This window comes from Podarcis pityusensis, assembly GCF_964106645.2.
Source record: "Podarcis pityusensis genome assembly, chromosome: 10".
Taxonomy (NCBI): Eukaryota; Metazoa; Chordata; class Lepidosauria; order Squamata; family Lacertidae; genus Podarcis; species Podarcis pityusensis.
Window position 1 is genome coordinate 46,026,026 of NC_138035.1, and position 67,772 is coordinate 46,093,797.

The window sequence follows — 67,772 nt, forward strand, 5'->3', positions numbered from 1 at the left end:
TACCCCATAATATATTTAAGTAAGTCCTAAATATGTTCCTTAACAACAAATAAATGTAAATAGGCATTCTGCATCCAGAAATAGCAAAATGCCATATAAATCAATGTCCAATTTAAGCAGTAGGATTTGCCTAATTGTGCCATGAAATTTGAAACCATCCATTTGGGATCAAATTAGATGTTAAATGTGTCTTTGAATCCCATGCTTAAGACTCCCACATATTTTTTAACCAAAAGCAGCCAATGCAGTCCAATTCAGTTCAGGTTTGCGGTACAGGTGTAGGGTGGTTTACATCAGGTATACTAAAGCAGTAGCACCTATCCGGAACGGGAACCTGTCACAGTTTAGGGCCAACAAGAATTGCTTGGCTGATGGTTGAACCCTGACTGAAAGACATGGCTGAGAGCCCTTCAGCTTGTGCCAGAGGGCATAAGATGATACTTGCAATGAATAAACACTTACAGTAGATGACATTTACATAAATGAGTACTGAACATGCCTCTCTCTCATGTTACTAGCAAGTGACTATAGCATAAAGCACCATTAGAGCAGAGCCTTTAGAGCAGAGCATGCTAAGGGGAACATTGGGACTGTTTTGGAAAATATGTCTGATTAACCACTGTGCAATCTCAGAACTTCACCTCGGCGTTTTCTGCTGCTTTTGCGCACGAGAGCTATTCCAAGGCAATGCCTGCATTTCTCATCAGCAGACACTCATTCAGTTATCAGGAACATTTCAGGGCTCTTGAGATTCATGATTGTTGCTATGTGGACCATATATATTGCAGCAAGGAGGAGGGAACAGCACACAAAATAGAAGCCAGGCAGCTTCCCTGCTCCATAAACCTGATTCACCGGGTAGCGAAGAACCAATGTAACTTTCCAAAGTTGTTAGGATGGGCAACGCTTTCCGAACAGTCATTGCTTTCTTCCCATCAGATGCCTGCCAGAAATACATTCTGGGAGACCTTGAAGAGATGCCAATTGATAAAATGTTGGATCTGAGCAGCAGGCAGGTGAGGAGGTTCCCGCTGCACGTTTGTTCTTTCAGGGAACTGGTCAAATTGTACCTGAGCGACAACAATCTGAATCATCTGCCCTCTGAGCTAGAACAGCTGCAGAACCTACAGATCTTGGCACTGGATTTCAACAATTTCCAAACGCTTCCCCCGGTGGTGTGCACCTTGAAGCAGCTGTGTATCCTTTACCTGGGCAACAACAGACTTGGAGACTTGCCAGTAGAGCTGCGCCAGCTGCAGAACCTGAAGACACTCTGGATTGAGTCCAACTGTTTGTATCACCTGCCCAACGTGGTGTGCGAGTTGAAGCAACTCAAAACGCTGCATGCCGGCTCCAATGCGCTGCACTCCCTGCCTGCGCAGCTGTGGTACCTGAAGGACCTGCGCAGCATCTGGCTCTCAGGCAACCTACTGCCTGAATTCCCCCCCGTGTTGCTTCACATGCCATTCCTGGAAATTATCGACGTCGACCGCAACGTCATCACTTACTTCCCCAGTCTCGTGCACCTGAGCAGCTTGAAGCTGGTGATCTATGACCACAACCCCTGCAGAAACGCACCCAAGGTAGCCAAGGGGGTGCATAGGGTTGGGAGGTGGTCTGAGGAAAGCCCCGAACCTAGGAAACGATCTGGTATGGATAGGGACAAAGGATCTGAGGACATCGACTCTATTCTCCCTCCTCCAGGCCATCTCAGTCTAGCCGAGTGACAAAAATTTCCACTACTAGAGTGCAGAACTTGTAAGGTTGCCGCAGGAGCCCTCTCAGCCAGGGTGTTCATATCTAGATAAAGATGAGAATATATGGACTGTGTTTTCACAGGCTGCATGTGTTCGATTTCACTCGATTTCTATGGTATTGTGTGCATGCCCAGCTTGGTGAGTAATTTAAATATCTTGAATTAGCAAGCCAGCTAATGTACCCCTTCTGATACCTGCAGCTCTTCTACGGAATTCAGATGGAACAAAACCTAGTACACATTATAAACAAATCTTTAATTTGAGAAGGGGGAAAGGAATCCGTTTAAAGATAAAAATGCAGGTGCCTTGCCTTCTGTAAAATTAAAACCAATGCTGTAGCACTAGCCCTGTGGTATTAAACAAATTGTGTAGAAGTATTTTGAAGTCACTTTGAAGATATTTCATCCTGCAAATGTATCCTGGTTTTGTGTGTGTAAATGAGAACTTTTAAGTTGGGGTTCACCAGTCACAAATCCAACTACATGGAGTCTATCTGCATACCAGCTTGAGCGCTGCTCAGGGAAATGTAGCATGTGTATGGTTAGGAGAGATAGGACCCCTAGCATAGTGTTCAGCACGTTCAGTCTTTGGGGAAGCCATGACTGGTAGAAAAGCAAGATTTATAGATATGCCATTAGAATAGTTGTTTCCATTTAACTATTTAACCCGGTGGTATCCAATTAACGAAGTACTGCAGACCCCATTTTTCAATAGTCAAGCCAATGACCCTCCTACTTTTGAAAATGTAGGTATCTCTGCAGTACTTTTTGCTACGTGAATGGTACCACGGACCACCAATAGGGAACCACTGCTTTAGCCCATTATACATGCCTAACAACTAAGAGGATCTATGCAGTTAGTTGTTTTAAAAGGCGTGAAATATGTTGGCTGTGATCCTAAGTAAAGCTTTTTATTATTTCATTGGGAACCATTTCTCCTCCAACTTTCCAAGCTATTGCAGAACTCTGAAAGTAGACTACAGCCTACAGAAGCTCATGCCACAAGACATGTGTTCATAGTTACAGTACCACAGCACTCTATCACTTGCTGCCATCAGCTAATACGGTTACTTCTTCCAGATTTTTTTTTTAACATGCCAACTAGAAATTAACTTTTATTGTCTTGAGGAAGTCATGTAGTTGAACCTCCAATTCCAGCAAAAACAGTGAGGGTTCAGATTACTTCCTCCTTGCCGAGATGTGATAAACACACAACTAGCTAAGGTTTAGTGGCCTGTATTATCTTCATGCAATGTTTAATAAAAGGATCACACAGGATGACATTTTTAAATACTAGCAGTAAACTTTGCTTTCATGATCAGCCACCTGCCTATTTTCTGAATTGTGCTCTCATTGTTTCACACGTATGCATTGGAAGGTCTTTTCAATAAAAAGCGCAAACTCCGGTACTATACGAAAGTAAATGGAAAGTCAAAACAGATTTGAAACTTTTATTATGGGGTACTACAAAGAGGATGGTGGGGAAGTATAGATGTTATACAATAAGAATGAATTGGTCTTTTTGAAACAATATAAGTTAAACCAACAAAAGAATGATCACATTGCCAAAGCTCAATATTCCATCCCTTTATTCTTCAAATCGCTCTGAAGCGCACAACGTATTTTGCAAACTTCTGGTCCACGTGTTTTTACTGACCACGGAATACTCAACACGGATAACGATCTGGTACTCTTTTCCTGAAAGAAGAATCAGAATTCAGTACACACAAATGTTGGGAGGAAAGAAGAGTCTCCAAGTTCATTGCAAGCCTAGAATGGTAAGAACCTAAAAGTGTTTGTACATGTTTGTTATTTAGTTCATCAGCAATAGCCTTCTCAGTCCACTCTTAATTGCCCAGGTAATCCCAGAGTAGGTTACAATGATATTTCAATTCGTAACAGTAGCAGGCAGAGATAACTACAAGTCAAGAGGGTAAGACTACTACCACAGATGCCTACAAGAGAGTTGGCACCAGCTATATCTGAGGAGGGGGGAATTTGGCAGTCAGACAACCAGCACCAAGAAAGTCCTCCCTCCTGCGTTGTTTATCAGTCAATTAATTGCAGCTCCATCAAGAGGATCTCCCCACAGATCTTCATGTACGAGCTCCCCACACGTTGGATCCCTTTGGCCAAGCCCTTCTGATTATTTTCAATCAGCCAAAAAAGGCAAGTGCCGAGAGGGTATGTTTTCAGTCCCGCTGCTTCAACTCCTTGGCCACATCCTCAGGCCTCAAAACCTGAAACAGATCCTACTAGACCAAATAGGACACTGATGGTACCTTGATGGGAGTATATCCTATCTTAGCAGGTAGCATCAAATGTGCAACCGTAACAAAATTTCATAAACATAGAAGCATACCTATTATAAGGAAATTATAGTTCAAATCAATTGTTTTTCTGATAAAGATTGATTACGGCATTGTCTCGCAAGAACTAGGAAAGCTTTGGGTTTTACCTTGGAGCTGCTTTAATAATATCATCGACACGGAGAATCACCTCTGCAGCTTCAGCAGCACTCAGCAAAACTTGCCGTTTCACTTGAAAGCTTTCCACCACTCCCAGAGTTGCCATGTCTGCAATGGTAGCCTCCTTCATGTCTTCAAGAGATTAAAAAAAAAAAATTCTCAGTGTTAACAAGGCAAGCATCCCATTTCCATAGTTTTTTTGCATTTTCTATCTTGGCACTATTAAAATGATACTGATTTTAATTAAAGGTCTACACATTTTCAAGTGGAATTTGCATTTAGTGAAATTCAGTCTTACGCTTGATTTTAATTTTCACTGCTGTTGTTGAATGTAAAGCACCCCAAAGCAGCTTCTATTCCCACTGCAAGTGTTTATACACAAAGGTGTATTTTTTAAAAATAAAACATACAAACTATATATAAAAATCCTTACCAAGTCCATACGTGGTTTTCCCTTCAATATGAGCAGCTCGAAGCTGGGAAACCAAATCTGCACTGTCATAGCCAGCGTTATCAGCGATGATAGTTGGGAGCTAACAAAATAAAGCAGGCTTGTTAGACCATTTGGCAAAGAACAAACCTGCAAACTACATGCCAGTTGCAAAAATAAATAACAATAATGCACAGCACACATGTAAGCGCTATGAGTTACTATTGTACTATTGCACTATCCTTACTCAAAATATGTGTATCCTTGATGCAGAATCTGAATTTGTCAATACTGACAATCTTTGGCAATCCCTCCCATTCATTGAATAGAAACAAGTTTACAAGAGAATCCCAGATCTCTGCTTAGGTCAGGGCTAGAGAACCATTATCCCTGACCACTGGCCAGGGCTGATGGAAGGTGGAGTCCAACAACATCTGGAGGGCCACAGTCCTTCATTCCTGGTTCAAGGGAATCCTGCTACAATTGGTTTGGAGAGAGAGAAAGCCAACCCATGTTTTAAAAGCGCTTAGAAATAACACTATGTAAAGTCAGCCAAGCCAAAAGAAACATGGGAAAGGGGCTAGAGGAAGATAGGTAATGTTACTGTTCCTTGGTTAACAAGGGCAGAGTTTGGTTGCATGAGCCACAAACCTGAAAACTACCATCTCAAAAGACTTTGCAATGACCAACAACCAGTAAATGTTGTGTGGGTGCTCAGCCTCTTCATCATAATTATTAGCTTTCAGAGCACTGTGCTTCGTTATACTGGTAGTAAAGAGAACCAAACACTAGCTTACCGTGCTCAAGGCCTTAGCGAAAGACTCCATTGCTACGGATTCTTTGCCTGGTGTTCTCTTTGCAAGCTCCCAGACAGCATTAGCCATTAACATCTCTGAGCAGCCTATGTGTTAGGAAACAAACAGACACCTTGTAACCAACCTGGGCAAGTATTAAAGTTAATCTTTCAATTGCTGGAGCTAAAATAAGAACCCTGTATATTTACCTCCACCATACACCGTTCTAGTATCTTTTACAGTCTGGGCAAGAACACACAGTGCATCATGCAGAGATCTTTCCGCTTCATCTATGATCTGTTGTGTTGCACCACGCAGCACTACGGTGCATGCTTCACCTAAAAGGTATAAAAAGGTAAGGAAAAGCAATAAAAATATTTCCAACAAAATCCTGTCTCCTACATAGCGATATATAAAAGGACACTGAACCTGCTGCCCTGATGTCTATCAAGCCAAAACCTAAAGCCGCATAGTGGTGACTGGTTGTTATTATTATTTTTATTAATTATTGTTAAAATATGTGTACCACCCTTCATCTGCAGATCTCAGGGCAGCTCACAACATAAAAACACAATATAAAAGCATAAAAACAAGAAACAATAAACCAATAACCCCCCCCCCCAACTAGATGAACTGAGCTACTAGAGATGGTTGCTCTGTAGCTGCTTTTGTTGCATATTCAGGCATTTCCCTTTGCATACTTGCAAAAGGTGTTATTCTGTCTCGAGGTGGTAGAGGTGCTGGGGTCATTGCTCTTTCCATGTGTGGGTAACATATCAGCATTGCTGCTAACCACCATCCCCGATAGTTTCCAGGGACGTGCCTGTTGTTTTTAAAAATTTCAGACTGTGGGTATCTTCTCCCTTCCTTGGGTAAAGCATGAATGCAAGGTGGCAGCTGCTCCAGACACAGCAGTGGACAGTAGCTGGTACATATGATTGTTCTGTCCAACACTGAGCAGCAAAACCTACCCATGGCAACTCCAGAGAAATGAAGAAGTTTATCTTCACCAATCATGACTTCTTCAATCAGCTTGCAGCTTCCTAGCTTCACCAATTCTGGATGGTCAAAAGTTGAAGCAATTTCACCACCTGAGAATGAATGCAACTTTGTGTTAGCCTTTTCCTCCCACAAGTGTAAAATAGTTTTAGTAACTGTTTACTTAGTAGACATACGAACCTGAACTTTGAAAAGAAGCTTTTATGAAAAGAAGTATGAGCAGATGTTCATCAGTCTCTGTCTCTGTCTCTCTCTCTGTGTGTGTTTTGTTTTAAAGAAACTACTATGCTAATATGCCACTTTTCACCTTAAATTATGGAGACATCCTCACTATCATTGTGCAATTTTTAAAAAAAAAATGTATTGGTAGCCACTTTCAGCTCTCATAGTTGGCCCGCAAACAGCAAAGAAGCTGGGTTCTGTGTAACTTTCCTGAATAGCTAAGAAAGAAATCAGATTTACAATATGTTGCAAAAAAAAAAAAAATGAAGTGTAGGAGTACGAGTTCAGATCCTTTGTTCAATGGATGGTACTTTGCCATCAAGGTAAGGTATTTACTATGTGATTCCTGGTTATTAGTGGCATGTTTTTTCTGGTGCTGCTGATTTACTTTTATTATGCAGTTGTGTTGTTTTTTGTTTTTTTTACTGTACCACATTCTGGGATCCCTTGTGCAACAAAAGGCAGGTTAAAAATAATTCTGTACCTGTAACAAGAGCTAGACGTTCAACTCCAGCAAAATCTGCATGTTCAATAGCCATAACACCAGCAGCAGCAAACATCTGTTCTGGGTAGTTATAGATCAATTGCCTGTAATAAGAAAAGGTGCTCATAATAACGTGGCAGGAAACATAACTTAATTTATCCCAGCAAAAACTTCCATAGTGCTTAACAGTACAATGATTTTTAAACATTGCGTATTACTTTAACTGTTAACGACTAGTAACCAAGGTTTTGTTCTTGGGTTCAACAAGCTTTCACCCATGGTATGGCATGGCAGCAGCAGCAGGTATGAGGAAGGAGTGATGTGGGAATTTCTGAGCACCTTGCACCAACATGCTGTTTGCTCACACTAAACTACAGTTTGTTTTAAGCAGTGGTTTAAGGTGATGTGTGAACTGTGCCACTATGTAGTTACAGGCTTGTCAGCAGAGGCTCTGAAGAGTCAATCAGCATGTTCCAAACATCCCTCAGCATAATGCATACCTGTTGATAAAGCAGTTTATTCCATGCTTCAGAATACGTTCAACCTTCTCCTTCATTTTCTCTTTTTCTGCTTGTTCAATTTCTGCCACCTTTGCTGTGGAATCCACTCTTACACGGGAGCCAAATATCTAAGAAATAAATATGGCAATATTAAGCAATAGCTCAAGTGCTTTGACTACACTACGATTTGCACCACAAAAATTACTTACCTTAATTTTATCAGTATCCATGCCAGTATTTGCAATAAGGATTTTTGCATTTTCAATCCTTTTTGGCTGGTTGACTCCAATTTTTTTATCCAACAGAAAACCTAAAATGAAGAAGAATCAGACAGGATTATCGGGCATATTTTATGAAACTGAACAGGTTGCCTGAGTCTCTTTTCACTCAAACAGTCATAGGAATAGATTCAACACTTAGTTGAATAAAACAAAGCGGTATTCCCCCCAAATCATATGAAGCATCAAGGAACACACAGGGCAGACCAAAATGAAACAGCAATAGAATCCGAAGATACTTAGCTTCTTAAATGTAGATAATTTGAGGCTACTTCAGATGCTTAATTCGTACAATACTTTATGAAGTGACCCAAGTGCATAAGTATGAAAAGGTTTCTCTCAGAATGGGCAAACATTCAGTTTACATAGGTAATCCTGTGATTAAAAACCATTCAGGAAGCAATGCAAACATGATCCACTTACGTTTCACATCTATGGAAATAGCTTTCAGAGGCCCTTCTCTGCATGCAAAATATTACATCGGAACTTGCCTTCAAAATTTTACCAAGGCTAATAGAAACATACAAATACTGGCTGAACTAATATATCACAGTAAGCCATAACCCATCTTGTTCCTTCCATTTTCAGCACTATATCTGAACCAGTGATTGTGTTTGTTTCGCTCCTACAAACCATGAGCCGTAAGCAAAGAAGAAAATTTGGTTACAGATCAGTTTATTTAGAGTGAAACAAACTATGATCCCTGGTTTGGGCATAACACTGAGACAGGAATTGTGAGCGATTTTTCTCCCAGTGCAAGCCTGCAGGAATAAAGTAGGCACTATTTTGTTTGTGAACACTGTGTTATGGCTTACATGACAGCAAACAATGTTTTTTTAAATGGCTTAGTGGAAAGCCTGCTATTTTATCTTCATAGTAAGCAATGACAAGGTTCCTTGCTATGACATAATTTACTGAATTGTTACCAGTAAGCAAAATTATACCTTCATCCAAGTAGGAGTCTATTAGACTTCCTCCTAGTTTCTTGATGATATGAATAGCTTCCAGATTACCAGATCCCTTCAGCCTAAGGACAGCATCTACTGCAAGTTTTGCAAAGTGATCTTTATGATGAGTAAGCAATTTTGAAGAGAGTGTGGTTTCTGCAATATTCATTAAGTCTTTGTGAAATGAAGCTTCATTTCCCCTGAAAAGCAGAAAAAGTAAACTTAAAAGCACATCTTGGATCACTAAAATATATGGCCTTGATCCAGAGAACCATACAGCAAAGTTCTGCATATAATTGCAAGGCTTCTGACACTCCACTTTCGAACAACAACCACCCACCTACACCAACCTAACAAGCCGCTACCCAAACTTGGAAGACATTATCTTCAAGTGTTAAGAACAAAAATACTGTAAGCCCTGGCAAATGCCTAATAGCATGTCCTGCACTATTTGTATCTTAGAAGAATGTAAAACTGTATTTTCACATAAAGATGTCCAATGTTTCATCTGCATATTGAAGAGACTAAATTAATCCATGAATCATGGGTTTTATTTTTTCAAATGCAGAACCTCCTCAGCATTTAAAATCCATGAATAAACAGCAGTACAATAGGGTTTTGCCTCATTAATGTGCCATAGACCCAGTCCTTCCCTCTGTATCTAGCACATTTTTGAACTCTGGTATAAATCAAAGTTTTGTAACACAGGTCAATTTTTTCTAATACAAGACAATTTTATTCAAAATATAGAATAATGTCCTAGAACACTGTCCTATCCAGGTGTGAAGAAGTCTTGTTCACTAGGACAAAAGCATCTGAAATAGGGAGGCTATTCTTTCCACAATAGCCACTGTAAAATATTTAAAGTAGTTGGAAAAATAAAAAACTAAAGAGGGAACAAGCCATTTGCATCAGACACCATTGTCTTTAAAACATGTTTTTCACAAATAAATACAGCAATATCTAAAATAATATGCTGCAGAATTCAGAATGTTTTTAATCTGTTGTGAGCCGCCCAGAGTGGCTGGGGAAACCCAGCCGGGTGGGCGGGGTATAAATAAATTAGTAGTAGTAGTATGTTCAGGATAAATTTCAATACTATTTTGCTTATCGGTAGAATATTACAACGAAGTTGTGTGTTTCAAATAGCAGGAAACACTTCTTTAAGTGTAAGCACCATTCAGCTCTTAATGCTACTTTCCTTTTTTTGTTTGGCTGCACACACCTGTCATTAGTTACATGATATTGGACCATAACAATCTGAGAGACAAATGCCTGTTGTCTGTGACTAGAACTAACCCATGATCCACAGCAGATTTCACCAAGGCTTCTCTTGCTGCTTTTGTGGCTTCTCTCCAACCTGCAATAATGGTCTGAGGGTGGATTTTTCTGGCAATCAATAATTCTGCCTCCTAGAAAAATAAAAGCATTTAGTTTATCTTAATGCAGTTGCAAGTAAAACAACAGTAACTTCAAGTGTGCTTTCCGACAAACACATGCCACTTTCTTGTTCCTTTTTTCAGTTGTCTCAATGACGTAACGGCTTAAATAAGATTACCTGGAATCTTCAACAAATAAAAGCTCCCTAATTTTTTTTTATCAGTATACCTTATACATATTCTATAAAGTTAGCTATATTAGTTTGTTCCAGCAAAAAAACTTCAACTTAGCATTTCAGCATACCTTTTCAGTGTTTTAAAAAATGGAACTATTTATTACCCTTAGCAATTCAGCTGCCAGAACAGTTACTGAAGTAGTTCCATCTCCAACTTCGTCATCTTGAACCTTGGACATATCTGTGAGGAAAACGTTACCACATAAGCTTTAATATTGAAGTATCATGTTCGCATTCTATATGGCTATACAGAAATCAGAGATAAAAACAGGATCTCTCTAACTGCACTGTCATACTATAGGCAAGGCTGTATGTGCCCAGGATAGGGCACTATGTCATGAGAAGCAAATACAGCATTATGCAATGCTTAAGCAGCACCATCCAGCTTTTTCTTTACGTCTAAGTTTGACTGCTTTGGTTCAAGAACCAGCATGATGTGGTGAATAATGTCAGACTGGGAACACAGCGTAGTTTTCACAGGAAGCAGACAATCTACAATCTTTTAATTTAGCAAAATAAAATATCCCCGTAATGTATTTAGTCAAACATACCAACCAAAACCTTGGCTGCAGGGTTGTCCACTCCAATAGCTTTTAAGATAGTTGCCCCATCATTGGTTACTGTCACTGTGCCTTCTCTTCCAGTACTAAGGAGAATCTTGTCCTGAAGGTCCATATTTGAAGATATTAAATATTTGACTCAAAAGTGGTAACAGTGACAAAACAATGTATTTCAGAAATTACAAATAACTTACCATGCCCTTAGGTCCCAAAGTGCTTTTAACTAGATCTCCAATGGCAATAGCCCCAACAAAAGATGACTGGAATAAAAAAGGGGAAATTATAAATATGACCCCAAGCAGAATAAGCTCAAGCTTTCTTTTATAGCAAACATATACAGGTGCAACTACAGTTCTAGATATCAAGTATCAATGAATATTAGACTTGCCAAACGGGCTGTCTCTGCTCTCTCTTCATCAGCACCAGCCTTGAAGATATTCACAGGTGCTAGGGATAAGGATGCCTGAAATAATAGGAAACAAAATGCCAATTAGCATATAGGAAAGACTTAATTTTCAAATAACAATTTTACACCTTGCCATCCACTTACTATGAGTGTTATGCAATTTCTGAATTGCTCACATTGTGACTATTGCTCCTTTCAGGCATGATGTTCACTTATAAATCCTACATACTAACAGGTACAAGAGCACTAAGTTCTGCCTCCCAGATCACCACTGTCATCGCCCTTCATGAGTCTGAAGTGGACAGCATTTTCTATTTGGGGGTTAGGGTGGAGGCTAACAGTGTGATTTAAAGTATGAATCAACCCAGAACCTGCAATCATCATCTGAGGTGCTTCTTTGAGCGCCTCCGCAAGAGGTCTGGAGGGTGGCAGCACAAGATCAGGTCTTTTCTGCAGTGGCTTCCCATTTGTGGAATGCTCTTCACAAGGAGTCCACCTGTCGCTTTCATCACACATCTTTAGGTGCCCAGCAAAAATGTTACTCTGTAACCTGGTCTTGGGCTGATTTAACATTCTATGGCTTTTTAAATGTGTTTGCGGGAGAGAAACGATTGGTTTGTTTTCGTTTTATTATGTATTTTGTGTTTTCATTCTGTTTTGTTTTTTTAATGTGGTCAACTGCCCTGTGGTCGTCAGGTGAAGGGCGACAAACAAATTTAATAAATAATAAAAGTAATAATAAAAAATCTTACAAAAGCAGGGTTCTAGATCACAGTAGGAGCACTTCATCCTCCAATTTGTGGAGGGCAACAGTATGGTGATGTTTGGGGAATGAGCTGAGCATGTTTGTCCCTCCTCAGGTGTAAAATGTACACACAAATCGAACAACCAAACAAGAGCTTACAGCTGCAAAACAGCAATAAGGAATATCTGGACCGCAGGCCAAATAAAGCCCACAAGGCCCACCAGGCCATTTTGGTCAAGCCGCACGAGCCTGTCTCGTACCTGCTATTGTCAAGTGTGGGGCAGCTAAAGACACACTGTCCGCAAAGCTTCCCAAGCTCTGATCATCAGATTTTGCAAAGTCTTGTGCATGGGACTTTGAAAGACCCGCTGATCAGACGGATGCTAGTTCTTGCAGAACGCCACACACATGGCGTCGACAGGCTCCATGATCAGACGATGTTCAGCACTTTACGCCCCTCTCTGCTTGGTTTCAAACAACAAGGGCTAATACAGGTAGCCTCGCCCACCTGTCAAACTTGGGGGGGGGGGGACAAGGATGTGGTCCACCCACCAGATCCAGGCCCCCCACCCCTGCTGCAGAATGCAACGTGAACTGCAGTGCAAATCGCTACAGTGGTATCTCGGGTTAAGTAATTAATTCGTTCCGGAGGTCCGTACTTAACCTCAAACTGTTCTTAACCTGAGGTACCACTTTAGCTAATGGGGCCTCCTGCTGCTGACGTGCCGCCGGAGCACGATTTCTGTTCTCATCCTAAAGCAAAGTTCTTAACCCGAGGTATTATTTCTGGGTTAGTGGAGTTTGTAACCTGAAGTGTATGTAACCCAGGGTACCACTGTACATCGGAATTTAAGAAAAAGGGTGGTGTGTGTGACGCCATAGGCATGGCAGCAGCCAGGCTCCAGTGAAAGGAGTCTTCACACAGATCCCCAATGAACTCGGGAGGCGACGGGACTCTCTTTCCTTGGGAGATTTTGAATCATAAAAGGAAGCTCTACGTGAGATTCCTGCCTTGCAGGGGGTTGGGCTAGATGACCCCGGGATCCCTTCCAACCCTATGAAATGACAGCATGGAACTACAACCAAGAGGCCTCTCCGGAGTCCCGTCCCCCCCCCCCCCCAGCTGCGGCTTCCTTTGTCTCTGGCGCTGGCTGCCTGCGCACCGAAGGGAGAGGGAGGCGACCCTTCCTCCTCGGGCCGAGGAAAGGCGACGGGGACGGCCTGAAGGGATGAAGGCCCCAGCATCCTATCCACCGTGAACGGCGCCGCCCAAGGCGAGAGCGGGGCCCAGGGGCCTCTCCATCCCCGGCCGTTGCCACCAGGGCGTCACCAGCTCCCCTCCCCCTTTCCGGTAATTCTGGAACCTTCGGTTCCCTTCCCTCCCCCCCTCAGCCACGCCGGGCTCCGGCTCCCCCTCAGCGAAGAGGGACGGAGGGGATGGGATTATCAGACTCGAGGCTCACCATGTTGACGGCGCGGTGGGGCTTCCAGGCCGCTACTCGAATCTTCCCAGCCGCCTCGTGCCCGGAGCCGCAGCTGCGCGTTCGAGCGGATTCAACGAACACCGGAAATGACGATCGCCGCCGGAGAAAGGAAGGGCAGAGCGGGCTCGTTGCATGCCGGGAAGCGTAGTTCCCCCCCCCCCACCGGCGGGTCCTTTATGCCGCTGCGTAGCGGGTTGGAGCCTAGCCAGGGACTGGCACGAGCTTGTAATGTAACGGGTGGAGATGGGTTTTCAGATCTAGCTGCTACAGCGGCAAGAATGTTACTCGCCCCAAAATGGAAAGAAGTAGAAGTCCCAGCAAAGAGAGAATTGGGTACAAAAACTTATGGAGTATGCAGAAAGATTTCTTCCAGCGACCGGCCTACTTTGAATTGCAGCTGTTCTGGGTATAGCAGTCCCACACAGTGGTATCTATATTTTTTTTAATTAGGCAAAACCGAAGGTTCTAAATACTGTACTGGGTCGCCACAAATGTCAGAGACCTGGACTTCAAGATGGGAGATAGTGGTTAGGAACCCCTCTGATCTGGCCCAATTTAAACTATGAGCAAAAATAATGGCCAGAAGCTATTAACAGACTCCACCATTTAAAGGTGGAGAAGGAAAACTTGCGTTTTTGAACGGTCCTACACAAAACCACTCTCTCTATAGAAACGACAAAGGGAGTTCACCAGTTTTAACCCAGCCATCAAGTTTCTCTGCTCAAGCACTAACTAGGTTTGGTGGCTTTCAATCCAAAACAGGAGAGACTATTGAATAGCTAATTAATGTGATGTGTACTCAAAAGCAGATTATCTTTACAGTTGACTTGACTGTAAGAAAAAGTTCAAAATACAAACACCTGAAAACACCCTTCTCCCATCCACTCAAGAAGCACTGAACACTTACATAGTAAAAATCAATATTTTATTGCCATGCTACAATTCGTATGAAGCTGGCACTGGTGAGGGGATGTTTTCAATATTACATAATACATTTTGAAACTGACATCATCTGGTAAGCTCAATGACAAAGCACGCCAAAATTAAATGGTAGTATATGAATCTTGAAAAACAAAACATACTGTGTGTAGTATAAATGTCATTTTTGCTTAAAAGGAAGCATGGAATGTTTGAAACAAACCACAGTGGGAGAGGGGTGGTTTGAAACAAGTTTGTGAATTTTTCAGAAGGATTTTGGCAACTCTTTAGAATTTTTTATTTTTATAAAATAAACTCTAGAAAGCTACTTTTATACAAAGTCGCTATGTAGGATGTCTTTATGTAGGAAAAAAATTATAATGCAAAATTAGAACAAATAACAAATAACAACAACAAATTTACAGTATTTTACAACGTAATGACAAAAAAGTAACATACAAATACAGTTTTGGCTTTCATAGAAATGTATATTTATGCATTTAATAAATGCATTTGTGGCACACTGGTGATTACAGGAGTTATTGTCTGTTTTCATGCTAAGATTTTAGCTGGGCTGTACCATAACTTCGGAACCACAGTGCAGGGTTAGAGAAGCAATGTTTCAGAAGACATAGCTGAAGGTGATGCTACAATGAAATGACACGTTTATGTTAAAAAAAGAAAGGCACCATACTTGCTGGTTGGGACATGCCATAATATGGTATACCATACAAACACTATTTCCTTTTACAAAATGGAAGCATTTCCTATACATTCAGTAGCAATCAATGCCTTACAAACAAGACAACTGCCTGCATTCAAGGTTTGGCAAATATCAGGGGAAATATAGAATTAGTACCATATATGTATCTTTATATAATATTATATATTTATATATATATGTATATATTGCATTGGAAATTAACAGGGAGTTCAGGTTGTTGACATCCGTTGCTAAACAAAAAGTATAGAAATTCCTGAGTGAAGGACCTTCTCCATTTTTAAGATCATTTGTTTCACATACAATACCTCAAAACATCAAAGCACTAAGGAACGTGAAATTCAGAAAGTAACCTCAGTTCTGACCATAAACGGGAATAAAACTTTTTCAGTTACATTTTCAGGTCATTTGTGAATATATCGAAAAGCAACATCATCCTGTTTGATGATGATACCTCATGTTCTCAGCTAAGACAATGTGGACATAAAAGCTCTGCATGAGAAGACTTTAATTCCTAACTCTGCCTCCCTTTCTTCACTGCAAAGAGATTCTGGAACAGAGGAATGTTACTACCAATGCAAACTTGTGGCTAATTTTACACTACTGTGTTAATTTGTTTGAAACAAGCACAAAGTTGTCAGACATGCCTCATGTCTCATATATATTATGGCCTTAATCAGATTTATATTGATGTGCTCCAGCCCCTAGCCGCGGATCAAGGTTCTGGCCCCATTCACGGACACTTCTGTGGTAGATTTCAAAGGAACTCTTCATGAAGAAAGAAGCCATTCTATGGTAGGGCCTTTGTGAACACACAGGAAGACTGCCCTGTGCCACAGGAACCAACAATTTCGTTCTTAATGACAGTCATACATTTTTTTACATAAAAGTACAACGGAACAGATATAGCAGAAGACATGTACTTCAAATATACATGTTACCAGCCTTAAAAATGATGAGAGTATTTCAACTGTGCTTTGTAAATACAGTTCAAAAAGTTGCTTTGTTTTTAATTAACATTTCAGGGACAATAAAAGGAACTTCATCAGATATTAATTTCTACTTTCCTTATTTCACACAAAAGTCTATGTTAAACTGGAGTAAACTTTGGGCAGGATCCAGAAAATTGTGAGGAGGAAGCTTGCAGAAGTGAATATTCCCATACACTCCTCCCTGTTCCACATCTCCTTTAGTCATAAAGCCAGTGGTTTTTTTCTGGGGGGAGTAGGTGTACGCATACCCCTAAATATTTTGTGAATCTAAGTCTGGCCTCATTGAGGGGCAGCATTTCAATATGAGTAGGAAAATGAGAGTACTCCTAAACATTTTTTAAGAAAAAAAGCACTCCATAAAGGTGATTCTCTTAGTGCTGCGGGTGGTTGTTGGGGGAGATGGGAAACTGCATAATAAACAGAGGCAACCACTTGCACAAGGTACCTCTCCTAGGAGGGTCCTCTGAGCCTCAAGTATGGCTTTTGAGGGGGTGGAGGCAGAAGGAAAGTCCTGTCTCATGAGCTTCTTCCCACTCTCCATTCCCTGTACCCAGCTTAGTATAATGTCATAATAGCCCAGCAAAACTATTGACAAACATTTCAGAAAAATCTTGACCATACCTGAAGTCCAAAGTCATTCCACTCACTAGATTTGATAGTTAACACTGGTATGCATCATCTAAAAGAAGTATTTTCAGACTGGACAATAATGCAAGTTCAAGTTACCTTTTTTTTTTTTTTTACACCTTGAAACAAGCATCAGAAACATTCATTTGGGATATTTTAAATTAAAAGAACTGTAAAAAAATAAATTGGGGGACGGAATGTGAAATAAGGTGAACAGTTGCACAGAAGGATAGCATTTTATATGACTGTTAAAGGTGTGGAAACTCTTTTGTTGTTTTTATCAAGTCATGCTACTTTGAAGAGAGAACAAAAGGTAAATACAGTCACTGATCATTTTACCGCTAGTATAGTTATTATTACTTTTTAAGAGATGGGTTTTAGGTTCCTTGTGTTTTTTGGATTTTAAGAGGTGGGTATTTGCTTCAACCTTTACTTGGTAAAATTAAAAGGGATCAACCTTCACGAAATGGAAAAAAAAGGATTTATGAATCCAACACCGTAACCAAATTCACAAATGTGTCCTTTTAAAGGGAGATCACATGCAATACTGCTTAGGTCTAGCCCAATATAAATCTGTGTATCGTCAAATGCTGTTAAATAGTACCACTGACAACTGAAATTTCAAGCAAAGTATTTCTATCTTGTCTGTTTAATAAATGAACTTTGTACAATCTATGCACGCTACATGTGTCAGCACCAACACTTTCTCACATTGACTTCCATCTTTCCTTGGCCCACAAATAAAATCTGGGGAAGGAAGTATCCTGTGCATATGTGCTCCCCACATCCAGATTGCATGCAATTGCACCCATATACTTTCTAACTTAATTCCAGGGTGAAGAAAACCCCCAGTAAGCATTAAATAAGAGGAGGAAAGAGAGAACAGGATACAAGACAACTGTGAAACGTGGTTGTACATAGCTGGTGCCTGGGACTGCAGAGTGCTCAGGTGTTCTGCCAGGATCATGCAGTACTCAGATGCTCTGCTTCTATTATAAGCCTTCCTAATTGTCAGGGACTGCTTGGATACTGAGGAATGGGCACCAGAAGGGAGGTTGGAGACTGACTTGGAAAGAGAGAAGTGATCTGGGGCAGCCTGTAATAGCCAGGAGATGAGAGTCAGAGGCAGGAGAAGCTGCAGGGTTGGAGAGGAAAGAACAGGTGCAGGACAGGTCAGGCTGGTGTAGAGGAAAGGACGTCCACACCTCCTCCTTCTGCCCTCACCTCTCCTGCTCCACTGTTTCCAAGAACCAGCAAAGGATTGAAGCAGGAGGAGCAGAAACAAGTTACATGAAGACAGAGACATTGCCTCTTAGCACACAGAGGTCTGGAGTGGCAACTGCCTCATCCACTGCAGGCCTAGGAATAGCTGAGAGATGCAGGACTGATGGGCATACCTTTTCCTAACTTTTAAGTGTACCTTTGACAATAAAGAGCTGATCCATCACTCTGGACATTACTTGCCTGACAGGGCCATAACGCTGATTTTGTCAGAGAAGTGAATGGGTGCAACAATGCAAGTTTGCTGAAAAATCGTAATAAAAGTGAACGGAGAATGAGAGAGAGGTGAAGCAGCAGTCACAAAGAGGGGAGAACACAAGATTCAATCGGCACCAACCACAGAATATGCTGTTATTAACACACGATGTTGTGCAGGAAAATTGAGCACCACCATAGAATTCATGGGGTGGTGTTTACTGTGCCCACTTTTGCATGAGTATCAGGTACAGTGGTACCTCGGGTTAAGAACTTAATTCGTTCTGGAGGTCCGTTCTTAACCTGAAACTGTTCTTAACCTGAGGTACCACTTTAGCTAATGGGGCCTCCCGCTGCCACCGCGCTATTTCTGTTCTCATCCTGAAGCAAAGTTCTTAACCCAAGGTACTATTTCTGGGCTAGCGGAGTCTGTAACCTAAAGCGTCTGTAACCTGAGGTACCACTGTACCACATTGTACAAAGAAAAAACAAACAAACCAATACAGCAATCAAGCAAACGCTTGTAAAGAGTTTTCCCTATGCTGATACTTTCTCCACTCATCTGTGTTAGGCGTGGCAATTTTTTGCCTTTAGTATAAAGCACTTTACTGAAAAATAGGTAGACATAAAAAGGTGGTTGGCAATATTATTCTCTTAAATCACATTTTACTAGACTGCTATTCAACTTGGGCTCATCAACTGATCAATTCAGCAGAGTATCCTGACCAGGTAATAGGTGGTTAAGGCTGAGTATGTGTTCAGTATCTCTGCATGACTGCTGCACAAGCACAAAAGGTACAATTGGACCCAGAAATCTGGCACCCTGGGAATCAGTACCAGCTTCTTTTATTGTTTTCAAAGAATCTGGTAGCTGAAAAAAAGCTTGGAAATATGTGAAATCTATGTTATCTAAGGAAAGTCAGGACTTCCAGTGACCTAGGAACCTCATTTTAGTGCCTGCCACAGCTCTTTGCGCCTATTTCTCGACACCTGCGTCTACAAACCTAAATAGCCTCCATCCAATTAGCCCTCCCATTCTATTCTGTTACGGTCTTCCAAAATACAGTTCTGTTAGGAAAGCATGCAAAATCAGCATATGCACATCTGACTGGTGTAACAACAGAATTTGGATTTTGCTGACACACACAAAAAACCCTGGAGATGTAAAATTCAGAGAGTGAGATTTATGATTTTAAAGGTATTAACTGAGGAGTTTCCAGAATATGCACATGTTCATTAGCACCTTGTTTTTGCAAGTATGTCAACCTATAACATCATGTCTTGTACTTTTCACAATTAAAATTATTACACTGTAAAGACTTCAAAATGAAGCAGTAGGTGCACCTACTCTGTGCCCTTCTGTGATATCCAAATGACTGGATGATTTACAGCTAATGTTATAATATAAAGATAGCAGAGAAATGGTGTCTTGTGTACTTTTCAGGCAAAAAAAAAAAAAGTGGATAGATAGTATTACTGAAAGGTTATTGCCACTTTTTGCAGGATATTGTGGAGGAAATGTCAACATCATGCAAGTTATTTCTCCAAAAAGTATGTGTTCAGTGCTCTCCTACTAAGCACATTGCAGATCCAATGCAAACGTTAATACTGATGACAAACAGAGACTCAAATCTGCTAATGATGACTGCATCCCAACTTTGATGAGTCTCCAATAAAGTGCATATCTTGTCATTTGTTAGCAGCTAATTAGACACACTGTCTCCCTGAAGAGACAGAGATAAAACCATGAAAGCTATTTCGGATGTCAGAAAAGGATAAAGAGCTACCCTAGTTTCTTTCAAACATACATGCAAGGAGATAGTGTTCAGGTACATAAGACACAAAAGATGATTAGGGGGAACAATGCAAGACAATTGATCACATCTAAGCTTTTCTCAAAAATAAATTATGATTGTATCCTCTTTCCTTTTACATTCTACTGTATATTTCATAATACCTATTTTCCTCAAGCAAAATTATAGAGCTTAACACCATGCAGTACTGCCAATCAGGATCCAGTTAGCTGAAATGTATTTAACAGGATTTCAGATTATCCTGACACATTCAATGTACAGTTGCTTTCAGAGAGTATCAATAGTCCCTTAACTTCTCAAGTACCAGGTTATTTACTTCCAAGCACCATTCATTGATGGACAGAGAAAAAGAAATAATTTATTTCCAAAACAATTCACAACGTCCCATTCCTTCTGTCATTTCCATCATGAAAGATTCTAGCTGTATATCTGACTACATTCTCATATAAATATGAGCAGGAAGGTATTTTTAGGCAGCTGAGTTCTTAAAATGTTATCGAAATGAAGGCAATATTATAACTGAACAGAAAAGCAGCTTTGCCAGAGTCTTTTTTATATACTATGCCAAAACAATAATTTAAGTGATTTTTTTGGAGGGTTTGTGTATGGAACTCAACTTTTTTTGGAAGACACTTAGCTTTTTTAAAAAAAAATTGATCTGTTAACATAGTTTTGTTCAATTTGAAGGAAATGTATATAGAGACGTGACAGCCCAAAAGAAAAAAACCTGAATTATATGCATTTTTCCTGTATGTTAGTTTCTCATCTACAAGAAAGTTTTGGGAAACATAGAAAAAAAGTATGCAGCATTTTCTTTCAGAATGAGGAAAATACTTTTTAAAAACCAGTTTTAAAGTAAAATCACTATGCAGTCAGTTCACAGTGTTGAAAATCTCTCAGACCAAGGTAGTAAATGTTAATGATAAAAGCACTGCTGCTATGATCGGAAAAGCAACACACTAAGACTTAATTCAAAATTCACAGGAAATTGGTCCTTGTTTGAAGTCCATGAAGTTCCAATTGAAAGTTTATAGATTCAGAACCTATGGATCTTTCAGAGCAAAAAAAACACAAGTTATGCTACTATCTGCAATTATATTTACTGAGATCATATGGGCTATAAATAAAACAAGTAACTGTTCAGGAGAGATAATTTTCTCTGCAGTTCCAGTGAATGCTTCAGCTGTTCCTATGCATGTTTACTCAAAAGCAAATTCCACTGAATTCAGTGACGCTCAAGCCAATTAACAGAGAAATCTTAACCCTGCCCAGGTAGGAACACGGCAGAGCACAGAATTGACCAGAGTGGAAGACAGGATTTTAATTTTTAAGCTACTTTGCTAGCTGTGCCTCCCCCTTCCCTCTAGCAATGTCCTGGTTTGGGCGTCCTACCCTTGGTATTAACAGCAGAAACACCACTAGCATTAACTACTCATTCATCACCATTTCAGCAGCTAGGCCCATCCACTGGTGGAGCCTGGAAGATGGGATACCTCCACCATATTATAATCCCTCTTACAGCACAGATCAGGGGGTTAGAGCTGGTCTGTAACTTTGCATGGGTCTGGATTCCAAGTATAGTAACTGTTTAAGTATAATAACCCTATAACATATTATTAACAGACTATCCAAATGTAAATCTGCTATTTTATTATAGGAAAGTGTACTTCCAGAGCTTCTCTCTTAAAATATAGCATATTCTGTTTCCGCATGAAAATATTTAAGTTTACAATACTATTTTAAGCCCATGCTTTCCTTTGTTTACTACAATATTGATCGCTTCAATACTGTATTTCATTTCATTTTTTCCTTATTTTTCCAAGTGAACATTGGCAAGGTACCTTCGACATGGAATTTTAAACTGCTACACCCTAACCCTGGATAGATTTGCAATTATTGTTTAAATAAAATAAAGATGTTTATAACTTTAAATTTCATAAATAAACTAAACAGTACCAATATGTTCTAAAACATACTACATTTTGTGTTTTTAAAGAAGGAAAGTTTATGTTTGATAAGATAGTATGCTTATATATATATATATTTCCGTTTTTTACATAACTTCTGGAATTCTTTTTCTGGTGAGGAAAACACACCAGAATCCCACCCCTGCCCCCAGGACCCTTTAAAATGTCTTGAAATTGTTAGATCTCTCCATGGTATCACACCAATTTTTAACAGCTATTTTTTCCTTTGCAATTGCAGGCTCAGCTACTCTGTGTTGCTGTGGTGTTGCTTTGCAAGCTTCTTTTACTGTGAAACTGAGGAACGACTGGATAAATTTACCAGGGAAGATCAGCAGATGCCAGATATACCGGGAATATTCAGTGATAGTTAAACTAGCAAACAAAAAGGGTTACATTTATATATCCAGAGATATTACTTCCAGATATTCTCTGCATATTCAGTAGCTCCTCCATTCAAAGACTTACTCTGCTGGCAAACAAAACTTATGATGGAACACACTGATGTCAATAACAGAACCATATCACAAAAAGCACATTATGGCAGCACTGAAAGGATTTCATGCTTAGAAGCCTAGGCAGATACCCCATTGCAGATGTTTAGGACTGGGATCTCTGTTTCACAGAACCCAGATGCAGACAGGAACATAGGAAGCTGCCTTATACCAAAAGTCACATTATTGGTCCATCTAGCTCAGCACTGACAGCACGAATTGGAGCGGCTATGCAAGGTTTCAGACAAGACCTATCTGGAAATGTTAGGGATTGAACCTGGCACCTTCTGCAAGCGAAGCAAGTGTTCTACCACTGAGCTGTGGCCCTTATCCAACTCAAGCAAACTATTACTTGTTCAACCACTTTACCGGCTTGTTTTGGTAAAGCATAGGATCTTTTCAAGCCCAGCATTCTGACTGCTACATTGACCTGCAAATGTTATCTGGAAGAAGCCAATACATGCTCACATCTCTATACGCCCCTCTCTAAGGTGCCAGGGAACTGTTTGTACTCAAACATCTATAATGCACCATTCCATTTGTGCAAGTAAAGAAGGCCTTTCTGATAAGGGACAATATTATACGTGAGCCTCCCCAAAAGCTTTCCCATAACAACATGGAAATTGAACAAAAGGCAACATATAAAATACAATGAACAAGAGCTATGTACAGAATTAACAGTATGCAACTTAAAGGCTGTATAGGAGAGATGGCGACGCAAAATGAAAAGCAAGAAAGAGCAAAGACATTTTACAGAATGGAAAGATCTGACCATACATTAAATGTAATTGCGAATTACTTCACAAATATCTGTACAACTGTACAGGAAAAACCTGAAGCTGCCACTTGGAAGTCTGTAGTGGATCTAAGCCAAGGCCAATTTCAGATTGTGATGAAAGGGAACACTGACGTAAAGAGAACCCTGGTGTGACCTCTCGCATGCAACAGTGGCAAGTCAATCCTGAAGCTCTTTTCTCAGGATGGTCTGAAGAAACAAATCTAAGTTGGAATCCAAAGAGCTCTGTGCAACCGCAGCAGATAGTGATTCTGCATCTACATGGAACGGTTGCTGATTTTTTTCTTTCAGCTGCATGGGATGTTGCTCTCAATAGGTTTCTGGGAGCAGCCCTTTGTGGGGTGGGGGGCATAATGGGACAAAGAGGGCTCCAACAGTAAGTAAAGTCAGGAATGCCATCCACTGCATCCTGGCCAAAAACAATTTATAGCTCTTTATCAATACAGTACCATACCATATTCTTTATGCCACCTTTACACACAAAAAAGTGTGAGTTTATCTTACTTCCCTGCTAAATGGTACACTTTCTTCAGATTAGTCACTGCTACTTTTGATTTGACAAAGCAAAAAGCAAAAAACAAAACCTTGAACTGCAACACAGTGTCTTTCTGAAGTGCAAATGAATCTGTGACAAAACAGCATTTTTAAAAAATTACTACCTGCTGGATTTATGGTCAGTGGTTTTAAAGTGCATCTGGTCATTATTTCAAGGACTGAAACCAAGTGCTAAATGATACTCTAATATATTTATGAAACTGCTGATTTCATCCCTCCCAAGTCAGCCACTCGTAAGTAATGGCACTCTACTCAGTATTAAAATTTCAAATTTAGTAATTGACTTTATTAATAGATTTACACAGTGCAGGACCGTCACAAGCTGCTCCTACTGGAAGGGCTTTAGAGGATGACAGCTGCCTGTCATCCTCTCCCATCAACTAAGCACTGATTTATGTGCCAGACCATCATTAAGCCCACACATGCTAGATAAAAGGAATTTGTACCCTGTTATGGCTCAACCCAAACTGACCAGAATCTCTCTCGTTGATGCCACATGATGCCATAAATTCAACTGGAATATGTGAATCTACAGGCCTATGCTATGAGAGAAAATACTGACCTGCTTGTTAATATGAAGTTTCAGGAGGCATTAAAAAAAGTGTCATAATGCCTTCAGTGACTTTAGGCACATGGCCAAGTCTGCCAGAACTGGCATGTTATCCAACTTTCAGCCAATGCAATAGGCACTATAAGAAGATGGCAACACTGTCTGAAAGCTGTTAACTACCATTGTAAAATGAAACAGTGTTATTCAATACTCTTTCTATCTTAAATTCCCTTTAAATAAGCACATGACATGAAGCATTCAGAAAAAATCTATCGATCTATAACATGTGGTGTAGCATTTAAAAATCAAAACAGAGCATTCATTTTAAAAAAACTTCAAAAAGGTGCAAATGATTTAACTAATGCTTTCCAGGCTCACATAGGCAGGTCAGTACTATTATGTCTAGTTTTCCTAGAAGTACCGTCGTCACGTGGCAGTGCTTTCTGCAAGCTTGACATAGCAGCTGTTCTTTCAATGTCTATCACAGCATACAGCTCTGTGCGCCTGGTTGGAGTCTGTGGAAGTGGCGTGGTAGGAGTTTTTGGAGTCTGAGGGTTGTCAGAGTCACTGCCACCTTCCAAATCAACCTGTATATAATTGAGCTGCCTGTGTTCTGAACTTGGTCGCCTAATATCAAAGTTAAAGACCGTTGGGGTACAGTCCCGGCGTCTTGCATATTCTACTTTGTGAGCACTTGATGGCACCGTCACATTCTCTGTATTGACATAATTATGCATGGGGTCTAAATTATTGTGATAGCCATTCAGAGATGGTGTCTTTGGTCCTAAACTGTCATCCTCCTCTTTACTTAACTTGTGGGCTTCCCAAACTGGAGGCAAAGATGGCAGGTTTTCATAATTTAGCAATGCAGTTCTCCTCTGAGCGGAATTGTTGATATTCTGGGTATCAGAGGTACTGGATGATATCAGACGACCTCTCCTGAGTCCTGGGGCACCAGGAATAGACAACCTATTTACATTTTCATACGCTATTTTGTTACCAGAGGAAACTTCTTTGCGTTCGTCACTGTCGTACCCAGTGTCCCATTCATTGTTACTACTCGCACTAGCTTGAGTACTGTTGGCACTAGTTTCAGTACTGTTTCCACCACCTTGAGTACTGTTCCCACTGGATTCAGTTTTTTCTTTTTCCATTAACTGCCTCTGGACAGGCGTTGGACCCAAAACAAATTTGACTCCTTCAGGTTCCAGTACGACCTGGGCATCTCTATCATCTGGACAAGTTTCATCTTCCCTTGCCTTGCTTGTTTCTGCATTAGAAACCCTTCGCTCCAGAGGTGTACGCACACTTGGCCTGTTTTTTCTTTCCTCCTGTACACCTGTTGTATTCACATATGTATGGACCTGCAAAAGACAGAATAGCGTGTCAGCTGTGGGGTCACATGGCTACTTCACACATTGTCTTACTCCATTTTTCCTTATGACCACATTTTCCGTCATATCCCAAAGGGGTAGGTACAAGGCAACATGAACTCAGTCCAGAAACCTGCTTCAGAGCACTTCTACCGTAGAGAACAAGACTGGCAACAATTTCAATAGAGATTTATACTATCACAGCAATCATGAGAAAGCGGAAGAGAATTAAGACTGGGATATGACAACTGGCGTGCTCTAGTCCATGGGGTCACGAAGAGTCGGACACGACTAAACGACTAAACAACAATGACAACTGTGAAGTCAAACCCCAAATCACTTACTTGCTCCTCTGCTACAAGCAGGGGATGTGTTGACTCTTCGCCTACTGAAGGAAGACGGGCACTCCCTACGGAAGGGTGTCTGCTGGAGGGATGTGATGAAGCATCTCCATAGGAAGGATACCTTGGATACCCATTGGGTAGACTCTGCCCACTCAACCCAGGTGCTGATTAAAAAGAAAATCCAGTTACCCTATTGTATTGAATGGCGCTCTTTTATTATTTGCTGTAACAACCAATTAGCATGCATGGATGCTTGGGAAATAATAGCAGATATTCACCATCTGAAATCGATGAGGTCTAAATCTTATGATGAATTTTAAGACACTTCAAATGAGAACATGGCAAGTGAGCTCAAGTGTCATATTCAACACTCAGAAAAAAGAAACTTACTGGTAGGTGTGCGGGGTGTTCTTGGAACGTCCATCTCTGTTTGATGTGGATTCCTTTCTACTACAGGCTCCTCAACCACATTTATACTATTATTCTGCATGATCTCTTGCAACATATTAAATAATTCTTCAGCACGAGCACACTTGAAGGCAAATATTCCTACAACAACATAGAATCTGTTAGATACCTTTAATGAATAAAGTAAGCTTCCAATAACAGGTGTTGTACAGTCCATTTAAGCACATACCTGTTAATAAAAAAAGACCTATCAAACTAAATTATGTTAAACCCCTTTTATATATATACTGAAAAGTTTTAAATTACTCATGATCACAGATTTAAACAAAAGGTAAAGCGGATAAAGCAACAATAACCAGAGAGAGAAAATTCAGGAAACAAAACTTTATTGGTAAGCAGTAGTCCCTGAAAGAGCACGGTTTTGCTGCAGCAAAATTGTATTTCAGATTTTCTGCTCGATATTTGTAACAAAATCAATATAAAATTCCTATACAAAGAGGTAAGAAGGATCTGACAAAGGGTACAAGTTTATGTGAAGGTTAAGGGAAGAAGGAATATAAAACAGATTTGGGTGATACAGACAAAGCCAATTTGGTTTTGGTCTCAAGGATAGACACAGAAACAAAGTAGCCAATACCATGGATTTTCCTCTAGTATTGTTCCACTTTGTCTTTTGACAGCAGAGGGAGCCCAACTTACCATCATCAGCAAAGAGAACCAGTGCAGTTGGCAGCTTTGGATTATTCTTCCATTGAAAGCATTAAGTTAAAGTTGACATTCTTGTTAACAAGTGTGTGTTTTTGCTACTGCCGAGCTTTAGCTTATCTAACATATCAAAACTATTGTCCACTACTCTGTTTCAGCCAACACAATTAGGTGTGGTAGCAGATTGTAAAACCTGAAAATTTTAGTAAATTGGTTGTGTGTTAAGAGCAGGAGTACCTTGAGCAAAATTCAAATATAATAACAAAAAAATTTCTAGACAGTATCTAATTGTGTCATGCACACTCTCAAATATTCATGTATTTATTCATCAACTAAATTTGGCATCATCTCCACAGTTGTCTACCACTTGTGCTCAACAACTCATTTATGCTATAAAACCTATTCAGAGAATGCTTCAGACTAAATGGACTGTGATCCACAGTGCTACAAAAAGTCCATATTTTTCCAAGGTAGCTGCTAAATAAAATAATGAATACACCAAAATTTGTCCACAACAGAAATGGAATCCTATTCTTAATGGGCTTTGAGTACAATTAGTGGTTCATGGTCAATGTTAGCCATACTTAGAGTAGACCAGTGTTTCCCAAACTTGGGTCTCCAGCTGTTTTTGGACTACAAGCTAGCTAGCAGGACCTAGGTCAGGGATGTAGTCAGAAAACAGTTGGAGACCCAAGTCTGGGAAACACTGGAGCAGACCTACCAACATCAATAAAATTACTCAAGTCCATTTCAATGGTTCTGCTCTGACTATGAAACACTGGAAGCTCTTGTATTTTATTGCAACAGCTTTTGAACTTTCTGTCTTCAGACAACAGACAATTCTTTCCCAACTGAACATCTACTGACGAACCCTACGCACTTGCCCTGAACATCTGCAGAGGCATGAACTAAACACAAGCCCTATAACTCATCCAACATTCTTCTGTGGTATAACTGGTACACAGTACACTCATCTAATTATATCCTTTAACATCTGTGAAACTGTGGGTTGTATCCAACCCAGTTGTCCCACTAACGTAAGGACTTCCACCTGGCAATGCAACTTTCTTTCCTTTTCCTCTCCCAAATCTGCTCCTGAGGGTTGGGGCAACCCCCAAACAGATTTGGAGCACACATGGGAAAAGGAGCTGGAGCTCCATTGCAAAATGCAGAAGCCCTGGCACTAAAAGGTAAACTTCAGTGGATACAAAGCATTGTTTTGAATACTGACTTTTGAATTTAGAAACATTTTTCAAAAATCAAATTCCTCTTTGTCCCTGCATTTTAGGAAATGACTAGCAAGTTATTTTATAGGAAAGCCTACCACCATTACTGATGCTCTCACTGAGGGACACCCAAAACACAGGTTTTACAGCAATGCTTTTGGTTAACTAACATATTAACCTGTTATATAGAAACAAGTTGTATTAATGCAACTTTCATGACAATCCTAAATATGCTTTATGGAACACAATACTACTTTGTTGGGGGGGGGGGGAGAGAATGTGACTTTTCCCAGTAGCAACCAATAGTGTCATCTGAACCTCATTAGGAATCAGGGGGCACATAAGAAAACAGCCATAACTGAACTGATTGAGAAGATGCTCATTCCCCACAGCAATTCTTTATGCCTGCTTCAAGAGAAGTTGATCTAAAAGTTGAATCTATGTACTTGTGACCACTTTCTGAATAGAATATAATTGTAAGATTTGTGGCATTCCACTGTTATTTGGTAGATATCTTCTTTTTTATGGAGGTCTGCTTTGCATTTTAAGAATTATGGTTCAACTGATACGACCTTTGAAAATGCTTTCATGGCCCACCAACTACAGACGACACTGTGAAGCTGTAGCTCATAATGTTTGGGTACCTTAAATATACACTACACTGTTGGGAAATTAAATTGTTCTCCTTATGATTGCTATTAAATCGAGCAACACTTAACACCACAAATAAACACAGTCCCTCACACAGGTCGGAACACTGATGCTTACACAACAGGCTGGAGAGAAGAAGGATAATTTTTGGTAGTTACAGAAGACAAACCATATAAAGACACTTCATTCTGCCACATTTAGTAATACTTAATGAGGATTAAGTGGGGATCTAAAGCATTGTTAAACAGTTGTCTCCAAATACATATACTTGCTTTCAAACATTAACCAAGAATGGTTGAAGATTCTTCTGATAAATTTTAGTACAAACAAACCAAACCATCATGAGCAATAAAAATGGCGCTGCACTTTTGAGGATTTACAAATGTTTCCAATTTATATCACTCATCCATACCAAAGTTTTAGGGGAGAGGTTAGAGCTGAGATACGATTTACAAAAGGCAATTTATGTGAGTTCCAAAACTCAATCAAACCCACAAACAAGGCATGAAAGCAGCAACCCTCTCCTATTTCTCCCCAACAACTGAGCATCTTTCAGTGTGGAGAATAGCCAATGGCACAACTAGCATCCATGAAGTGGTTCTTAAAAGCAGTGTAAAACAATAGCCATCACCAAATATTATAGTATATGATTGTTGCTAGGATAAATGGGAAGGAAGAGAATCACAAGCATCTTAGAGGAAAGGTGGGATATAAATGTAAAATCTAAAAAGTTAAGCACTTTCGAAGAGGGATATTGTAAAGAGCTTTTTGGAATTCCCAAGTATACCATGTCAATTGGATTATCTACATATTTGCCAAAGCACACCAAAGCTTTGAGAGTACTTCCTTTTTCAGAAGCCATACAGTACTGATTCTTCCTCAAATATGTTCTTCTATGGATTGTATCCAATGGTGCCCATGCATGGACTTCTGCTCACAAAACGAGCCTCCACCTTCCACTCCTCCCATCAGCATACTCCCATTTGCTTCAGAGACTTCCCCAGCCCTCTGGAGCAGATTTGGAGGACACGCAGGAGAGAGAAAATAAAAGTGAGGTCCTTTTGTGCAAAAAGAAGTCTGCTTGTGCAATGCTGGCTTCCACTCAGCATGTTTAATAAGTCTAGGTTTAATTATGCCTTCAACCAATTTACTTGGGGTGGAGGTTTGGCTAATAAGCCTGTAATTTCCTGGCTGTCCATTGGTTCCCTTTTTAAAATGTGTGGCATTGGCTTCCTTCCACTTCTCTAGCAAGGAGGCCCATTTTTAGTGACAAGTTCTCTGCCTATTATTTTTAGATCATCAGTAATATCACATCTGACCTCTTTAAGAGGGTTGTTAATTTTTTGTCAAGTTTCCATATCTTGTCACCTCTATTTCCCTTCTAATCCCCCTTCCCAAAAAAACCTGATTCAGGTGTGGATATGTACTAAATAACCAAGAATGATATCAAACATCCATTAGCTTCTCTGCAATCTTGTTATACTCCTTCAGTTAACCTTCTGTCCAACTGCTTTCTTGTATGTTGATATTCTATTATTGTAAGTAGTTTTGGAGGCCCTGAGGCACAAAGGTAGGCTATTAATATTTTAAAGAAAACAAGCAATCTATCCAAGTTTTTGGCATAAGTGCTGCAATATATTCAGTATGCAATTGACTGGTCTCTGACACACATGATTGTAATCCAATATCTTCCACCACCAGCACTAGTACCTCCCAAAAAAACCCCAACAAAACCAATCCAGTTTCTGTGCTTCCATGCTACAGGGGAAGTTGATTTAGAAAGTGAGGGGTATTTCAGAAGTATGGCAAGATGGTCAGCAGGTCAAAGTAAACTACAAGGCTAGTGCAATTTCCCTGAGTGAACCAAGTAGCTCCATTTTATACAAGTCAGGATATTCTCAGACAGGTAAGATATGGTTCACTGCAGAGGTCTTACTAGCATATTGAAGTATTAAGTGATGATTGATCATTTTAAGGTTCCTACTTGGTGATCTGAATAAATCCTTTTCTGATTTCAGAAAGGTAGGAAGTACTAACCGGGATTTCATTAAAATGCAGGGGAGGTTTTTTGTCTGTTTGTTTTAATTTAGACCAACTGTTGTTCAAAATACAGGTGTTTAGTGACTACTCTCCCTTTCTCTTTTCTAGGTCTTCTATAGGAACAAGCAAAAAGCTATTATACATACCTGGTCCAGTTTGGCATCTTCGACCACTTTCAAATGAGAAGAGATTGGAATCGTAGCCATAGCGGCGCAGACAGAGGTAATGCCATTTGACAGAATCCCGTTTACGGGTATACAAGATTAGTTCTGTGTCTGTAAGTTCCATTATACCAGAACCCAACTCATTACCGTCATCATCCACATTAATAACCTATAAAATAAAATGGATACTATATATTTAAAGCAAACCTCAATTTATTAAGCCACAGTTATGTACCTTACCTAACTCTACTGAACAAATATTTCTTACAAATATTTAAAACTATAAAATAAATCTATAAAACTAACAAATAAATTTGGCTTCCTGATATAATACAGTTCAAATGTATTTTATTTTCCTCTTAACATGGGGCCATGACTATGCAGGCCACATATATTTCCACCCTCCCTCAAGACTGGCTATTAGTGGTGGTTAACTATCTTTAGCTAATAATGCTAAGAGATGTGAAGACAGAAATCTAGGCTGTCTCTGTGGTAATTAGACAAGAGTCGGTTACTATATGTAATACAAATACTATGGCTTAATTTATTTTTGAACAACCTATCTACTTAAAAAGCAAGTCCACCAAGAGAGAAAGAAAAATCCAAACATTTCCAAATTGCCCTACTGATTTCACATTTTCTGTCCCTAACCTGCCGCCACATAATCTGAATTCTGTGCCCATTAAAGGTGACAAAACCCTACCTTGAATTTGTTTCGATGGTTATCAGGGACTGCTTCTTTATCTGGACAGCTACAACAGCTACCCATGACTTCTTTAGAAGACCATGTGATTGCTAAAACCAAAGTAAAAGAGAATGCATTTCAAAAAGAGAAATGAAAACAAACATGCAAATAACATATAAATTGACTATGTACCCAAACCATTAAAGAAAGTTGGCAGAAGAAAGACAATTGTACATCAATGTCAAGACAGAATATAAGCATGTATTGTAGAAAACTACATTATAGGGTGAGCTCCAACATGGCATGAGTGAGTGCCCACTGGGGCAGTGGGATTCCCCGGTCCTCCTTCCCCCCTCCCCCCAAATCTGCTCCAGGAGTAAATTGGAAGTCCTGTTGCATTACTTCATTTTATGCAAGTGAGTGGACATAACTGGATCTTACTCACAATAAGATCCTGGAAGTCCTGCTCCTTGCTTTGCTGGTCTATTTCCACCTGGCTTGGGACCTCCAGCTACAAAAGTTGAGGCTGCTGAACAGACTTTTGGCCTGGGGATTTGTTTAGTATTTGTTGCTGTTACTCATATTATTTTTTTGTGTTTCTTGTATTGTATTGTATTGTATTGTATTGTATTGTATTGTATTGTATTGTATTGTATTTTTTGTATTTCTTTTTAGATCTTATTATGATTTATTTGAATTGTTTGATTTAGTTGTGAACTTTTCGATGTGCTTTATTTACTACATTTGTAATTATGTATTTATTTTCATGTTGCAAGCCGCCTTGAGCATGGTTTTTAACTATTCAGGCAAGTTCAGAAGGTGGTGAAGAGAAACATCCGGCCAAAGGTACGTACACTCACCTAGATTTGGCCATTAATATTTCTAGCCTCTGGTACAGCATCAGTACTTCTGTCATACTTCAAAACATCATGTCGCCCTTCCACATAAATGAGTTACGACCTAAAAATCAAAGTTTTAAAAACAGACTATTATAGAGGCTCAAGAAAGCTGTTTTGAATAAAAGTTGGTTCCGAAAGCAAAACAAATTAGATAAGTCATATTTGCAGAGAATAAGTGTGCACATATGTGCTGGCCATAACTCATTCTAAAAGGGGTAATTCATAAAAACACTATATTTTTTTGCTGTTACAGTATTTTTACCACCATTCTGTTCTTTAACTGAAGATTGCTACTTAATCGAGAAACACAAATAACATAAAAGACAGCATAAGATATTGCAAAGATGTCTTCTGCTGGAGGGGTGTGTGGATCAATTATTACATTTACTTTTCAATAATTCCACCAGGTTTCTGGCTGACCGCTTGCAATGTCTACTAGAAAAGCATCCAAGTGGCTAACTGAAGCAGCCAAATTATATAAGTAGCTAGCACTGCACTGAAGGGAAAGGGGAGGTCTTTTGAGATCACATAAAGCTTCAGAACTGCTCCAAACATCTATCAACTCCTCTCTTCCAGTTTTGAGCTAGATTCGCATACAGATTCTCTGAGTGTAAATTGGGGACTGTTGCCTAGTCTTTTCCTGAAGCAAAGATCTTTCAGCTTCTTGCTTTCTCCTAGCATTTGTTCCCACTATCTTCTCAAAGTCAGCCTCTTACTATGCTTGTTCTGTATGCTGCTATCTTAGAAGAACTACGTCTTCAAAGAATATACTACACATTGGTGCAGTATTATGTAGAAGTTCTTGTTCAAATGTGCAACTAGAGAACATCTCAGATGAGTCTCACATACAGCACTTGCAGTCACCACGTTGCAAAAGCAAATCAGGTCTGGTAAGTGACAGGAAACCATTGGTATGCTATCTTGGGATCCATGGTGGAAGAAATGTGAGACATAAATGTAAAAAAAATAATATTTAACCTACTCCCCCATAAAAGGTCCTAATACGTACATCCTTTCCCATTAACACAACACAAGGTGGTAATGATGTAACAGGTCTACTTCTCTCAGAAGCAGAATATAATGTGCACACTTTAAAAAGAACAAATGTACCGACTACACGTTAACTTGCATTGCAATATTACAAATATTCATTCTGTCAACATTACATATTTGGGGTGGGGCAAAAATATGATTCCATTAAATGAAAGCCTTTTGATAACTAAAAAAAAAATGGGTTAACATTGTGCAAATCCAGTGTAGGATCCAAAGCAATGGATTCAAATTTCAAGAAAGGAGATTCCAACTAAACATTTGGAAGAACTTTCTGACGGTAAGAACTGATCGAGCATAGAACGGGCTATCTCAGAAAGTGGTGGACTCTCGCTCTTTCAATATTTTAAAACAGAGGTTGGATGGCCATCTGTCAAATATTCTTTAGCTGATATTCCTCCATTGCAATGATTTGGCTATAGATGACCCTTGAGGTCCCTTCCAACTCTACAATTCTGCAATTCTCAGGTTCCTTTGATGCTATCCTCCAAAAGAGCTGAAAATATGTGTTGTGGTCACCAACAGTGGTTTACGAAAGCTCCATTCAACATTTTTGTTTCTGCTTCAGTGTCAAGTACTAAGCCCCACCCTTCATTTGTGCAATCTAGTCTGTTTCTATTTAAACAGACACTTGGGTCAGTTCTTTTCATGTTATGTAAATTAAAATCAAGTACTTCTGCTAAGGCTGTAGTAAACATAAATTAATTCAGCACAGATGGACCAAATTATCAAGATCAGAACCTGGCTCTTACTATACAGCCACTGTTATAAGAAGATTTTTTTTTTCACTCAAAAAGCTGTTTAATTATGTGTATTAAATAAAGCATTACTGTTTTCTAAAGTAAACATTCCCACTGGGCATTCCTTTCATCTTGCATAATTATATTGCACTGGGAAGACTTCGTTTGTGTTCTCTAAGTTTACACACAGCTATTACTGCTTTTTTTATACAGCTCACACATCTGATCCACAATTCTAGAGCAGTGTTTCCCAACTGGGGGGCCATATGGCCCCCGGGGGGGGCCAGGATAATCCAAGGGGGCCACAGGTGAACATTATGTAAATGGGGGCACAGCAGGGGGCTAGGAGGTCACAGAGGGAAGTGAGAAGAAAAGAAAAGAAATATTTTAAAAAAAAGAAATCCTGATTGGCTGGCTATCTGCTTGGCCAATCACAACCAGGTAAGGGGGCATCCCACCAAGAGGCAGCCTACCTTTTTGCCACCTGCATTTTCTTGGAGCAGTCCTGGTTTGTTTCCAGCAAGGGAGGGTGATTGCTGAGGCTCCCATTTTGCCCACTGCTTGTAGCTGCCACCAGCGCTGGGCCAGGTGGCAGCCTGGGCCTGACTCTGCAAGGCGCGGGGTGTAATCCACCCCAGCGTCTAGCAGATCAGGGCCTTCAGATGTTGCCAAGGGGAACAGCAAAGAACCTGCACAAGCAATGCTGACACCAAACCCTACATATAGTAAGTACAGTGGTGCCTTGCAAGATGAAATTAATTCGTTCTGTGAGTTTTTTCGTCTTGCAAATTTTTCGTCTTGCGAAGCACGGTTTCCCATAGGAAACCCTGGGTATTAACGGTTTTAAGAAAAAGGAAACAAACTTGCAAGACGTTTTCGTCTTGCGAAGCAAGCCCATTGGGAAATTCGTCTTGCGAAGCAACTCAAAAAACCAAAAACTCTTTCGTCTTGCGAGTTTTTCGTCTTGCGAGGCATTCGTCTTGCAAGGTACCACTGTAAAATAGAAACATCGCCACCCGACCCCCCCATCTCCCCCCCACCTCTTTCTACCAGTAGGATGGGGGGGGGCACAGGAAGGAAACATTTGGAAGGGAGCCATGATCAGAAAAAAATGGGAAACACTGCTCTAGAGCACAGTCTTTCAAAACATCACAAACAGAAAAATATCTATGTCTCCTTTCTTTGTCACCAGAGTCTTCTTAAGGGACTCACAAGAGGGTGCCATTTTCATTGCCAAACCTTACTTAAAGGTTTGGTGAAACAAACTGTTCAGCTTTATCTGTTGCAGAACACACATAAATTATAGAGTAACAATATGGGCAATAGTTACCATGGATTTAAAAAGCAAATGTTGCTTAATGTGAGTCAACCATTCAAAGAATATGCCTATGAAGTTTATCCTATGATAGGGTGCAAATATATTAGTCTGATCCTTGGATAATCAAGTTTCTTAACTTTGACTAATTCCTAGATTCATTGTTGCCTACTACAAATGCAGGGCAACAATATTTATTGTAATTGAAGAATACTATAATTGAAGAAAAGGCTGTGATTATTTATTTTGATAAACCTAAGCACAGATGATGGTAGAGAGCTGGCAACTGAATGTTTGGTTCCATTATACTGCTATAGGAAAGTATCCATTTTAAAATGCTGGACCCTGAATGGCAGTTCTGCAAACAAAATGCCTTTTTTTTCTTTTAGAAATATATATGGAGTGCCGTCCTATTCACTCAGAACAAAAATAATTTGCATCATTATTGGAGGAAACAAATATCCAGTGGCTAAAAAGGGAGAAACAAATCATGGGCATACTTCCTGGTTCTAGTCACTGAAACTAGGGATACCTAAACTAACAAAAGTGGTTGATTTAAAAAAACCTGCTGTCTTAAGCCAACTACATCTCACTAGATCAAAATCTAGCAGACAAGCAGTTAACCACCAATGCACTGAATACTGATTTTAAAGATTGTTTTGTTTCTCAGAGAGGGCCTGGCTCTTCAACCAAGACTTCCTCTTGTGGCTTATTTTGAGAGAAACAAGCCAACATTCTGGCTTGTTTCATTCTGCCTTGGGAAAAGGAAGAGCAGGACAAGAGCAATTTGTCCAGCAGCACCCTTGGTCATTCATGGCAAGCCATAGTTTGGCTTCCTGTAACATGTGAACCAAGCCATTTTTTCATTCAAAGGCTAAGAAGGAATGCAGGAATTGAAGAAACTTACAAAGATAGTATTAGATTTGCCAGTTTTTAAAGACTTTTTTTTAACTAGAAGAACTAGCAAAAACAAAAAAACAAGCACACACCACTTTAGTCAGTCTAAAGTTTTAATATACAATAAGTGACTGTTATAATTTTCTTGTACCAGAATACAAAGAAGATGCTTAAACGTACTGTATAATGAATAAACTGAGAGAAGTCAACAAAATAAGGTATTTACTAAGATTCAGACCGAAGTGCCAAAGCTGCCTGTTTTCAGAACATGAAAGAGAGACTACATTCAGTTTCAAACTTTATGAACACATTCCTCAAATACCAGTAATATTAAAGGTCTCAGAAGAGGCAAGACCTTTTCCCCCAACCTTAACATCAGTTTAATCCTTGGAACAGCTGATTAAAAAATGCCTGTAGTTTAGTTGAACTTGTCAGTTTGAGGAGAAAATCCAACATTCTGAAGGAGAAAAGCTGAAATCGTGAAACAGCTTTTACACTATTGATAAGTCTGAAACTTTTAGAAATCTCACTTCATGTTTGCTCCTTCAAATTCTAACATTTCTGCTGCAACAACATACAGTAATTCTTAAAATGGTTATTTAACTCATTTTCACAAGGCCTGCACCATTTCATCATTTGAAATATTCCTTTGGTTAATATGGGTTACAAACTTTGATTAGAATCACAGAATTATAGAGTTGGAAGGGACCATAAGGATCATCTAGTCCAACACCCCAGTGTCCTTTCATATTGTCCAGCTTGAGTGCTAATATTTACAGGAGAACCCCGGTTAGGGTCTCCTACCCAATAAGATCGCTATGGTGGGGACTCATGGGTGGGCTTTATGGGTGTGATCCCACGCCTCTGCAATGACATTCCCTCTAAACCATGTCGTATCATGACATTGTTCTCATTTTATCATCGGGTGAATACACACATCAGCAGGGGGAGGGGGCTTTGAGAGAAGGTTCGGCTATTGCCATTTGGTTTGTATGTAATTTATGTTGGCTTGTTTTAATATAGTTTATTGATTTTAGTTTTAATTTTGTGTATTTCTACCCTTGGACCTGCAGGTGAAGGGTGGTCTATAAATATGATAGATGATAGATAGATAGATAGATAGATAGATAGATAGATAGATAACTGCCTAGTTTATCTTTTCATCTCTATCTTTTGACTATATCATTTAGAAATCAAATAATTTAGGTAACAAAAAAGCCAGTAATATAAAAAATCCATATGACTAAATCTACAGTTCCTTTTGAGATAAGTGTTATCCGAAGATGGATTTGAATGTTCCTTGTCCCTGGGAAAGCCAAGTCATCAAAATCCAGAGGTTGGAGGTATCAATTATCTCTGCAGTTACAAACTGCGCATCACATACAGCAGTGAGTCGCTCATCACTATTCCTCAAAATCACAAATGTACTGTTTTTCATAGTACACTCCAAGTGCTTTGGCTCCTATGAAAATGAAGTAATTGGAAGCCTCACACAAGCTTCAACAGAATTGTAAATTGCTACACACCGCCCACATAGCTTTGAGTGCTTGAGTGTGTGTGATTAGGAGGGCTGATGCATGATCACACCAAATTCCTTCCCTTAACTCACAGATCAAAAACTTGCCCTCTCAGCTACATTCTTCTTTAAACAGTCACTGTTACCCTGGTAACCCTATGCTGCTGACACAGGCAGCTGGTCCATTTAAAGTCAGCCCTAGCTGGCAACCAAAATGTTTGTTCAACCAGTTGGGAATAGTTTCTCTCAATTCCAGAGAAGTTGCTGCTTTGTACTTTTCAATGCCACCCCCATTTAAATGTTTTCATTTTGACACATTTTTTTAAAATACAAACTTAAACTACTCTGATTATTTATACACTGTTTTATTCTTAGAAATACAAACTTACTGCAAAGCTTTAAAAACTTATGCTCAAATATAAGAGGGAAGGAGAAGGGAACCCATTTTAATTTTTTTAAGTACACATAGCAAAAGCAATCAGATTCTTTTGTCTTCTGCATACATCTATAGTACAGATTGTTGTAAATATGAATGGAAGCCTTCTGCAAAAAAATATCTGAGTTCAAACCCCATTTCATGAATTTCTGGTAGCCAAAAAAATGTATTTTTCCTGAATCAAGATTATAGGAACACATTTCAGTTACTTTGTAAGTTATCTCATAGAATACAATTTGTCTGCTTTGGCTTTTACTGGTAAAAAGAAGGGGGAAATGCAGTCCAGATATTGAGGTCCTTTCTTAATAAAGATAGGAATGAAATTACAAATCCTCCAACTGTCCCTGCCAGACAAATACAGATAATGAGCCAACTTTATTTCAAGTGCTCAAAGATGTCCAGTTCTGCCCATTCACCCTCCCAGTTTAGTGCACTCTAGTCTTTACTTGATTAGGTAGAAATAATTTCTTTTGCTAACCACTTAATTTTATTGCTGAGATAATCAAATGGTACAAGGCCATAGCATGGGCTAACACTCCATGGCTCTGAAAAGAAGGATGGCCAACGTCTTAAGTCTGTGAAGATCTCTCCATTAACAGTGGTAGAAACACTGGAGAAGATTTTTAACAGGATTTTATGAGGTTAATATCAACTAAGCACTTGTGCGCCACCTGGAAAGCACACAATACAAATGCAAAGAACTTTACAACCTACAAGTAGGCATTGCCAAAGCATTCTGCTTTCTATTTACATGCTTTTTTTGAATATGAAATGTCTTAAGAGTATTGGGGGGGGGGACCTTCCCACACCTATCAAGAGGTAATCTTTATGCTGAGAGTTCTTATACTTTACAGTGCTAGCATACTAATCTTGACTGTCAAAGCAACCAATAATGAAAGCAAACAAGCAATAATCTCTACTGGATGTGACTGAAACATGTAAACATCGGTACTGAGTCAAACAGGGTTTATTACTATTGCAGTACACAGAAAGAAGTAGTAGCAGACTTAAAATTGGGCCTTATGCCATTTACAATAATGCACACGCAAAAGCCAGTCACCTGCTTTTTCTTGTCTCCTGTTCCTAAATCTGGCTGCACATCAGGGAGATCCTCTCCTTCCATTCTGGTAACCATGCCATATCCAATTCAAATCATTCTTACTTGCTTTTCTTATTAGTTTACTGGCAGTCAATACATTTTTCTGTATCAAAAAATTAAATCCACAAACTGTTCAGGAAAAAGTAATTGCAAGGACAGAATATGTGTCATTATGTTTCACTGTCCATTGCATTTCTCTTGAAATTGCTTTCATGCTGCATACAGAGTTGTCTTAGGACATTGACACCTCAAGATAAAAGTAGTTGCCTGGTGGGGAGGGGAATATTTCTTGTTTGGATACTTCTAGAATCCAAAGAGATATTTAAGCTTAGGCTCTGTTGAACTTGATAGGAGGACTAGTGTGTCATCTAACAACAGTGTAAGATTCACAGAATTGGAAACAGTTCTTTATTTTCACTGCTGGTGCCAGAATCCTCTCCTTGACAGAAACAGTATGCCAAAAGTACTTATTAAGGAGTAAGATAATCCAAGTCAGTTCCCATACGAATATTTTCTTGTAACCCCAAATTTTCTGGAAAGTATTGTTGGCCAAAAGCAGCCTCTACAGGAACTAGTGAGTTAACCTTGTTGGACTGTGATGACGCAAAAGTAGCTCCAACATGCTATCCTACCGCTTGTCCAGCACCTAGTACTACTTGGGAGAGACAAGGGGACTCTTCAAATACCTTGCAGACCTCCAATAAGCTTTCTTTTCCCTGTCTAGCCACAAAAGCATGCCAATCTTTGTTGTTTACATACAAAGCAGAATCCTGCCAGAAATCCCTAGTTCTACAGAAAAAGGTCCATTCTAATATGCCATCTGTCCATTTCAAATTCTTTAAACAGGACACTGTGAAGGAACACTCACAGACTTATGAACCCAGCTCCTGACAGTCATAAAATCATAGAGTTGTAAGGGACCCAAGGGTCATCTACTCCAACCCCCTGCAATGCATCCTCCTCTATATAGGTAAAGGTAAAGGTACCCCTGACCATTAGGTCCATTTGTGGCCGACTCTGGGGTTGCGGCGCTCATCTCGCCTTATTGGCTGAGGGAGCCGGCGTACAGCTTCCGGGTCATGTGGCCAGCATGACTAAGCCGCTTCTGGCGAACCAGAGCAGCGCACAGAAATGTCGTTTACCTTCCCGCCAGAGCGGTACCTATTTATCTACTTGCACTTTGACGTGCTTTCGAACTGCTAGGTTGGCAGGAGCAGGGACTGAGCAACGGGAGCTCACCCCGTTGTGGGGATTCGAACTGCTGACCTTCTGATCGGCAAGTCCTAGGCTCTGTGGTTTAACCCACAGCACCACCAGCGTCCTACTCCAATTAGATAACAACAAAATTTGTGTTTGCCACCAGCTTCATGCCTCCCTGAAGGGAGAGACAGGGCACCTTCAGTGCCTCTGAAGTCCAGTGAGACTTCAGGGGTAAGTCTGAGCTGAAATGGGTAGACATGGAGGAACACTTGATATGACTGCAGCAAGCAACTTTTCTTTCTTATCTCCACTCTATAGCTGCCTTTCTACATATAGTACCAAAGGTGGCTAATGGTAATAATAAAAATACAGTAAGTCCATTTTATAGTTAGTAGAGAACACAAATCAAAGCCACATCGCACATAATAAGATGAGCTGTAAAACCTATTAAGGCAAGCTGCAAATTAAGAAGTCAAGTCAGCTGAACCAGCCTGTCTAGGTTGCTTTTTTAAGTCTTTGTCAAGAAAGTGGAAGGGCACCTGAAATTGGCTAGACAGCCTTCCCAGGGAAGGACTTCCAAACTTTGGGCACAGCCACCAAAAAGGCCCCAAGCCCTATTCACTAAGAGGTACATAATTACCAAAGACCTGGTTTTGCTCCCATGGTTCAAAGACAGCCATTGCCGCAATAAATGTCTCAATGGTTAGGAAAAGTGGGAGGGAGGGAAAATTGATGTTCACACTTGCCACCTCTCTGAGAAAAAACAGCATCTAGGCTCCAAGAAGAATGGAGTGTGTAGTTAAAAGGTATGAAGTCTGCCTATCAGCTGCGTGAATTACTCACCAGCAAGCAGTGCTTAGCTCCAACATTGAGAATGGAGTATGTTCTGGAGAGGTAGAAAACTAACCGGCAACTCCCCTAAGGCAAGTTCTCACCCAACTGTCTTAATAATGGTTCAATTTGCTTGTGGTTTCCAAGATTGCCACCTGGTGAATCTTTAGGAAGCTGATTTTCAAATTATTAATGCTAGTGCAACAAAGGAGAATATACCAATAATTCATCTGAAAGGCATCGCTTTTAATATTAAGATAAACTTGCTATACTTTTTAAAAATTTGATCATTTATGGAATAGCAGCAATGCCATGAACTCAACATCAAATCAGCTATACTGTATATGGAAATGCTGATAAGTCTGCCTCTTACAGGTATTAAGGAAGCTGTTGTTCTGAATGTTTCATGAAACAATCATTTTATTCTTTCTTACTACTGATTTTTGTACACTGCTATGGGAGTCTTCTCTGCTAATGAGCAGGGTATAAATGCTTCAGATAAATACAATCTGTTTTTATGCAATACAAAAGTTCACAAGAAAGAAAGAAAGAAAGAAAGAAAGAAAGAAAGAAAGAGAAAAGAAAAGATGTTTATGTCTGAAAAATAACCAGAGTGGAGTGCACAAGGTTTTAAACAGAACTTAAGATTCATCCCTTGCGATTTACTTTAGGTGAAAACTTTGCATCATTATTCCTAAACACATGACACAAAGTCAATCTGTTGAAACTAGTGGAACAAACTTCCACATACTGGGGGAGGTGGATTACAGTATTAGTAATTCCACACTGTACAAGCCTTTAGATCAGAGCTGGAAGAATGTTTCAAATTCTTAGACATGAGCCTCAGATTAAGGACTATTTCTGCACGTAAACACGTTTGAAGATAACCTTTATAAGGTATAATGTACTTTAAGAGTCTTACTAGGCTGTTCCTGGCCCAGAGCTAGCTATGCTTTTGAATAGCCTTACTCTTTTTTTCTTCCAGCCACTAGTAATGTTCCACATAATGCAGAATGATACTTTGAAATTTCAACTCTTTCAAGGCAAGCAGGCAAAGGTGGAAAGAGGCCATTAAGTTGCTGATCCAGAAATGCTTCTAAACCCTCAGCCTAGTGTAGGGGTTCCCAAACTGCGGTCGGCAGGCCACCAGTGATCCATGGACTTCATTCAGGTGGCCCACAACATCTCTGTTAATAATCTGATACAATAGAAGAAATTAAAGAAGCAAGAAAATACAATAAAAAGCATACAGCATCTAGCAAAATGCACCGTAATTGCTACAGCAGGCAGAAATGTCATTAAATGATCCACGAAAACCCTTAGCAATTTTCAAGTGGTCCATGGACGGGAAGTTTGAGAACCACTAGTCTAGACTCTAGTAGGTATAGCCTGCTGAGGAATCAGGCAACAGTACTAAAACAGTCGTGGTGTTATTGTGTGACACATGAACATTAGAAAAAGTCTGCTGTTGGACTTGGCTGCAATATCTAAACAGCAATTCTCTACCCATGGCAGGGCAGTGGCTTTTGCACCTCCAATATCCTATGCAATTGAGAAGTACCGTATTTTTCGCTCTATAGGATGCACTTTTTCCCCTCCAAAAATTAAGGGGATATGTTTGTGCATCCTATGGAACGAATGCAGGCTCCTTGGCTTCAGCAATAGCAACACGAAGCCTCCGAAGCGCAGAGGGAGTGGTCCCTCTGCGCTCTGGAGGCTACATGTTGCTTTTGCGCACCGACCCCTCCCGCTCTCCAGGCTTCAGGGATAACCGCCTGAAGCCTCTGGAGCGCAGCGGGACCTCACGCTGCACTCCAATGGCTTCGGGTTCCTTTTGCTGAAGCCGGGAGAGCAAGACTCTCCTGGCTTCAGCAGAGAGGGAGAGCTGTGCAGCGCCCCTTCAGCGAAGCGGGAGGCGAAATGGAAGGGGCTCTGTTTCTCCTGCCATTTCGCTGAAGGGGTGCTGAGCAGAGAGGGGGAGATTTTTTTTTCTTGTTCTCCCCCTCTAAAACAAGGTGCGTCCTATGGTCGGGTGCGTCCTATAGAGCGAAAAATATGGTAAATGTAGTCACTATGCCCCACTGGGCATCATGTCACATCATGTCAAGTTAGAAAACCTATTCTCTTGTAGCTTGTTTTTAAACTTCCACCACTTTATTTTGAGTCAACTACGGTCCATCAGTCAACTAAGGCACAGTTCTTTTCCATAGCAACAGTCCAAATTTCTTCTCTCTCTGATCTTCTACATTTCATGAACACACACTTCATATACTGATTTCCAGCTTCCACCTATCCTTAAAGAGAAATACAGAAAAAAATCCACCTTTGTCATTCATAGCTGACGCAGACTGATACGAGGCTGTCTGCGAACAATAATTAGGAGCAAAATCCCAAAATCTCCAACTCTGGCCCCAGCACATACTATCTTCCATGGAAATTCACCTTGCATCGTTTCTAATTACTTATTCACTTGCTTTCTCAGTCACATTAACTATACAACTAGCGCAAACGGTACACCCACACCTCTATGGAGTACAGGGGTCTTTCTTTGGCTTATCTCTTTAAGCCACTGGTCATGCCAGGTGTGCAAAAGTTTAACTCTGTAACAGACATGCAAGAAACAATTTGTTTTGTACAAACAGTACTCTTAGGGTACATACAGTGAAGACAATTATGAACTATGCACTTAAAAAAAAATAGAATCTCCACACCAAGAAAAAAATGAACTAGGCATTCACTCTTAATGTTACACTTCTCCTGCATGTGTGTAATTTGCTAAACTCCTATTCTGCATTACTTCTACAAATTTATGGTTTGGGATTTTTTTTGTCTGTGCTACACATCTTTCATGATAAAGAGATGGTGTTAAGAGCAAGGGTGCTAACAACTGCGCAAAACAGTAATACGTAACTTTGCATGGCACACAAGCTCACCCACCTAGCCCATTTAGGAGCAACGTAGCTTGTCACAAACAGCATCTGCAAGTGTTCAGATAGCTCTAAAATCAGGAGGAGGAGGAGGAGTCTTTTTAAAGATGAGATTCTCAGGACTGTGAATACACTGACATGAAGAAGACAAAGAGCTGTGCAGTTACTGTGAAGGTTGATAAACTTGTCTCTCATTGAGATTTTTCATATTAATATAATGTACAGTATCTGCTTTGTAGGAAACCATGGCAAAGTCAAAATCATCATCCTCTGCAAACCCCTTTGAGAACGTGCTATTCAAACTAGCTTAGACATTTACATATTGGGCTTGCCAATCAGAAGGTTGGTGGTTTGAATCCCCGCGACGGGGTGAGCTCCCGTTGCTCAGTCCCTGATCCTGCCAACCTAGCAGTTCAAAAGCACGCACAAAAATGCAAGTAGATAAATAGGTACTGCTCTGGCAGGAAGGTAAACGGAGTTTCCGTGTGCTTATCTGGTTTCGGTATTCCGTTGCACCAGAAGCGGCTTAGTCATGCTGGCCACATGACCCGGAAAAACTGTCTGCGGACAAATGCTGGCTCCTTCGGCCTATAAAGCGAGATGAGCGCTGCAGCCCCAGAGTCGTGTGCGACTGGACTTAACTGTCAGGGGTCCTTTACCTTTTTACAGATTATTCATTTTGAATTAAAAAACATAGTTTTTACAGCTCCTCCCCAAGCTAAATTTGAATTGGTGGGGGTGGGGGGCTTAAAAGACAGAGGGCAGTATCCAAGTAGTTCTGTTACCACAATAAGAACTTCCTTCCCCCTCCATCTCCCCATGTGCCTGCCACACTCTCCCCAAATCTGCTCCAAAGGTTTGGAGAACCCCAATAACATATTTAGGGGATGTACAGGGAAAAGAAGTTCCACTGCATAGCCAGAAGTACCTACACTAATGGAAGCATTTGATTGGATACTTCGCATATCTTCCACTTGCTGAAATAAAAAGGTCTTGTTGTGCTGCCTGAAATATATTCAGGGCCAATGATTAAGAGTTGCAGAATGGGCTGGAAAAAGGGATAATGGAACAGATTTGACCAAATGAAACTTAAGTAGAGAAGCTTAGAGGGCAAAGCCATAGTGCTAGCCATCATCACTCAGTGCCAACCAGACTATTTGTTATGGTACTGCTGTCAAAATTGGAAACGGTTACATTAATTATTACTAGTTAATACTATTATTCTTTATATGATTTTTTACCCACCCTTCACCATGATGTGCCAGGGCAAGTTACAACAATTTAATTTAAGCAAACCTCACCCTTATTGAAATACAACACAATAAAGCCAATAAAGTTAGCTAAGGATCACTGGACTGTCAATATTTCAGTCCCGAGCTGGAAAAATATTGTACTCTTGCAATATTGTTCCCTTCTCCCACTCCCCCCCCCCCAGAAATTTATTCAATGGGTTGGTATTTTTTTTCTTCAAAATATTCTTTGAGAATGGCAAAATTCATTATCAAAAATTAACTACCCATCAGCTGACACAGAATACCAGAAAAACAAAATAGCTCTGCAAGAGGTGTTCCAAGTTGCTCTGGGTTTCTGTTTGGAAAATAAAATGCAGAGTATAAATAAAAACGTAAAAACACTTTAAACAAAAACTTTAAAAACAAAGCTTTTATTTTGTTACATATAACTTCTGAAGTATTTAGCAGTGTAACCTCAGATGGACTTTGTCAAAATAAATAACTACATAAACAAACAGTATGGTCCCTTGAACAGCCCACTCTCAGCTAAGATTCCTCAAAACATGTTTGGAACTGACTCAAATAAGGACATTTAAACAGGCAATTAATGAAGTCCATGCATATTATTCCAATAATATTCACACTGAGAGCAGGCTATTGTTCCCTACTCAGACCTTATTGTTTAGGTTTTTCCATGGTTTAGTTTTTTCTCCTCCTAGGAACAAGTCAAACAAACCTAAAACCACTTGCAGCTACATCTTTTTAACTGGTGTAGTATACAACCTACTTTGGAAAAACATTTGGCACAGATGAACCTAAGTGCTTAGTTGCTCAAATACAGTCTCTTATTTATCCCTCCCCACTAGGAAAGCTTGATATTTTTCAGTGCATAAAAGCTAACACTATTTTCAGTTCTTGGATTAAATCCAAGTTTTGACATTTTCAGTGACTAGCATTTGTACATATTTGTGATGGAAAAGCAAAACACAACCCTGATGAATCACACACATTTATTTAAGTAGTTGGTTAAAAGTGAAATATTTATTTTTAAAAAAGATTATATAATCCAAGGACTTCCATCCTAAAACATGCTTACTCAGAAGAGAACCCCATGTCTACATAGCGGGATCTACTAGAACAGGTCAATCGGGATCGACTGGTCGATCCCTGGGAACTTGCAGTCGATTGCTGGCTCATTTTCCTTTGCTTTTGCCTAAGAGCACCCGGCTCAGATTTTTTTGTATGTTCTCTATTGTGTGTTTGTGAGTATTGGTATGATTATTTTTATCCTGACTTTCCATAGTTGTCCTCTCACCACCATTTTATTCCCACTACTATCCTAACATGTAAAATAAACCGAGAGAAAGTAAGGCAGGTCAGTCACTCATTAAATCTCTTGGTTAAGCAGGAATTTGAACTTGTGTCTTAATCATCTGAATTCCAGCAGTCTAAATATGCCACCACCCAGGCTGTGACTAGGTGAGTAATTCTCAGGCTAATCACAACAATAAGCCAACAAAGGCTTATTGTAACAAAGCTGTTATAGATGTTATTAAAAATAAACAATTAAGCTGAAGTCACAGCAGGAAAAAGGGTAGTAAGTAAATGTTATAATTCCATGAGAAAAGTGAGCAATAATCATGACTATGTGCTTTGACTTTTGCAAGATAAATGCAGCTACCTGCCACTAAACTAAGGTTGTTGTTTTTAATTTTAAAAAAAAATATCACTGTAGCATGTTTTTAATTTGTTACAGATTAGCATGATCTAGTAACTAACAGGGGACACGGGTGGCGCTGTGGGTTAAACCACAGAGCCTAGGGCTTGCCGATCAGAAGGTCGGCGGTTCGAATCCCCGCGGCGGGGTGAGCTTCCGTCTTTCAGTCCCAGCTCCTGCCCACCTAGCAGTTCGAAAGCACCCCTAAGTGCAAGTAGATAAATAGGTACCGCTTTATAGCGGGAAGGTAAACGGCGTTTCCGTGTGCTGTGCTGGTTCGCCAGAGCAGCTTCATCACGCTGGCCACGTGACCCGGAAGTGTCTTCGGACAGCGCTGGCTCCCGGCCTCTTAAGTGAGATGAGCGCACAACCCTAGAGTCGGACACGACTGGCCCGTACAGGCAGGGGTACCTTTACTAGTAACTAACAGATCAGTTACCGTAATCTAAAGCATATTATACATGTCAATAATTAAGAAAACTGATTAAGAAAATTGCCCTTCTCTGTAAATATCCCATTTAAAAATGGGAAAGAGAAGAGTGAGTACAGTCCAAATTTCTACTCTAGCTTGGAGAAGTCCCTCAAAACAAGGATCTGAAAATCTTAGGTAGTAGGTATCGGCAAATTGTAAACATATACCTTGAAACATCCACTATGACTTCAAAAACTTTCACCTCACAAAAAACCTGAGCTAAGATCATTCTATGCAACAGGTTTCTGGATGTTACTTTGCAACTACATAACACACATATAAGCAATACATTACAATTGAAACTTATTCGCAACCGCACATACTCTTCTGCTTCCATCTTCCATCAAGAATGTTAACACAAAATCTATTGTCTACAACCGAGCTGCATGTATGATACAACTCCATCTGCTCAGATTCATGAGACAGACTCTGATAGCTTACAGTTTAGACCTATCAAATGAAGTGAGAAAGCAGATCTATAAGGCCAGATGGGACCCAGCAATAATCTACTACTGCAGAGCCATAGAAGAAGAAAAAATACAGAACCTCAGTTGTTCTAACCTACTGCTCCCAGCTAAACCACTAAAATGTGTCAATGATCTACCGCCTATCCTGCAAAATGACACATCCCTCTCAAAGGTTTGGATGGTAGACCTGTACTTCATTACAGCCAGCCCACCAAGCCAGCCTAAAAAAACTACTTACCAGCAACAACAGGCCACATAACAGACACACAAATAAAGGGACCAAATTTGGCAACAAACTGAGATGCCAACTTTGTCCCCACATGTACTCAGGCAATGAGAATGTCAATCACAACATTATGTTAATCACTGGTGTATCTTCCAATGCCCTGCTGCATTCCTTCTTTATGCAAGAAAAATAAACGGACACAATCTGACATCAGAAATGGAAATATCCAAAATCCAGTAAGTGAACATTTCAACCCACCAAGACACTCTGAAACTGACCTTAAGGTGGCCATATTGAATTAAAAGAAAAAGGAAGACTGCAATGTGAAACCACCAAATTGCAACTCATCAGGCAATTCAATTTCATCAGTTCCGGCTTGAATTGAGATTATGATTTGTTATCACACTATATTTGTTAATAAACTTACCAACTCACCAGTAATGCCTGGTTAACTAGACAGGGTAACTATTTTTCCTTTGAGGACATCACCATTTTCTATTCTCCCTGATCCCATCATCCTCTGAATTCACTCCTCTATATCCACCTTCCCCCATTTATATGTGTGCTTGCCAATTTAGGGTTACACTTGGCTACCATTCTGGAATCAGACTAAGAAAAGCTCCAATGCAGACCCACACATTTCTACTTTCTATGATCACCACTGATGATGCTATTAGGCCACCTTTCTCCCAATCTCAGAGTGGTAGTGGTGGGCAATGATCTCAGCCTGCTCAGAGCTTCAACATTAGGTGAAAGAACTGGAGCCAGAGCAACTCAGTCACATAGTGGCCAAAACATCAAGCTCCAGACCTTACAGAAAGGGAGGTAGAAAGGTTATTTGGCTGCTGTTGGCCAAACAACAGCAACTAAAGGATTTTACATTTTTTTGACTTTGATCCGAAGCCAGCCAAAAACGGTGGAGCCCGATAATATGAAATACAATTATATGACTAACATTTTCACAAGCAATAAAAACTGATGTTCCTTAAGTAGCTTTGACAGGCTCACACACCACCTTCTCAAGGAATGACCCATCCAGCTGCCTAGGCATGCTTCCCCCCCCCCCCATTTGGCATCACTACTACTGATGTAGGAGCTTTTTCTCTCCCATCCACCAGCATATTTTTAAAATAAATAAATGAAAGCATTCAATGGATGGTAAAAAATGTTCGCTAGTTGCAAACACATAGTTCAGAGTGTTTGCAATTAGACAGGTATGAAAAATAAATTCTCTGCAATCCAATCTGTTTCACTTTCCTGTACCGCTAAACAAACAGCTTGCCACAGCTGCAAATGGCAGATATGGTCATTAAAGTAATGCAGCAAACACTAGATAATTTTTCTTTAAACATTTTTTATATAAAGCTCAATTTGGCATTTCTTAGAAAGAAGAGCCAATTTTTCTCTTGCCCTAATATTTCTACCCTCTGATATTTCTTCTTCCATCTCTGAAGTTGGCAAGAGATCACTGAATGACATCTCTGTCTTTACTGACTCAAAGTCAATAAATATTCCATGGCATTAGGTGCCCTGTAGAAACAGGGGGGGAAATCCATTCCATTTGAAGTCTTTAGGCATTGTTAAAGAGAAGTAACAAGAATAATTCATGCACTTAATGTCACATGTGCAGAGTAATACTATGTTCACATTACACTGAGTGGGACCAAAGATATGACAACCTCTATGCTAGCAGAGCAGCTGACTTGTTCAATGCATGCTCGTCCCAGGAACAGAGGGGGAAATATGCAACCAGGAAAAAAAAACCTTAAAGATGCAGAGTTCCTGTAAACAGCATCCACCACTCAGGGACTCTGCTGACAACACCAACATGCCACCCATAAAGGCAACCAATGAACTCACAATGAGGAATACACACCCTGCACCACCAAACGCAATATGACGCCATAGCACCAACAGCACACAGAAAGCATAGATCCTGCTATTGCAAGTTCCCAGGCAGCCCAAAAGATAGGAGCTCAAATGGAGTTACCCTTCTCACAAGTACTAATTTATGACACTTAAAGGGAAGGAATAAAAAATACAACACAGCACCCTCATAGCTCCCTGGAACAAGGGTTTAAGCTCCACCCAGGAAAAACAGGATTGTATCCAATGCAACACTGACTCAACGAAGCTCACACAAAGGGAATCCATCACTGCACCTCCACTGCAATCCATTGAAAAGCACCTATCAAATGTTGGGGCATTCCCAAGAAAAGACTGGGATGATGGCACAGAGGGCTGAAGCAGGGAGGATGAACGAGGACAATATGGTGGAGATACCCTACACCACATCCTAGGTCTTAACTGAAGATCCACCGACCCTCAGGAGAAGCTTCTGATGGGTGAAGGGGTTGAAGGAGGGACAGGAGATGGGGAATTCCCCTTATGCTAGCATCCTTTACCAAATGCTGCACTGGATGCAACCCAATTGGTTGTGTCAAGTTCAGGGCAAAGACTTTCCCAGCAACAGAGCTAGGCAAAACACACATTTTTAATTGAAATTATCTACATAAAATATTATATTGACTATGAAGTAAAAATGCTTTAAATGATAAAAATTTAAAACACAAATATATATTGATCATGTTATTTTCCCCATGCTATCATTTATTAATTTTTATTAATGTAAACATGTAATTCCAAATGCACATGAGTATATTTATACCTTTACAACAACTAAAAACAAATAATACATATTTAAAAAGCTAATTGAGTCCAACTTAGGAAACTGAAGACTACATTAACATTGGATTAGCCTTCAACACAAACAATTTACAAGCTCTTACCTCTTTGATTAGTTAATCATATTACATATGAAAATAACCTTTCTACAGGTGTGTAATGTGTATCAGCATAAACTTGCATTGACCTGGTTGTACAAGTTGTACACTGCCAGATGTTCATTCAGCATTCCAAGATTTTAGTGATTATCACTTAGATTATGCCACACCCCTGGCCTTGCCTTTTTTTAAAAAAATAATAATAATAACAGAAGTCATCTGAAAAACTTACTTTAAAAAATTGTAACCAACCTGAATTTTTTTTAATCAACTTTAGAAAAAGTGCGTATTTAAGTAACACAGGCAGTTAATTAAAAATAAGATCAAGTTACTTTAGAAATAAGAGTTCAACAGTTAAGGAACATGGGTGCTTTCTGTACCCTCTGTACATAAGAACACAAGAGTCCTACAGGATCAGACCAAAGGCCCTAGCCCAGCATCCTGTCCTCAGACTGGCCAACCAATTGCCCATGGGACACCTGCAAGTAGAATCTGAGCTCAACAGCACTTTTTTCACTAGCAATTCCCAGGAACTGGCATTCTGGGGCACATTGCCTATAACAGTGGCGGCAGAACATAGCCATCATGGCTAACAGCCACTGATAGCCTTATCCTCCATGTATTAATCTAATCCTCTTTCAAAGCCATCCAAGTTGGTGGCCATCAGTATCCTTTTGTGGAAGCAAATTCCATAGTTTGACTAAGCACTGTGTGAAGAAGTACTTTCTTTTGTCTGTCCTGAATCTACCAAACTGAATCTTCATTGGATCTCCATGAGTTCTAATATTTTCTCTGACTACTTTTCTCCACACAATGCATGATTTTCATGGAATCAGAGAGTTGTAGAGTTGGAAGAGACCTCGAGGGTATTTTGTCTAACCCCCTGCAATTAAATGTCTATCATGTCCCCTCTGACTAATCTTTTTTCTAAACTAAAATGCCAGAAATATTGTAACCTATCCTCATATGGGAGTTGCTCCAACCCCGGGATCATTTTGGCTGCCCTCTTCTGAACCTTTTCCAGCTCTGTTATAGCTTTCCGAGGTGAGGCAATCAGATCTGTACACAGTATGCAAAGAGTGACCACACCAAAGATATGTATAATGGCATTATGTTATCAATTTTCAATGCCCTTCCTAATGAACCCTAGCATGGAATTTGCACTTTCCACAGCTACTGCTCATTAAGTTCACATACATCTGCATCCAGCCATCCACTACAATCCCAAGGTTGAAAACATTTGAGTTCTTTAAGAACTTACAGGTGGATGCCATCCAGACCCAGTGATTTGGAAGTTTTTATTTTTGTCAATAAGAACTTTGTCTCATTGCACTGCTATTTGCCACTGTTCCTCAGACTCCCTTTCTGTTACAGGGACCTGCCAAACTATCTTATGCTGTGAAGACAAGATGAAAATAAAATTCATTCAGCTTCTCCACAACTTCCTTATCTTCCTTTAGCACACCTTTGTATCCTTTCTCATTAAAAGATTGAACCATCTCCATAGATGGTATCCTGCTATTTAGTGTTTAAGAGCATGATATTTGACCGCAATTGAACTTGTGCCTGCTGCCTTAAGAAATGCCTTTATGGTGCTCAGATGGCCGCTACAATAAGGTTTCATATGATGACAGACTCTGCATATGTGACCAAGCACATCACACAATACTTGTCAATCGTTGTGCCTGTCTAGTTGGCCCTGCACATGGAATCAGCAGCATTTCACAAAAATCTACTTCGAAACTCCTGGCTTTCAACACCCTACCTAGCAATCTAAATTTTATTTCCAGGAACTCTCAACCACATTTCTCCATGTCACTGGTGCCAACATGCACCATGACAACTGACCCTCCCCCAAATCCTATCTACCAGACTACCTAGGCAACAGACATCATCTGCAACCTTCATTCGAGACAGGCAAGTCACCCTGTTGTCTGCACCTCTACCACAAACCCAGCATCTATGTCAGGCATCCCCAACCTTCAGCCCTCCAGATGTTTTGGACTACAATTTCCATCATCCCTGACCACTGGTCCTGTTAGCTAGGGATCATTGGAGTTGTAGGCCAAAACATCTGGGAGCCGCAGGTTGGGGATGCCTGATCTATGTTCCCAATGATGGTCACCCACTACCAGGATCTTCCCCCCAACTGCAGATAAGTAGCTTCCTCAAAGAGACACCTGTCTTCCCCAAGATCCTCCCTGTCCATGACAGAAGGCAAGCTGTCATCGTAGGCATGGGACACACCTATCACATCCCCAAAGGGGACTCAACTAACACTGATGTGATTAAAGATTAAATTTATATTTCAAATGTAAGAAAGAGTTTAACTTGTACCCGTCATTCCAATGTTCAGTATTGCATAGCTCTACTGAATTGTTATTGCATTCTTCCAAGCAAAAATAAATAAATAAATAAATAAATTCTACCCCAACTGTATCTCAGTGTGTCCCCAAACATGTTCATGTGTGTGGTGCCAAAAAAAAAAAAGCACTTAAGTATGCTTCCCTGTATCAGTTGTTATAAAAAAATTCTATGGGACACATTTTTTATCATAATACTTTCTATTTGCTGGCGCAGAACAAAATACTGCCAACACCAGGGATCATTTTTTGTCCTCATCTCCTTTTGGTTTTCAGAATGAAGTCTTTGTATGGGCACTTAAATCTGCTTCCCTAAATCCATGTTCTTCTCCTAACACTATACATTAGCTGAGATGGAAAAAAGGCCTATATTCTCAAAAGAAAATTCAGATTCAATTGGTATTCATTTCGTCCCATAAGTTTTTCATGCACAAAGGGGGGCGGGGGGGGGGCCACACACACACCAAAATCTCTAGATGGTAACTAGCTAAAATGTGAAGGCATTGCTATATTTTATGCAAGTGACAACATTCTGGAAGAATGCAGTTCTACTTCTGCGTAAGTTTTGCCATGAAAAGGCAGGTGAAGATTTTCTTCCAGGTGAAAACAATATACATACACTCACTGCTTTTCTACAGCCAGAACACACATAAGCAACTTTACCCACGGACAAACGGGAAGAAGTGAATGGTCTATGGAGGTTATTCTCCACCCCAGCTAGATAGGATCCAGGAACAAAGTGCCTCTTAACCAAAAAACCAGGAGAAAGAAGCTAGCTGACCCCTGAGACCTACACCTGGGAAAGAAACGCTTGGCGTCAGCACACCTCGACGGTCGCAGCCTCCAAGGCAAATCACCCCGTGTGATTACAGGACCATCCGAACCCCGGGAGGTGCCCAGCCTTAAACCGCAGTCAGGGCGGCAGACTGTTTACACCAGTCCGCCGCCGCCACTTACTCACCCCACCAGAAGCGCTTCACGTTCTGCACACCAAGCACTTTCTCTCTCTCTCTCTCTCTCTCTCTCTCTCTCTCTCTCACACACACACACACACACACACTCCCTCCCTCCCTCAGGCACCCGCCGCCCTTCCCACCCCTCTGCCCCCTCTCCCGAGCCTTGTCCCGGTGTCTGCAAGAAGCGCCGCCGCCTTCCCGCTTCTCTCCCTCGGGTTCTCCTCCTAACAACTGAGGGGGAATGGGCGGGTTTTTTTGGGGGGGGGGAGGAGGAAAGAGACACACACACACAGCCCGCCTTCCCATTCTGCCGCCCCCCGCCGCCGAAAAAAGAAAGCGGCCCCCTCAGCCCGCCAAGCCAGGCCGAGGAAGCGAGCGGAGAAAGCGGAGGGAGCTCCCCGCAATGGAGGCGCCCGGCCCGGGGCAATGGGGGGGGGGGAGCTGCCGCCGCCAAGGCAGATTTCGGCGCTTACCTTCTTCATGAGGCCAAGGCACCTCCGGGTAGCCGAAGGGAGCAGCCCGGAGGAGTCCTTCGCTGCCTGGTCTCCAACCCCGAGAGCTGCCGTTTCCCGAGAGCGGCAGCCACAGGCCTCGCTCTGGGCCGGACTCTGCCCAGGACAACTTCCTAGGCCAAGCGGGCAACTCCTTCCGGAGCAAAGGAACAGAAGGGCTGAAGGGAGAAAGAGCGCGGAGGAGGGGCGGGGGGAGAGCGCCGGTCTCCCTCGGTGTGGGGCTCCTCGCCCTGCCCAGCGGGAGAGGGAAGGGGGAAGAAGAGAGGAGGGCGGCGGCGGCAGCAGCAACCGCCACCCACAGACCGCCTAGGCCTCGCCTTCGAGGGCGCCACCTTTCGCCGTTGCTATGCAACGCCTGCTTTGGGGATGGGGGGGTGGAAGGCGTTTTGCAAGCTCCTGGAAATCACAGCACCAGGAAAGGGGGGAGCGTTTTTTTCAGGGCGGGGGGGGTCACTGTGAGCGCGACGGTTATCCCCTGATTTGCATGTCAACGAAATCGCCTCCTGAATAAATACGCTCGGGCTGCATTCCTATGCAATTCTCCCTTTGCTGAGGGAATTCAGTCAAGAGTCCTGCGCGGCTCCTTAAAAGAGCCTAGCTAGCGAGTTTTGTTATATCGTGGTTTTGAGTCCACGTAAGTTTATGGCATAATAAATGCGTTGGTCTTCTTACGTTCCACACGGCTCTCAGTTGGTTTTGCTGTAAGACTTACTACCACCATTGATTTCTTCTTCTTTTTCTTCTTTTGAGCTGCCATGCATAGGGTTGCACTGTTAGGGTCACAATTGATAAAACAGTTTACATACAAGTGTACTGGTTTCTGTGGTTGATCTTTGCAGAATCCCTTCTCTCCAAGGGCATGGGGGTCAGTGCTTAGGAAGAAATGGGAGGCTGCATTTTTACCTTAGATTTTACTACAACAAGAATAATAAACAAAAACCACTGGAAACTCAAGAGATAATTTCAGCCACAGCAATAGACGTTATTTTACATCTGATGAAATTGGTTCTAGGCAGAAAAAAAAAACCCAACAATAAGACTGCAATTCTTAAACTTCCAAGGGACAAAATTCCCTCCAACTCAGTGGGGCTTGCTTCCAATATAAGATTGTGCAGGAACATCTGTTAACCTTTGAGATGCTGCAATATACTCTTAACGCCAGATAAATGCTGGTGTGAGGTATTCTGATCATATTTCCTCCCTGCTGATTTAACACAGATTATCAATATGTTTACCCTAGTCTTACCTTTAACACCCTAGTGGTGTCCAAACTTTTTTCAAAGAGGGCCAGATTTGATGAAGTGAAAAGGCTACCAAAGGGCCAACCAAAGTTGCTGAGCTTCTTTTAGAATTGAAGTTGTTGAGGGTTTTTTTTAGGATTTTACCCCAGGAAATAAACTGCCGCAGGGGCCGGATTAAACCGACCAGTGGGCCGGATTAGGCCCCTGAAACAGACTTTGGACATACCTGCCCTAAATGGTATGGGGCTAATAACCTTAAAGGCTTCCTGCTGCCATACCTAGAGATAAATTTTGACATGTAGGAGCTCATCATCATTGTTCCCATAGCTACACACTCCAAAGATAATGTAAAGATAACTACGTTGGTTCATGAACAAATGCGTACATACGGTGTGTATGATATTGTATGTGTGTATGTTCATCATACCACAGAGCATGGATAATACCCATTTTATCAATAAATACCCATTGGCTAGTACCCATTTTATTAGAATCAACTGGCAGTCATATAGTAGTGAATTGCCAATGACTGGTAGAGCAGTAAGCAGGCTGGACTTTGGCTAGGAAGTCCTGGATTCTCATCTCTGATGAGCCATCAAGTTTGCCAGGTGACCTTGGGTCAGTCACTGCCTGAGCCTAGCCTAAGGGATCATGTGCCAAGCTGGAGCAATCCCCCAGCCCCCCAAGTATATAACATTGGTAAATACCATGTCAGCAGATGGTTATTGCTGCTGCTGTGACATTGCTCTCCTATGTTCCTGCTTTACTGCTTCCATATGAACCTGTTCAGGCACTATGTCAAGCAATGGAGGCCTTGCTGATTCCACCTACTCCTCTGAAGAAATAGTAGTGTCTATGCTCACCCCAAAGAGGCTCCCTGCTCACTTTCCATGACTTTCAAATAATAGTTTGGGGCTTAATTTTTATCCGTTGTGGTTGATCTGTTACTCTGTGTTTTATATTTGATGCTTATTGATGGACTGATTTAAAGTCACGTATAGTAAATCACCTGGAGATTCATTGATAGAAAGGCAGGATATAACTATTTTAAATAAAACAAAATGACATAATTTTGAAAATAGTCATACTGGCACAATGTGCACAGTGAGCAAAACTAATCACAGTTAATACTGAATTTCACCAAAATGGATTATTAACTTATTATTCAAACTAATACTGAATTTCATCTGAATTACTATCCAAATATTGAATTTCATCTGAATTACTATCCAAATTTATTTCCAGATTTACCACTTGTGATGGCCTGGGACTTGGGCTCGGGCTCAGAACCAGAGGAATCTCAGTCCACACCGGATTCTTTGCCTCAGGCAGTGTCTGAACCAAGTCTGGGGCCTGATTCTGAAGAGCCTCAGTCTGCACAGATTCCCCTGCAACAAGCACCAGCTGGGCCGAGTCAGGGACCTGAGCCTGCCCTGGCTCCAGATGTGGGGATTACCTCGTTGCCTTCAGCTGGGCAATCACTTATAGCTGCTCCACTACCTGTTGGGTCAGGAGAGGCTGAGGTGACCTCTGGGTCTAGTAACCCACCAACATCTCCTGAGCTGCAGAGACTACAGTCTGAGAGAAGGAGAGACCTGAGTACTCACAGGATGAGTGCTTGCCTTCAGGCGAGACAGAGAGGTGAGTCACTGGGGGAACAGGACCGGCCCTTACCCCGACAAAGATAAAAGCCTGTCGGATCCCACCCCAGGTTGCGGGAGCAACATTGCTGTTTGCCAGAAGCTGCCTGGGAGCCTGTGTCTGACCTTGCCTGGTTTCCTGCTTCGTGTCCTGCCTTGGCCCTGTTGGACTGACTCCTCATGGAACCTTTGGATTCAGGACCGGACCTGGACCCCGTGGCTTGGGCTACCCCCAGGTCCAGCACACCACTATTAACTGCCCCAGTTATATTTATAAGATGTGTAAGTTGATCCTTTGTGTGTTGATTCCAAAGTATGCCCTACTGAATTTAATGGGGCCTAGTCCCAAGCGAGTGCACATAGGACTCCTACAGCTGTTACTTTATGCACACATTCATGGAAGAAAGTCTCCTGAATTCAGTGGGACTTGCCATTTTGTAAACATGCATTGGCTATGGCTGCTGGTTTGTGCCTGTAATTATTATTTTGTATTATGTTATCTGTCCTATGCCTTCAAAGATTCCAGCAAAGCAATATTGGAGATGAAGAAATGTCCCACAATCTGGTTATGGAATTCTCTGGCACTCTCTGAATTTTGTCATATTGCTAGATCTCTGGTGCTTATATAACCTGAATCTTCCGAGAAAAGTCAAACCAATTGGCATGTGAAAGCTAATTTGTGCTATTAGACGCTTTTGTTCATTAAATGTTGTCTTGGTAGCTATATGCTTTCAACTGCCACATTGTTTTTCCCTACTCTATTTCATAAAGTGTATGAATAAAAACTACTGGGAAATAGCATTAGTAATATGATCAGATTTGAGTTACAAGCTCTGAGTGAATCTGAACTTAGAATACAGTTTATCTTTGTAGATCATGGCATAGGCATAAGATTGAGATAACTATAATATGACACTATATCCTCCATGATACCATCAAACAAGCCTCTATCCACCTGCTGAAAGGCATGCAGGAATATCCTGAGTTCACACACATCTGACTTAAGGATCAACACATGCAAATTTAGTTGTCAAGTGCAGGATAGTCAAACTCCTCAATGAGATCCATCCCCTCAATGAAGGTGATTTGAAGGCAGGTCACAGAGATGCCTAGGTTCAAATAATTGCTCCCTATCAAAGTGTTTCACCCTTTTGTTAAGCAGACAGGATGGCCAGTTTTAACCATTTGTCACTATTCTGAAAGGACTTATGGAAATTGTTGTTGTTGTTGTTTAGTCAATTAGTCGTGTCCGACTCTTTGTGACCCCATGGACCAGAGCATCTTCCACTGTCTCCCAGAGTTTCATTAAATTCATGTTGGTCGCTTCTATAACACTGTCCAACCACTTATTTCACAACCCTCTCCCCTTTCCACTGGCATGCCTTGGCAAAAAGGTATTTAAAAGCTTAGATTCAAAGGCTAGTTGGCTCTTATAGCTCCAACAGGGCAGCTCTTACTCAGTGCTCCCCAGGACTCAGCATACTTAGGCTTTGCTCTAAGGGCAGGTATACTCACCCCTCCTTCTACTAGTGTGGGTTTATTATGGCAAAAGTGTCATGCCCATGCTTCTGAAGGCCTTTAGAATAGTTAGGGAATCTTTTACTCTTTAATTAAGGTGTGTATGTATCGTAATTTGCTACCTGCTTAGACTGTAACTTTGCTGTCTAAAGCAGCATTTTCTGTCACGCCTATTTTCTATAATAAACCAAGCTTTCTTTATTTCTTTTGTGGGTGAGCTTCTTGTGGGCATAAGGGTAAGAGTTAGCACACATCCATAACAAGCACACGTCCTAACTCCAGCAAAAGATCCTAAAACCTCTCAGCAGTGTGTATACAAACATCCATGAGCGCTGGCTGTGCACGTGTGAGTCCAGGAACGCACGCGTAACAAAGCAACATATCAGATAAACGTTGCTCAGAGTTTTTATATTGCCACAATTTTTGTTATGCCAAAATTATTAAAATTAAATAGACATGTGAATTTATTATTTACCAAAATTACATATTTAGGAAACAATTAACTTCAGAATTTGTTGATAGGAATGTATCTAGTCTACCCGCAAGATTCTTAATATTTTTTAGTACAACTGGGACCATTATTCTATTTCATTGCACAGTGTTGGATAACCAGGAATTAGCTGTTGTTAACAAATAAAAATCTGTATATCATTTATTTCTATCTTGCTTAAGAGTTAATTTTCTAGTAGTTTTGTTAAAAATAAATAAAGCCACAACCAAATATCCTGCAAGAGGGTAGCCTTCTTAGGTCTTTTGTTCTGCATCCTGATTGTAGCCATGTTCTGGTCCGTACTTTTAAGTATGCTTTGCATTGCAGCCTTAAATTGCTCACATATCATTGTCTGTATGGTTGGGGCCTGCATCTGCTTCTCTTTCTCCCAAGGCATCTCAATCTTGACCTGTCATGCCCCTATTATTCCACTCCTTGCACTCTTAAAAGAAAGAACAGCTATTGTGTGGTGCTTTTGTGATGGAGATTAGACTGCATAGACTACATATTTTCACCTGTGACCTATATTGTTTTAGAAAGTAGCCAGCCCTGTAGTCTAAAGAGCAGTCAAGCAGCATAACTTGTTTTTACACTGTGGAATATATCTGCTAAATAAATTGTTCCTTATTCTTTCCCATGTTCTCCTTTAGTTTGCAGGAGTGCCTCATTCCTCACCAGATGATTTCCCACAATCCCTTGTGGCGTGTATCTGAGAGATGCACTCCTGCGCATGAAAAACAGGGCTGCATTTAAAGTAGTATAAGCACCCTCCGCATCTTTTCTGGACCCCACACATTACACTTTTCTCTGACGGCAAAAATACACTCAAATAACTGACTGTGAAAGCAGGCAACCTTCCATATCTGGCATGAAATTTACCATTTTTCTCCTATTACAAGCATTGTGGCTGGTGAAACCCAGCCAGATGGGCGGGGTATGAATAAAATTATTATTATTATTATCATCATTATTATTGTTATTGTTATTATGTTCTTTAGAATACTTTCAGGCAGGTGGGAAGAGAGCCATTCCTTTTATGCCATATGATAAAAAGGTACCACATCCAGAGCTCTGATAAATGCTAAAGAATCTCAATTCAGGCAGCAGGGAAAGTCAACTCTGCAATTAAATACTCATAGATGATTATTACTCTGGTGCTATCCCGTCCCTGTCCCCGTCCCCGGCAAAGTACTACAGTATCACTTACTGAGCATAATGGTTAATTGGTTCCTTGGGAAAGAATTTCCACATATTTTTAAACAATGTTCCTCTCATCTGAAAGTTGCTAACTAGCCAGCAATGTGATCTTAAGTATGGTTACAGTGGTATCTTGGGTTACATATGCTTCAGGTTACATACGCTTCAGGTTACAGACTCCGCTAACCCAGAAATATTACCTCAGGTTAAGAACTTTGCTTCAGGATGAGAACAGAAATCGTTCTCTGGCGGCACGGTGGCAGCAGGAGGCCCCATTAGCTAAAGTGGTGCTTCAGGTTAAGAACAGTTTCAGGTTAAGAACAGACCTCCAGTACTTAACCCAAGGTACCACTGTACTTCTAAATTCCACGGGATTAAATGTAGTTACTCCATGGTAAATTTGTTTATGATTGCCATCTAGGAATCCTGTGGAACCAACCAACAGAGACTATTCTATATAATAGATATATGCTGAAGCAGCAATATTTCCTCTCATGAGAGAGAATGCTGTACTTTTATCCCTGCATGTACCATTCAGATGACACGGTGTATACAATGGTGCATGATGTCTCTTTGGCCAATATATATTTCTCCACAACTATTTTTACACTTACAAAGGATGATAAGAGCTTATATTACAATGTATTACCGAACAGAAAATACAACTGGGAGATATCTATCAATGAATCTATAATAACCTCCTTACAGAGTTAAGATCTACAAACGTTTTCTCCTCTGTGAAATCTGGTAGTGAAGTTCTGTCAGCAGATCAAAGCTCTCACCTCCTTGTGTGCAGCCCCCAGATTTTCCTTCACAGTGCTTTATCATATTCTTTTAGGTTTGCTTTTAAGGTCCTTATTAAACTGCTGCTGGGAAGCATCCATTTTCTGCTGAACTTACTATTGAGATACTTGGTTTTCAAAATCACATGATTGGCTTCATCTTGGCTCGCTCACCAGCCCACAGTTTCTCTCCAGGGAAACAAAAATCCTACACTTTTCTCCAGTGTTGAGAATTCCCTACTTCCCTGTGAAAAGTCTGGAAGCAATGCTACGTTTGTTTCCTTTACAGAATAGTGCACTTGACTAGAGACTTATAAACTGATTCTTGTTTTATTTAGCTATAAACATACAAATATTGGAAGCAACCGGAGTCCTAAAACCAAGCAGCAAAACTGTAGGTCCTGAATTGCTGGAAAATAACAATAAAGATTTTTAAAAAGAACACTTAGTTGGTCTCTAAGGTGCTACTGGAAGGAATTTTTTTAAAATTTTATTTTGTTTCAACCACCACCCTGATAATTCTGCATAAAATTCCTGGACCCCGGACCCCGCAGTTCTCCCTCCACCCAAGGCTATTCCCAATCCAGGCATAAATTCACATCTCAGAACTCTTAACTATCTCTGCCTCTGTGTTAAAATTGAAATTAAGATCCTATTAAAATAATTTATTCACGTAAGTATTAACATTTTTTCTTCTTTTTGTTTTGGTAATGCTAAATTAGCTAATTTCCTGGCAAACCTCCATGTGATTTAAATGAAGAATTTTTTATTTTTTCTAAGTTTGACCCTTGCTTCTCCATCTTTAAAGAATGAATGGAGACATTTGCATCTCTTATTTTCCATTGTAGGAAAATGAAATGAACAGTGCATTGAATCCTCTCTCTTTTTTATATATATAAATTTTATTGTTGCAACACAAACACACACAACACTAAAAGAATAAATTTAAAAAGAAAATGTAAATACGAATATAGATACAAATAATAAACATATAACCATATTTCACTTCTTGTTTTCTTCTAATTGACTTCCTTCGCCCTCAGCGCAGGTCTACTTTAATATTTAATAAACTGTTTCCTTCTCATTTCATTTTTTCCTACTTTTCTTTCTTTTTTAGACTTTTATACCTTAATTTGTTTGCAAAAGTTAATCAAAACAAGTCCAGGTATTAATTTGAGGGCACTGCTTTTAAAGATAATCTCTCTATTTTCCCCATTCCTTTTGAATTTTTTGTTTAGACTGATCCCTAATTGCAACTCATTCTAGCCAACTCAAGGTAATCAAATCATTTTTCTTGCCATTCTTTTTTTTGTTGACTCGTTTTTCCAATTTTTGGCAACTAGGATTCTCACCGCCAATGTTGCATACAGGAATATTTTTGTGTTTTCCCTAGCGATTTGATTCTATCTCCAGGGTCAGTTTCAGAGAATAGCATTCATTGCTTTTTGGTCCACTGGCAGTTGTGCCACAGGGTACCATCTTGTCCTCAGTGCTGTTTAACATCTATATAAAGCCGTTGGGAGCATTCATTAGGAGATTTGGGGTGAGGTGCCATTAGTACACTGATGAAACTGTTATAATAATTTTAAGGTCTTATATATATAATAAATGTTCATAAATGTACCAAGCAAAAACATACATACATATATAAACCACATGTCTGAAGCAGCACAGGAAGACAGTCCTGAAACCATTTTAACTCCCAAACTGACCAAATGTTTCTCTGCAGGGAAGGAGGAAATGAAAAAACCTTCCCATTGTCTCAGGAATTAAGTAATTACCATCTCAAAGGAATGGCCAGACTACCAGAAAAGGCAATCAGTTAAGGCATTATCAGATAACCTGGCAGACAGGAAAAACAACAACATTCAAATTTCTGTTGTAGACCACCTTTTCTGTGATGTAGGTATGATGTTTGTGGGGGGTGGTCTTGGGCTACACCCCTTCTGTGATGTATGTATGATGTATGGAGGGGTGGTCTAGAGTTTGAGGGTGGGCAATTTGAAAATTCTACATAAGGGCTGGCACACCTTTTTCCTGGGTCCTCCTCCTCTCTGCTGCATGTGGGGGAACACCCTGTTGCAACAGTTAATAAAGATCAGGCTTACTAGCTGCTTTGCTTCTCAATATTCTCTGGTTGGTCTCTGTTATTTTCTCCTACTGATAGAGAACCTACAAAAGGACTCTATATGGGCTCCTGCGTACCCCATAAGGGAAAAGGAGCGTTATTATTTTTTTTTACTTACATCAAAACCCAGTTCTGTTTCTCCATAACATCCAAATGAGAAAGATGCCTTGTAAGCCCTGGACTGGTACCTAGACTCAGTGGTGAGTTGGATGAAGGCCAACAAACTGAATTTGAATCCTGGCAAGAGAGACTGTGGGTAGGTGGTTCCTGTGTCCAGATAATTGGTCAATTATCTGCTTTGGTTGGGTTTGGCCAAAAGTGGATGTCACTATCCCACAATCTCAGGCATGAAGGCAGGACACAAGCACTCAAGGCAGGCACACAGCATCTCCTCTGCTGACTTATGCTGACTTATGCTGTGTATCTGAAGAAGTGTGCTTGCACACGAAAGCTCATACCAAGAACTAACTCAGTTGGTCTTAAAGGTGCTACTGGAAGGATTTTTTTTATTTTGATTATGGCAGACCAACACGGCTACCTATCTGTAGCTGAGAGGTGATTATTGTTCCCTTTCCACTCATTCAATGCTCAGTCTGATGATTGGGGAGAAGGCAACCCCCCATTAGGGCAATGGGTTTCACCCACCCCAACACAATGCCTATTTTAAATATAATTTTTGGCACTCTTGCCAAATTTGGAGGCAAATTTGCCCCAGAACTGATAGTTAACCTTGTGTTATAAACCTCAGGATTAAATCGTATTGTACATTCAATAATATTTAAACTCTGCCAACTTTTTTTTAACAACCGAACTCTGAAATGCCCAATTTTGTTGCTTGAGCTCTTTATTTTCTTTTATCAGCGTTAAATAGAGGCCAAAATTCAGTATATCATCATTTAAAGAAATTTTTAAGGTACTAAAGCATCTGAATTGTAGAAGCCATTTTATTATGGGCCTTGAGAGAACTTTTGCCCCTTTACCAAAGGTTCCCATTAAAAACAGCACAGCACAGCTGCCACCTACTGCACAATGTTGGAACAGTTGATCAAAACTAATGAAGGCGTTTGATGCATAAACACAAGTTATTAGAGTAGAACAATGCGGTTAAAAACTGATTCAGTAGTGGTGGGTGGGGCATAGCCATCAGCTTTGAGCCTAGCTGATGGCAAATATCACAAGTCTGCACTTTGTATGAATGAATTTCTTTTCATTTCTCAACTCTTCTAATTTGGCATCATCCAGATTGGCTCAAAACTCCTACTTCACTAAATAAATAGGTTCTCATACAACTGATTTTCTTAAGTACTGTTCTCCCACTTGAAAGTTTGCCTTTTGGCAACAAAGCCATTTATCTTTTCCAATTAGAAAATAGTAGGTATGAAAAACATCCCCCCCCCAAAAAAACCTACATTCCCTAAGAAAACCCAGTAAATACAGTGACACCAAACTAAATAGTATTAAAGAGAGATTAAAGAGGACTTCCCTGGCTTTTTTTCTGGCCCGCGTAGGACCAGTCTGGATAGTTGGCCTTGGTGAAGATTTTTTTGTTTTCATCTCCAAAAAGTTTTTGATTTGAGTTTCTACTGAAATGAGGCTGCATTTTAATGTTGTACTTAATCTTGTTTTTAAGTTGTATTTTAATCAATTGTTTTTACCTGGTGTTAGCTGCCCTGAGCCTGGTCTTGGCTGGGGAGGGCGGGGTATAAATAAAATTTATTATTATTATTATTATTATTAGATGGTATGAACAAATATTCAGTTCTAGAAACCCCAGATACATACCAATATATTTAAGGATGTTTTGTACTTTACATCCCCCCACCTTTTATGTTAAGGAATCCAAGGAGGTATACATGTGGTTCCCAGTAATCTTCCATCCAGGTACTAACCAGACTCAGAACCTGCATAGCTTCAGCATGGGGGTGGCCAGCCTCAATTATAGTACAGCACATTTTTTTAAAAAAGTTTTCCCTTTGGTAAAATGGACTAATGAACCGGGGGCAATGGCTGACTCTATAGCATTTGGCTTAAGTTAGCTGGAGCTTTCGTCGCCATAAACTTTTCCTGGCCCACCTACTCTCTCAGGTAATGCATTCTTTATTATTATGAATCTCTTAGGTGGCCACACAGTTTGTGGGCATAGGTTTTACAGGAAAGAGCTTCATGCACTCTTGCCAACTTTCATTCTTAGTAGACGAGAGCATCAGGGAAGTTAACATGCTATGGACACTACAACCCAACTCAATTCTCTAATTCCTCATTTTAGATACTTTATGTTATGCTGTGGTCTGAATTGGGAAAGCATGCAAAGCAGAAAGGGAAGTTTGACTTAAAATACTGCAAACTCAAGCACAAACTCTTGTTTTGATGGATCGAGTCAAGGTCCACCTAGTCCAGCAATATTTGCAAGAATCTCAGCTGTCAGCAAACACTATAGCCATGTCCAGGAAGACACTTGAACACTTTAAAATGTGGGGATGGAGCAGGCGCATGCAGGCAAGTCTTACCTGCAGTGCCCATCAGCCCTGAGAATCCCGTTTGAGCACAGGTCTGCAGGCTTTTTTTTGTGCCTCTTTCAACACGGAGGGGTCTACTTGCATTCATACAAATGTGAATTAAAAAAAACCCCACATTGAAACATTTCATGTTCAGGCAACCCTCAGAACACAGCTCAAGTGCTTTATTCAAAATATGCCTTTTGTCCACCTATGCCTGGAGACACCAAACTTTTTGGGCCTGTGGACACATTTGAAAATGAGAGAATTCCTTCTGGGCACCCCAAATATACCACAACCTATTATACTGGATAAAATATGCTGCTTTCAATCCTCATTTCAGCAGGGGGAAGGGACCTTGTTGGTGCCAGGGATGGCCTCTGCAGGCAGATGTGTGTCCACTGCTGTTACACTGATAAACCTTAACCTATGCACTGATCTATCTCTAGTGC

At 40.5% G+C, this 67,772-nt stretch overlaps 3 protein-coding genes across 4 annotated transcripts; 1 reads left to right on the top strand and 2 right to left on the bottom strand.

Moving 5' to 3' along the window:
• Nucleotides 1-824: 824 nt before the first annotated feature.
• On the top strand, nucleotides 825-2,134 carry LRRC10 (leucine rich repeat containing 10). The gene has a single exon (XM_080972037.1). The coding sequence runs from the start codon at nucleotides 897-899 to the stop codon at nucleotides 1,725-1,727; it is 831 nt and encodes a 276-aa protein (XP_080828163.1). The 5' UTR covers nucleotides 825-896; the 3' UTR covers nucleotides 1,728-2,134.
• A 1,059-nt stretch (nucleotides 2,135-3,193) lies between these two features.
• On the bottom strand, nucleotides 3,194-13,843 carry CCT2 (chaperonin containing TCP1 subunit 2). Its single transcript, XM_080972033.1, has 16 exons — nucleotides 13,668-13,843; nucleotides 11,442-11,516; nucleotides 11,248-11,313; nucleotides 11,045-11,156; nucleotides 10,598-10,674; nucleotides 10,178-10,290; nucleotides 8,876-9,078; nucleotides 7,863-7,963; nucleotides 7,654-7,781; nucleotides 7,154-7,257; nucleotides 6,420-6,539; nucleotides 5,658-5,786; nucleotides 5,452-5,555; nucleotides 4,658-4,757; nucleotides 4,215-4,356; nucleotides 3,194-3,454 (listed from the first exon to the last, which is right to left on the bottom strand). Exons 1-16 carry the CDS (start codon nucleotides 13,668-13,670, stop codon nucleotides 3,424-3,426), a joined length of 1,608 nt encoding a protein of 535 aa, XP_080828159.1. The 5' UTR covers nucleotides 13,671-13,843; the 3' UTR covers nucleotides 3,194-3,423.
• A 753-nt stretch (nucleotides 13,844-14,596) lies between these two features.
• FRS2 (fibroblast growth factor receptor substrate 2) lies at nucleotides 14,597-55,949 on the bottom strand. 2 transcript variants are annotated; one of them, XM_080972013.1, is made up of 7 exons: nucleotides 55,791-55,949; nucleotides 33,052-33,151; nucleotides 32,210-32,301; nucleotides 31,489-31,675; nucleotides 26,703-26,861; nucleotides 26,313-26,476; nucleotides 14,597-25,959 (listed from the first exon to the last, which is right to left on the bottom strand). In XM_080972013.1, the coding sequence occupies exons 3-7, from the start codon at nucleotides 32,273-32,275 to the stop codon at nucleotides 24,970-24,972; spliced, it is 1,566 nt and encodes a 521-aa protein (XP_080828139.1). In that variant the 5' UTR covers nucleotides 32,276-32,301; nucleotides 33,052-33,151; nucleotides 55,791-55,949; the 3' UTR covers nucleotides 14,597-24,969. The 2 variants fall into 2 exon arrangements, with proteins under 2 accessions (XP_080828139.1, XP_080828140.1); XM_080972014.1 differs by lacking the exon at nucleotides 55,791-55,949 and adding an exon at nucleotides 40,105-40,241.
• Between the last annotated feature and the right edge of the window lie 11,823 nt (nucleotides 55,950-67,772).

Excerpts from the sequence above, each read along its gene's own strand:
- LRRC10 (XM_080972037.1), top strand. The coding sequence starts at position 897 with ATGGGCAACGCTTTCCGAACAGTCATTGCTTTCTTCCCATCAGATGCC.
- CCT2 (XM_080972033.1), bottom strand. Across the intron at positions 9,079-10,177 it reads AAATCTGCTGTGGATCATGG|GGGAAATGAAGCTTCATTTC; the intron begins GTTAGTTCTAGT and ends TCTGCTTTTCAG. Across the intron at positions 4,357-4,657 it reads GAAAACCACGTATGGACTTG|ACATGAAGGAGGCTACCATT; the intron begins GTAAGGATTTTT and ends AATCTCTTGAAG.
- FRS2 (XM_080972013.1), bottom strand. The coding sequence starts at position 32,275 with ATGGGTAGCTGTTGTAGCTGTCCAGATAAAGAAGCAGTCCCTGATAAC. Across the intron at positions 26,477-26,702 it reads AACACCCCGCACACCTACCA|CACCTGGGTTGAGTGGGCAG; the intron begins GTAAGTTTCTTT and ends CTTTTTAATCAG. Across the intron at positions 25,960-26,312 it reads TGCTTGTAGCAGAGGAGCAA|GTCCATACATATGTGAATAC; the intron begins GTAAGTGATTTG and ends TGTCTTTTGCAG.